The sequence below is a fragment of the Brienomyrus brachyistius genome, chromosome 7 (genome assembly GCF_023856365.1).
Source record: "Brienomyrus brachyistius isolate T26 chromosome 7, BBRACH_0.4, whole genome shotgun sequence".
NCBI lineage: Eukaryota > Metazoa > Chordata > Actinopteri > Osteoglossiformes > Mormyridae > Brienomyrus > Brienomyrus brachyistius.
The window spans coordinates 11,705,709-11,777,797 of NC_064539.1; the positions used below are offsets into that span (position 1 = coordinate 11,705,709).

Here is a 72,089-nt window from a genome sequence, read left to right on the forward strand (position 1 = left end):
CTTCACGTACTGTGGCCTATCAGTTATAGTCCATGATCCAAGAGACTAAGCAAGCGTGAACCTGCATAGCAGATTTTTCAACCGAGCTGGCTGAATGCTATTAAAGGCACTGGAGAAGTCGAAGAACATGATCCTCAGTGAAGATCCCGACTTGTCCCAATGACTGGTGGCACGGTGTAGCAGGTAGATAATGGCATCCTCTACTCCAATCTTGGTCTGATATGCAAACTGGAGTGAATCAAGTGGGCAGAGTTAATTCAGGGACCAGCCTCTCAAAGACCTTCATGCTGTGTGAAGTGAGTGCGACTGGCCTTGTAGTCCGATGGGGAACCTGGAGCGTACTTTCTTCGGCATCAAGCATGAAATTTTCCACCGTACGGGAACCTTCATTATGCTGCCGCTCAAGTTGAAGATCCTAAGCAGTACTCCACTTAACAGGGAGGAGCAGAGTTTGAGCACCTGTGGACTTATTCCATCTGGGCCCAATGCCTTAGCAGGGCAGAGTCTGCAGAACTCCCTCCTCACTTGGTCTCTGATGGTGATTCCCAGCCTGAGGTTGTCCAAAGTCTCATCAAGAGAAGTGAGTGGGAGCTTTGGCAGGTGAGATGGTGGCAGAAGAGAGTGGAGAAATCACATCCTGAGTAGACGTTGGAGTAGGAGGAGGGCAGGGAAACATTGGAGAAGGAGGGAAGAGAAGGGCTGCACGAGACATTGTTGAACCTGTTACAGTTCAACACACACTACCCATGTGTGTGGGCAGGCAAGCCCATCATCTTGCGGGGACAACAGAGAAAGCTGGCTTAGCTCCAGGTCCAGGGGGGGCCCCAAGTAGGAAAGGCTTTGCGTCATGGGGGCCTGTGGAAAACTGCAGGAAGTATCACAGTTTCAGTATTCAACAACAATAGCAGCCAAAAATGACAAACGTAAATGCCCTTCAGCTTATACTCGAAATACAGGAGACATACTCCCAGTCCCCCAACCTAATATTTAACAAGCAACTTATCTGTGAAGGTGGGGGGCATGGAGGACACCTGCGGGTGAGTGACAGGCATTTAGAGACCATGTGAAATAACCTTCACCAATTCAGAAGTGAATTTTTTGAATGGGATATACACTTCTATGTACATATGTGAACTGCAACCATGGTTTTTAACACTGGGCAGATGAGGTCCAAGTAACATTAAAAGGCCCATAGACCAAACCTGTATTGTAAAGCGTTTGGGTTTTCTTAGTGTGTGTGTGAGAGAGAGCTGCTCATCCACTATGAAAACCTGCATAGTGGGCTGGTCAATGCTGCCCTGGGAGGGAGCAATGGGCTCTGTTCCCATGGTGCCATTCTGATCACTTTCAGAAGCTGCACAAGAGGGGGTAGAAGGAAGAAGTAAAGGCTATGCTCTCTCAAACATGCACACACACACACACACAGTAGTAAAATGAAAGTACCATACCTGAGCTGCTGTCATCAAATGGGAAGCTGTCCCTCTGGTGGCGTGTGGCCCGCAAGGTAGCGTAGACTTTAGGGACGGCATGCAGCACCAGCAGCAAGGCCTGCCCCCAGTCATCCCAGGCGGAGGACAGGCCGAGAGCTGCGTTGCCATGAAGACGGAACGTAAGCCAGGTGGTCCACAGCAGGGCTGAAGAGAGGCAGGTGGCAAGCAGCCACATGGCACTACATCGCCACTGTGGCTGCCCCCCGCACAGGCTCCAGACTGCTCCCACCAGTGCTGTCACGAGCAGGAGCAGCACATAGGAATTGGTTAGCACCAGTTCCAGTGGATGGTATTCACAGGCTGACAGGTCCCTGCGCACCACAATGAGTAGGATCCACTCAGGATCCACTATGGCAAGGAACACTGCCAGCCCCACCAGAACACCACTGCCAGGACTACGGGCACCACGCACCAACTGCCGCAGCCGCACACCATGGACCACCAGGCAAGCAAAGCTGAAGGCAAATAGCACCCCCCAGAAACTGCGCCGTACGAAGCAGACATGCTCTCCCCGCTCTATAAGGTACGTAATGCTGAGGCTGCAGAGCCCAACGATGCCGGCGAGCAGCAGGAGCAGCGGTCCCACTCCACTGCGTACCTCTGCCACTCGCCACATCAGGCCCACCAGCCCCAGCAACAGCAAAGCCACCAGTACCCCAACCACTGCTGCTGTCACCACCATGACCCACACCGTGTTTTCCTTGCCAGGAGGAGAAGCCACGTCCAAGGAGAAACTGTGGCTGACCAGGGACAAGATGAAAATGATATGGACCATGGAAGAGAATGCCATTGCTAACAGAAAAAAAGTGTGAGAGAGAGAGAGAAACAGAATCATTGTAAGGAAAAGTAGTAAAAATGCCCCAAGATTCTTGGTTGATCATTTGAATACAGACAATGTTAGGAATTTATGATCATGGGGGAAGCCAGGGAGAGAATGGGGGTTCCAGTTGGCACCACTAGGGTGATAAGGAAGGCAATTGAATTACAATGATAATAAAAGTCCCCACCCTGTCCTGTCCCGTCCCTGTCTCAGGATCCTCACACTCCAGGGGATCACTCTTTATATGTAAATTCACTCACAGCACCTACAACACCTTGGTGGGGAGGGCCTTTTGCGGTATAAAGGGGGGTGAAGAACCGTCCACAATTGATATCTGAGCTGCCTTTCAGTACCCGATGTGTGTGTCTACACTGTATTACATTATATTATTTTTACTGTTCAATAAACCACCATTTTGCTGAAACTGCGGAGACTCTGCAAGTGGATTCCCTACGATCATTTTATGGGTGGAAGATACATTAGTTCAGGATATAAAACAGGTCACAAACTGACCATCTCAATGTGAGCAACAGACTGCAAGTGTGTGAGACTGTTGGCACTTAGTAAAAAAACATAAACCACTATTATACACTAAACATTATACTACATTAAACACCATTAGATTTCCGTAATACTTCTCGCGTGAGCCCACTGCGATGGTTGCATCTGTAATGTTCAGACTTTTCTTGTCATTTTTCCCTAGATAACACAGTATAACTTACTAGTATATACCTTGTATTAGGTATTACAAATTATAAATTAACTAGGAGTTGTTTGAAGTATACGAGAGGATTTGCTTAGGTTATACGCAAATACTACTTCATTTTATGCAATGCACATTACCATCCGCAGATTTTGGTATCCGCGGGGGTCCTGGTACCAATCCGGAGGGATGACTGTATATTTAATCACTGTTATGTCATATGCAGCAATAGCCACATCGCAACACGCATCGCAAATCAAAGATGTTTATCAGAATATGAGCGTCACTTAAGAAAAAGCTAGGAGACAGTCAGAAAGTTATTTTTCTGACTCTGGAACGGATTGGGTGGTGTTGGCTATTGCTAACTAGTTTAGTCGGTTAATATTCTGTATGTCCGTGCCGAATAGTAAGGGGCCGTTTTTTGAAAACGGAAAAATGACGACCGTACCGATGTTCATATCGAGCGCCATTTGAATTTCGCGCGGACGGCTTGCTCCCGTCGCTTGGTTTTGCATCACAATGGCGGATATGGCCGACTTCACAAAAATATTTACATATGCAAATCACAGGAAAACGGCCATTCATAAGGCCCCCTGTAATGCGTATGAACAGTTTATTAATGTTTTCTGCTTTGTGCATTCTTCTGGCAAACGTGTAGATGCCGTGAAGGCTGGACAGAAGCTCTGGAACCAAAACATTGAAATCGAGCCGGACTGACTTGTACCGCAGTGCAATCGTCTGCATGGAAAAAAATCAAAACAAAACTCTCGATTAAGACTATTCAGGATTATTTTACGCCCTGTGCCCTATGTATTTGTTTTTCTAGATACAGTTTTTCCAAATTATACCATTTGTGTATTAATGCTTGACAATAGCGTGAAAATGCCGAGATCGCATCCCAATTAAAGTCAATGCATTTACTATTCCCATGGGGACGGGGTTGAAAACAGTGCTGCTATAGAGGGGGATCCCATGTCAGATTTCTGTACAACCTCGTCCCCAGGAGGCAGTTTCCTATATTGCATGCTGATAGTGTTCTGTATGCATATTTTGACTGAGCTTGCTTTTTTGGTTCTGCTGCATCTTTTTCAGGATTCTGATATTAGTTAAGACCTGGTTTGTGTTCTATGCAAAACTGTCATGTTGCACAGCTCGTCAGGTACTGGTATTTATTTATTATTATCATTATTTTTCTTTTTTTATAATTAGTAAAATATTAAAAAGGCAGGCATCAATTTTCATAGCAGAATTTTTGTATATCAGCAAAGCTTCCTAGGTATTAATTCTTATTTATTTCAGAGTAATGATGCTCAGGCAGCCATCAATGGATCATGCCCAACCTTATCACAAATTCCTCATTGTAATACCCTCAGCTTTCATCACAGAATTTTCTTCTTGACTTCTACATTTTTACGTATTATTCATTTCAGAAAAAAGATGCCATTTGTTCTGGGAAAATGTTCTCATGTATCTATTGTTCCAGGGACAACCAACCTGTAGTAGAACTGTGTATCAGAATGACTTTGTTGGCTTCTGCTGATCTTCCTGGCACTACATGTACATGTTTGTCTCCTGTCTTTGGTAGATAGTTCATACATGTACATCCTCATGTATCCTACATGTTTTTGGAAAAAACAATATAACAACCTTTTTTTCTTGAAATCCCTGTCTTTATTTGAAATACTACAGTATTCTAGATACTAGTAAACTCCACAGACACTATCTGTGCCCTACAGAGCTCAAACATGTTAAATGGGCACTGGTATTGTACGCATATCATAATTTTTTCAATAGGTTTGTACACTTTTTTTTTGGGGGGGGGGGGGGGGGGTAGGTGAAAAGAGTACTCTGTACACTTGTGAAAATGATGACAATTATGGACGGCCCCTAAGGTTGGACGGTATATAGACTTTTTGCTATTTATGCCAATGGGTTGTATTAAGTTAAACGCGTAATACATCACGATTTGTGTGTTGTGGTCATTTTACTAGGGGATGTCGAAGACGTACGTCGCACAGATGCATAAAGTTTCTATATTTCTTTTTAATGTTAAAGAAAGTTTCATATAAACTAAATGTATAGCGAGTGCTCAGGACTATGAAAAGCTGTATTTTGTCAAGGCAAATGGGACTGAGGCATTTCGTATCATTTGAAGGTAGTAATTTACAACACAGTTAAGCATAAAGTGTAAATGCAGGCGCAATGAGGCGCCGTAACGCTTTCTTAAATGATCATAATGCGTGAATTGCCAACTTTGTCTTACAGTAGGGTGCCAAACATAAACTCAAAGAAACTGTTATTTAGATATACACTCAAAAATTACAAACAGGACCAGCGACTGCGACGCAGATGATATGCAACGTCAAGTTCACCAGTCGGTTCTCCCTTTTACACGAGCTCAGTGCCTATAAAAACTCTCACGATTAGGTAATAGAAATTAACTTTGTCCTTAGGAACAAAACTAGCTAGTCTGATTTATCCCTAATGATGGTTTCCATATATGATAAACAACAAGATGACACTGCATGAGCATGTCGGTTGAAATTAACTTAATTTAGAATGCCACTAGCTTTAGGAGGCTAGCGAATTACTTCACAAGTTCTACAGCACAGCACTGCTGCTTGCTAATCGTCCTATACCGACATTCAGTCAGCAATATCTGCCTATTTTACTGCATATACAAAAAGGCAATTTGTGCCGATCACCAAAGCAGCTTCTTTTTTGGAATACTGCAAAGGATGGCGATAGGCTGTATTTAAAAGTTTGTAAGTCCAGCGATGAACGTTCTTAAAATGGCGCGTTAGTGTGCCCTCTTCCAGTGAGTGGAATAGCTCCCTCATAATTGTCCCCAAAAAAGATGGCACGTTGAGGGTGTGCATCGATTTTAGGTGAATGCAGTGTTGAAGTTCTATGCCTGCCCAATGTACAGGGTAGATGATCTGTTGGAGAGGAGAGTATCAGAACTGCCAAATTCATTACAACCCTTTGTAAAGGGTATTAGCAGGTACCAGTGACAGAAGATTCAAAGCAGTACACAGCATTCAGGACCCCTATAGGACTATACCAGTTTATTGTGATGCTGTTTGGGTAATGGAGCACTTGCAACTTATGGAACTAAGGACTGCTGTGGTGCTTATGTAGATGACGTGGTGATTTACAATGATTCACAGACCACTCATCTGCAACACCTACAAAAGGTGCTGCGCAAGGTCACTGAGGGAAGGGTTGATGCTGAACCTAGCTAAGTGTGACTAGGCAAAACATGAGACCCGCTATTTGGGTGGTGTTTAAGTGGGGAGGAGATGCGCCCTCAGGTGAACAAACTGTAAGCGATTAACCAGTGTCCAAGGCATCAAACAAAGAAGTAGGTGAGTTATCTCACTTTGCTTGGATTAGATTTTCCATTATGTAGGGGTTTTGGTCATATACTGTCCACCGCTATGCTGAGGTATGCTATTCTTCAACAGGGTTTTAAAAGAAAGAGATTCAGAAACATTCAGAAAATGTTGGTTATTGCTAAATCAATGATGTATTTGTGGACCAGGGTGAAAGCTCACATTGTCCCAAATGATAACATACAGTTTTCCTGAACTGATAAAGCACATTTCTTCTCTCCTTTTCTCAAAACACTACAGTAAGCACAAACCCTAAAATTGAAACTAAACTCATAAAACCTTTGACTCATCTTGCAAATTCAAACAATCTTCTCAAAACTATACTCAATGACAAAAAAAGTTAAGCAGCCTGAAGTAATAGTGTGATTTGTATGTAATTTGGTAAACGTGCAGTCCAGTGATGGCTATGTAAATGATTCGATTTGCAAGCAGATTTAAGATTCAAGAGATTTATTCGTCACGTACACAGTCGTACACATACAACGTAGTGGAATGTAACCCTGGTCACTCTGAGCAGCCGTGCATGATAACAAAATACATAGAAAAAATAAGGAAAAAATAACAATGTACATAATCTGTACATAAGTGATAGATAAGAGGTACTTGCTTTGCAATATAAGTGCAATAAAGGCCTGAGGTATGTGCTAACAATTTGGACAGTGTGAAAGCAATACCTAGAGGCACTGAGTATTGTCCTGGTTTAGGAGCCTTACAGTATGACCTGTGGGAAAAAGCTCCTCCTTGACCTTTCCATTGTGGTCATAAGGCTGCGGAAGCATTTGTCTGAATTCGAGCCGCTACCTCGCCTTGCTGACCAGAGTACGTGCGTGTGTGGACCAGGTGAGGTCCTCCTGTAGGTGGACACCGAGGTATTTGAAGGTGCTCACTCTTTCCACTGTAGCTCCATTAATGTGGACAGGTGTGCAGGAGCCCCACTGCCTCCTGTGGTCCGACATCAGCTCCTTTATTTTTCTGACGTTCAGCTGAGGCTGTTATGCAGGCACCACCTTCCAAGGTTCTCCACTTCCTTCAAGTAGGCAGACTCATCATTGTTGGAGATGAGGCCGAGCACTACTGCGTCATCAGCAAATTTCACATAGGAATTTGAGCTGAGTGTGGCTACACAGTCGTAGGTGTAGAGGGTGTACAGCAGTGGGCTCAACACATAGCCTTGCGGAGCTCCCGTGTTGAGGGTGATTGCGCTGGATACACAGTAAGTGGAAGATCAGAGACTTCATTGTAAACTAAAATTTTAAATATATGGATATTAGGAAGATGTGATAGAAATACTTTATTAAGTATTCTTTAGCTTATTGCCATCTTTACCTTCAAAGCAGTTGCAACCTTTTACTGTAAGTGTCATGACACCACGGATATTTCCTATAGTAACAAATCACACAATAAAACCAGTTAAAAAAAAGCCAGTAAACCACAAAGGTCACAGTTTACTGAATATCTGTGGGCAGGCAAGCTCACCATCATGCGGGGACAACTAGGGAAGTTGGCCTAGCTCCAGGTCCTGGGGGGGCCCAAGTGGGAGGGGCTGTGCATCATGGGGACCTGTGGCAAAGTGCAGGAGTTGCTGCTGGTATCACGGTTTCAGTAAACAACAACAATAGCAGCCAAAAATGACAAACGTAAGTGTCCTTCAGCTTATAATCAAAATCCAAGAGACAAACACCCAGTCGTCGTCCCCCGCCCCTCAACCTAGCCTTTAACAATCTGCTTGCTTACCTGTGAAGGTGGGGGGCATGGAGGACACCTGCGGGTAAGAGACAGGCATTTACAGACCATGTGAAACATCCTTCAGCAGTACATAAGTGCATTTTTTTGAATGGGATATACACTTCTATGTACATGTGTGAACTGCAACCATGGTTTTCAACACTGGGTAGATGAGATCTAAGTAACATTAAAAGGCCCATAGACCAAACTTGTATTGTAAAGCATTTGGGTGTGTGTGTGTGTGTGTGTGTGTGTGTGTGTGTGTGTGTGTGTGTGTGTGTGTGTGTGTGTGTGAGCTGCTGCTTGAGGAGCTGCACTCACGGCTGCCTCATCCACTATGAAAATCTGCACAGTGGTGTGGTCGATGTTGCCCTGGCAGGGAGCAATGGGCTCTGTTCCCATGGTGCCGTTCTGGTCACTTTCAGAAGCTGCACAAGAGGGGGTGGAAGGAATAAGTAAAGGCTATGCTCTCTCAAACATGCACACACACACACACACAGTAGTAAAATGAAAGTACCATACCTGAGCTGCTGTCATCAAACGGAAAGCCGTCCCTCCGGTGGCGTGTGGCCCGCAAGGTAGCGTGGACCTTAGGGACGGCATGCAGCACCAGCAGCACCCAGGCCTGTGCCACCAGCAGCAAGGCCTGCCCCCAGTCATCCCAGGCGGAGGACAGGCCGAGAGCTGCGTTGCCATGTAGACGTAACGTAAGCCAGGTGGTCCACAGGAGGGCTGAAGAGAGGCACGTGGCGAGCAGCCACATGGCACTACATCGCCACTGTGGCTGCCCCCCGCACAGGCTCCAGACTGCTCCCACCAGTGCTGTTGCAAGCAGGAGCAGCACATAGGAGTTGGCTAACACCAGTTCCAGTGGGTGGTTTTCACAGGCTGACAGGTCCCTGCGCACCACAATGAGTAGGATCCACTCAGGATCCACTATGGCAAGGAACACTGCCAGCCCCACCAGAACACCACTGCCAGGACTACGGGCACCACGCACCAACTGCAGCAGCCGCACACCATGGACCACCAGGCAAGCAAAGCTGAGGGCGAATAGCACCCCCCAGAAACTGCGCCGTACGACGCAGAGATGCTCTCCCCGCTCAACAAGGTATGTAATGCTGAGGCTGCAGAGCCCAACGATGCCGGCGAGCAGCAGGAGCAGCGGTCCCACTCCACTGCGTACCCCTGCCACTCGCCACAACAGGCCCACCAGCCCCAGCAACAGCAAAGCCACCAGTACCCCAACCACTGCTGCCGTCACCACCATGACCCACACCGTGTTTTCCGTGCCACGAGGAGAAGCCACGTCCAAGGAGGAACTGTGGCTGACCAGGGACAGGATGAAAATTATATGGACCATGGAAGAAAATGCCATTGCTAACAGAGAGAGAGAAAGAGAGAGAGAGAGAACAGAATCATTTTATGGGTGGAAGATGCATTAGTCCAGGATATAAGACAGGTCACAAACTGACCATCTCAATGTCAGCAGCAGACTGCAAGTGTGTGAGACTGTTGGCACTTAGTAAAAAAAACATAAACCACCATTATACAAAGTCAACAAGCTGAGCAACTATGTGAGCATGACAGCACATTTACTGGATGTGTGTGTGCCTGTGTGTGAGAGAGAGCGAGAGAAAGAGAAAGGCAGTTACAAGTGGGTATAGAAAATGGATGGCCAACAAATGTCCAATTTAAGGAACATACTACCAGAAACAAATAGTATCTGCCCTGGATTGTTACAGGGAATAAAATGTCCATAACCCAAAAATGTCTGAAACTGACTAGATATTTTATATCCGTAAATATTTCTGTAAAGGAATACATCATTCTTTAGATTCTCAGTTGTTTGTTTCTTCATTAAAAGCTTTTAATTAAAAATTACTAAAAAAATGTACTGTCCCCATCCAAATTGGAGCTACATATTTCATAGTTTTGTTATAATAATGAATACATTTAGAAAAAAAAAAACAAATTTAAATGTCCACCATTCTTATCAGTTGATGAAAAACATGAAAATTATTTTGTCACTATGACAAAATTTTGTCTATCTCTTCCTTTTGCGGCCCTTTCAAAAAAATGGAGATATAAGAATTGACGTTTCAGAGGGTGCATAAATAAGCATGGAAATAAGTTACAATGTATTGAGTTGTGGTATTTGTAACTACATTATGTCCATATTGAGAAATTTGTCGGGAGCGGAGATGGACAGCACAGCTCTGGGAATTAAGGAGTTTCTCACTGTTTGTTTTAAATTAATGATATTTCAATTCATATATAGACGTAATTTATATTATTTTCGAGTAATAATGACTGTGATCTGCGATGGCCTGGCCCCCCGTCCTGGGTTGTTCCCTGCCTCGTGCCCATTGCCTCCGGGATAGGCTCCCCCCGCATTTGGAAAATGGATGGATGGATGACTGTGATTATTTCAATCAATTGTTACATATCTTTAACATTGTGTATTAATATTGTGAAAGTATTTTGTGGAATTTTAAAGATGTTTGGACTATAACAGATGTCAGTTATATTCTAATAAATTATGTCCTTAATATTTGTCCTTGGCTGAACTTCAGGAATCTAATGATATTGAAACAATCGAGATTGACTATTTGTACAAATATTGATTTAGTGTCTTTAACTGCGTAGATGAAGATGGGGGAATGTATCCACCATTAAGTTTCTATAAAAATCTCCTATGTAAATGCAGTTTTCTTTACAACTATTTTAGTGTCTGGCGGTTAATCTGTGTTTAACATCCAGTACAGCAGACATAATCAAACAATTAAACCTGGTCCACCGATCACAAGGCGTCGATTTAGGTATGGACGGAAGGGACATGTGGCAGTACCGTGTGTGTTTAGCGATGGAGGTTCGGCTCTGACTCGGTCCTTACCAATACTGAAAACAAACCTACCCTTGCTCTGATTCCCATTCAAGAAAATCACAAACGATGCAATCTCAGTCCGCTAATCAGTGCAAATTTTACCCTGACGCCGCCAACCCCCAATATTAACGAGGAGCTAAGATTACCTTTGCCGATATCCGTCGTCTTCACGAGCCGTTTAAAGAGACACTGAATGTACTTAATATACTGTCTTCGTGTTCTACCGAAAGATTCTTATCTTCTAATACGTTCTATTACTACGTGTTTGCCTGATTTTGACGTATTGTATACTTTCAAATACAGCTACTGCGTAAACCAAGCAGAAAAAAACGCAAACATATCAAATTCCACTTCCGGAAGTTAGTGATGGACTCGTGGGGAAATTTCGCCCATTAGCAATACCCATATTAACATATTTTTGTCCAATAATCTACAGACTGGGCCATCCAAGCATTTGCGGCCTAAAGGCCATCTTCACCGTCGGTAATTCTGACCACTACACACTTCATATTGTCTGTGATGTCGAGATTGGATTGACTCCCCCTTCCAATATCAGTAATCAGTACTGATAACCGGCTAACCTCTAAGCTCCACAAATCTGTAGTGAAAGTGATGTTGCTAGCGTTATTTTTTAAGATCTCCGGGGGACGTTTTTGTCCAAAACGACATACAAGTGGTAAAATGGACTGCAATGGACATGAGTAACTCTTACGTCTGACCTACTGTTTTTTCTTGAGGGTATACAATTAACTGTTCGAGCTAACTGGTAACGTAGCCTTGGTGCTCTATTCCCGCTTTTCTGTACTGCAGTCATTCTGACCACAGACGTTAAACTTAGCAGCAATGCTAATGGGACACGTCTTCCTTGTAATCAGCAGTCACGCAAAAATTACCTACAAGTAATTTAATGCAAACTATACAATTGGTTTTAAAACAAAATTGTGTAAACTACCATTTAACTGTATTTTTAGATTACCGTCGGTCCTCCTATATCCGCGGCTTCGCCTCTGCGGATTCATCCAGCCAACCGTATATGGAAAATACAGGGTTACAAACTTTCATCGTTTGGCTGCCTGGTGTGAGATTTTTAATGCCAAACAATTCTGCACACACATGCACATGCCATTTCATGTATGCAATAGTTTTACTGCCTTGGGAATAATCTATAGGGTTTGCAAGCTACCCCAAGGCTTTGATATATATATTTTATATAAATGTATAAAATATTGATATATTTTATAAAAATATAAAATATCGATATATTTTATAATGGAACAATATAGATTTCCGTAATACTTCTCGCGTGAGCCCACTACGATGGTTGCATCTGTAATGTTCAGACTTTTCTTGTCATTTTTCCCTAGATAACACAGTATAACTTACTAGTATATACCTTGTATTAGGTATTATAAATTGTAAATTAACTAGGGGTTGTTTGAAGTATACGAGAGGATTTGCTTAGGTTGTACGCAAATACTACTTTGGACATTACCATACTACAATGGACATTACCATCCGCAGATTTTGGTATCCGCGGGGGTCCTGGTACCAATCCGGAGGGACGACTGTATATTTAATCACTATTATGTCATATGCAGAAATAGCCACATCGCAACACGCATCGCAAATCAAAGATGTGTATCAGAATATGAGCGTCACTTAAGAAAAAGCTAGGAGACGGTCAGAAATTATTTTTCTGACTCTGGAACGGATTGGGTGGTGTTGGCTATTGCTAACTAGTTTAGTCGGTTAATATTCTGTATGTCCGTGCCGAATAGTAAGGGGCTGTTTTTTGAAAACGGAAAAATAACGACCGTACCGATGTGCATATCGAGCGCCATTTGAATTTCGCGCGGACGGCTTGCTCCCGTCACTTGGTTTTGCATCACAATGGCGGATACGGCCGACTTCACAAAAATATTTACATATGCGAATCACAGGAAAACGGCCATTCATACGGCCCCCTGTAATGCGTATGAACAGTTTATTAATATTTTCTGCTTTGTGCATTCTTCTGGCAAACGTGTAGATGCCGTGAAGGCTGGACAGAAGCTCTGGAACCAAAACATGGGAATCGAGCCGGACTGACTTGTATCGCAGTGCAATCGTCTGCATGGAAAAAAATCAAAGCAAAACCCTCGATTAAGATTATTCAGGATTTTTTTACGCCCTGTGCCCTATGTATTTGTTTTTCTAGATACAATTTTCCCAAATTATACCATTTGTGTATTAATGCTTGAAAATAGCGTGAAAATGCCGAGATCGCATCCCAATTAAAGTCAATGCATATACTATTCCCATGGGGACGGGGTTGAAAACAGTACTGCTATAGAGGGGGATCCCATGTCAAATTTTTGTACAACCTCGTCCCCAGGAGGCAGTTTCCTATATTGCATGCTGATAGTGTTCTGTATGCATATTATGACTGAGCTTGCTGTTTTGGTTCTGCTGCATCTTTTTCAGGATTCTGATATTAGTTAAGACCTGGTTTGTGTTCTATGCAAAACTGTCATGTTGCACAGCTCGTCAGCTACTGGTATTTATTTATTTTTATTATTTTTCTTTTTTTATAATTAGTAAAATATTAAGGCAGGCATCAATTTTCATAGCAGAATTTTTGTATATCAGCAAAGCTTCCTAGGTATTAATTCTTATTTATTTCAGAGTGATGATGCTCAGGCAGCCATCAATGGATCATGCCCAACCTTATCACAAATTCCTCATTGTAATACCCTCAGCTTTCATTGCAGAATTTTCTTCTTGACTTCTACATTTTTACGTATTATTCATTTCAGAAAAAAGATGCCATTTGTTCTGGGATAAATGTTGTCATGTATCTATTGTTCCAGGGACAACCAACCTGTAGTAGAACTGTATCAGAATGACTTTGTTGGCTTCTGCTGATCTTCCTGGCACTACATGTACATCTGTTTGTCTCCTGTCTTTGGTAGATAGTTCATACATGTATATCCTCATGTATCCTACATGTTTTTGGAAAAACAATATAACAACCTTTTTTTCTTGAAATCCCTGTCTTTATTTGAAATACTACAGTATTCTAGATACTAGTAAACTCCACAGATACTACCTGTGCCCTACAGAGCTCAAACATGTTAAATGGGCACTGGTATTGTACGCATATCATAATTTTTTCAATAGGTTTGTACACTTTTTTTTTTTGGGGGGGGGGGGGTAGGTGAAAAGAGTACTCTGTATACTTCTGAAAATGATGACAATTATGGACGGCCCCTAAGGTTGGACGGTATATAGACTTTTTGCTATTTATGCCAATGGGTTGTATTAAGTTAAACGCGTAATACATCACGATTTGTGTGTTGTGGTCATTTTACTAGGGGATGTCGAAGACGTACGTCGCACAGATGCATAAAGTTTCTATATTTCTTTTTAATGTTAAAGAAAGTTTCATATAAACTAAATGTATAGCGAGTGCTCAGGACTATGAAAAGCTGTATTTTGTCAAGGCAAATGGGACTGAGGCATTTCGTATCATTTGAAGGTAGTAATTTACAACACAGTTAAGCATAAAGTGTAAATGCAGGCGCAATGAGGCGCCGTAACGCTTTCTTAAATGATCATAATGCGTGAATTGCCAACTTTGTCTTACAGTAGGGTGCCGACATAAACTCAAAGAAACTGTTATTTAGATATACACTCAAAAATTAGAAACGGGACCAGCGACTGCGACGCAGATGATATGCAACGTCAAGTTCACCAGTCGGTTCTCCCTTTTACACGAGCTCAGTGCCTATAAAAACTCGCACGATTAGATAATAGAAATTAACTTTGTCCTTAGGAACAAAACTAGCTAGTCTGATTTATCCCTAATGATGGTTTCCATATATGATAAACAACAAGACTTAATTTATGATGCCACAAGCTTTAGGAGGCTAGCGAATTACTTCACAAGTTCTACAGCACAGCACTGCTGCTTGCTAATCGTCCTATACCGACATTCAGTCAGCAATATCTGCCTATTTTACTGCATATACAAAAAGGCAATTTGTGCCGATCACCAAAGCAGCTTCTTTTTTGGAATACTGCAAAGGATGGCGATAGGCTGTATTTAAAAGTTTGTAAGTCTAGCGATGAACGTTCTTAAAATGGCGCGTTAGTGTGCCCTCTTCCAGTGAGTGGAATAGCTCCCTCATAATTGTCCCCAAAAAAGATGGCACGTTGAGGGTGTGCATCGATTTTAGGTGAATGCAGTGTTGAAGTTCTATGCCTGCCCAATGTACAGGGTAGATGATCTGTTGGAGAGGAGAGGATCAGAACTGCCAAATTCATTACAACCCTTTACTAAGGGTATTAGCAGGTACCAGTGACAGAAGATACAAAGCAGTACACAGCATTCAGGACCCCTATAGGACTATACCAGTTTATTGTGATGCTGTTTGGGTAATGGAGCACTTGCAACTTATGGAACTAAGGACTGCTGTGGTGCTTATGTAGATGACGTGGTGATTTACAATGATTCACAGACCAGTCATCTGCAACACCTACAAAAGGTGCTGCGCAAGGTCACTGAGGGAAGGGTTGATGCTGAACCTAGCTAAGTGTGACTAGGCAAAACATGAGACCCGCTACTTGGGTGGTGTTTTAGTGGGCAGGAGGTGCGCCCTCAGGTGAACAAACTGGAAGTGATTAACCAGTGTCCAAGGCATCAAACCAAGAAATAGTTGAGGTATCTCACTTTGCTTGGATTAGATTTTCCATTATGTAGGGGTTTTGGTCATATACTGTCCACCGCTATGCTGAGGTATGCTATTCTTCAACAGGGTTTTAAAAGAAAGAGCATGGTGGAAGGCAAACATTCAGAAAATGTTGGTTATTGCTAAATCAATGATGTATTTGTGGACCAGGGTGAAAGCTCACATTGTCCCAAATGATAACATACAGTTTTCCTGAACTGATAAAGCACATTTCTAAAATCTTCTCTCCTTTTCTCAAAACACTACAGTAAGCACAAACCCTGAAATTGAAACTAAACTCATAAAACTTTTGACTCATCTTGCAAATTCAAACAATCTTCTCAAAACTATACTCAATGACAAAAAAAGTTAAGCAGCCTGAAGTACTAGTGTGATTTGTATGTAATTTGGTACACATGCAGTCCAGTGATGGCTATGTAAATGATTCGATTTGCAAGAAGATTTAAGATTCAAGAGATTTATTCGTCACGTACACAGTCGTACACATACAACGTAGTGGAATGTAACCCTGGTCACTCTGAGCAGCCGTGCAAGATAACAAAATACATAGAAAAAATAAGGAAAAAATAACAATGTACATAATCTGTACATAAGTGATAGATAAGAGGTACTTGCTTTGCAATATAAGTGCAATGTACAAGAGGCCTGAGGTATGTGCTAACAATTTGGACAGTGTGAAAGCAATACCTAGAGGCACTGAGTATTGTCCTGGTTTAGGAGCCTTACAGTATGACCTGTGGGAAAAAGCTCCTCCTTGACCTTTCCATTCTGGTCATAAGGCTGCGGAAGCATTTGTCTGAATTCGAGCCGCTACCTCGCCTTGCTGACCAGAGTACGTGCGTGTGTGGACCAGGTGAGGTCCTCCTGTAGGTGGACACCGAGGTATTTGAAGGTGCTCACTCTTTCCACTGTAGCTCCATTAATGTGGACAGGTGTGCAGGAGCCCCACTGCCTCCTGTGGTCCGACATCAGCTCCTTTATGTTTCTGACGTTCAGCTGAGGCTGTTATGCAGGCACCACCTTCCAAGGTTCTCCACTTTCTTCAAGTAGGCAGACTCATCATTGTTGGAGATGAGGCCGAGCACTGCTGCGTCATCAGCAAATTTCACATAGGAATTTGAGCTGAGTGTGGCTACACAGTCGTAGGTGTAGAGGGTGTACAGCAGTGGGCTCAACACATAGCCTTGCGGAGCTCCCGTGTTGAGGGTGATTGCGCTGGATACACAGTAAGTGGAAGATCAGAGACTTCATTGTAACCTAAAATTTTAAATATATGGATATTAGGAAGATGTGACAGAAATACTTTATTAAGTTTTCTTTAGCTTATTGCCATCTTTACCTTCAAAACAGTTGCATCCTTTAAAGTGTCATGACACCACGGATATTTCCTATAGTAACAAATCACACAATAAAACCAGTAAAAAAAAAGCCAGCAAACCACAAAGGTCACAGTTTACTGAATATCTGTGGGCAGGCAAGCTCACCATCTTGAGCTAGGGAAGTTGGCCTAGCTCCAGGTCCTGGGGGGGCCCAAGTGGGAGGGGCTGTGCATCATGGGGACCTGTGGCAAAGTGCAGGAGTTGCTGCTGGTATCACGGTTTCAGTAAACAACAACAATAGCAGCCAAAAATGACAAACGTAAGTGCCCTTCAGCTTATAGTCAAAATCCAAGAGACAAACACCCAGTCGTCGTCCCCCGCCCCTCAACCTAGCCTTTAACAATCTGCTTGCTTACCTGTGAAGGTGGGGGGCATGGAGGACACCTGCGGGTGAGAGACAGGCATTTACAGACCATGTGAAATAACCTTCAGCAGTACATAAGTGAATTTTTTGAATGGGATATACACTTCTATGTACATGTGTGAACTGCAACCATGGTTTTCAACACTGGGTAGATGAGATCTAAGTAACATTAAAAGGCCCATAGACCAAACTTGTATTGTAAAGCATTTGGGTGTGTGTGTGTGTGTGTGTGTGTGTGTGTGTGAGCTGCTGCTTGAGGAGCTGCACTCACGGCTGCCTCATCCACTATGAAAATCTGCACAGTGGTGTGGTCGATGTTGCCCTGGCAGGGAGCAATGGGCTCTGTTCCCATGGTGCCGTTCTGGTCACTTTCAGAAGCTGCACAAGAGGAGGTGGAAGGAATAAGTAAAGGCTATGCTCTCTCTCAAACATGCACACACACGCACAGTGGTAAAATGAAAGCACCATACCTGAGCTGCTGTCATCAAAGGGAAAGCCGTCCCTCCGGTGGCGTGTGGCCCGCAAGGTAGCGTGGACCTTAGGGACGGCATGCAGCACCAGCAGCACCCAGGCCTGTGCCACCAGCAGCAAGGCCTGCCCCCAGTCATCCCAAGCAGAGGACAGGCCGAGAGCTGCGTTGCCATGTAGACGTAACGTAAGCCAGGTGGTCCACAGCAGGGCTGAAGAGAGGCACGTGGCGAGCAGCCACATGGCACTACATCGCCACTGTGGCTGCCCCCCGCACAGGCTCCAGACTGCTCCCACCAGTGCTGTCGCAAGCAGGAGCAGCACATAGGAGTTGGCTAACACCAGTTCCAGTGGGTGGTATTCACAGGCTGACAGGTCCCTGCGTACCACAATGAGTAGGATCCACTCAGGATCCACTATGGCAAGGAACACTGCCAGCCCCACCAGAACACCACTGCCAGGACTACGGGCACCACGCACCAACTGCAGCAGCCGCACACCATGGACCACCAGGCAAGCAAAGCTGAGGGCGAATAGCACCCCCCAGAAACTGCGCCGTACGACGCAGAGATGCTCTCCCCGCTCAACAAGGTACGTAATGCTGAGGCTGCAGAGCCCAACGATGCCGGCGAGCAGCAGGAGCAGCGGTCCCACTCCACTGCGTACCCCTGCCACTCGCCACAACAGGCCCACCAGCCCCAGCAACAGCAAAGCCACCAGTACCCCAACCACTGCTGCCATCGCCACCATGACCCACACCGTGTTTTCCTTGCCACGAGGAGAAGCCACGTCCAAAGAGGAACTGTGGCTAACCAGGGACAGGATGAAAATTATATGGACCATGGAAGAAAATGCCATTGCTAACAGAGAGAGAGAAAGAGAGAGAGAGAGAACAGAATCATTTTATGGGTGGAAGATGCATTAGTCCAGGATATAAGACAGGTCACAAACTGACCATCTCAATGTCAGCAGCAGACTGCAAGTGTGTGAGACTGTTGGCACTTAGTAAAAAAAACATAAACCACCATTATACAAAGTCAACAAGCTGAGCAACTATGTGAACATGACAGCACACGTACTGGATGTGTGTGTGCCTGTGTGTGAGAGAGAGCGAGAGAAAGAGAAAGGCAGTTACAAGTGGGTATAGAAAATGGATGGCCAACAAATGTCCAATTTAAGGAACATACTACCAGAAACAAATAGTATCTGCCCTGGATTGTTACAGGGAATAAAATGTCCATAACCCAAAAATGTCTGAAACTGACTAGATATTTTATATCCGTAAATATTTCTGTAAAGGAATACATCATTCTTTAGATTCTCAGTTGTTTGTTTCTTCATTAAAAGCTTTTAATTAAAAATTACTCAAAAAATGTACTGTCCCCATCCAAATTCGAGCTACATATTTCATAGTTTTGTTATAATAATGAATAAATTTAGAAAAAAAAAACAAATTTAAATGTCCACCATTCTTATCAGTTGATGAAAAACATGAAAATTATTTTGTCACTATGACAAAATTTTGTCTATCTCTTCCTTTTGCGGCCCTTTCAAAAAAATGGAGATATAAGAATTGACGTTTCAGAGGGTGCATAAATAAGCATGGAAATAAGTTACAATGTATTGAGTTGTGGTATTTGTAACTACATTATGTCCATTTTGAGAAATTTGTCGGGAGGGGAGATGGACAGCACAGCTCTGGGAATTAAGGAGTTTCTCACTGTTTGTTTTAAATTAATGATATTTCAATTCATATATAGACGTAATTTATATTATTTTCGAGTAATAATGACTGTGATCTGCGATGGCCTGGCCCCCCGTCCTCGGTTGTTCCCTGCCTCGTGCCCATTGCCTCCGGGATAGGCTCCGGACCCCCCGCGACCCAGTAGGATAAGCGGTTTGGAAAATGGATGGATGGATACCTGATTATTTCAATCAATTGTTACATATCTTTAACATTGTGTATTAATATTGTGAAAGTATTTTGTGGAATTTTAAAGATGTTTGGACTATAACAGATGTCAGTTATATTCTAATAAATTATGTCCTTAATATTTGTCCTTGGCTGAACTTCAGCATATTAATCTAATGATATTGAAACGATCGAGATTGACTATTTGTACAAATATTGATTTAGTGTCTTTAACTGTGTAAATGAAGATGGGGGAATATATCCAGCATTACATTTCTATAAAAATCTCCTATGTAAATGCAGTTTTCTTTACAAGTATTTTAGTGTCTGGCGATTAATCTGTGTTTAACATCCAGTACAGCAGACATAATCAAACAATTAAACCTGGTCCACCGATCACAAGGCGTCGATTTAGGTATGGACGGAAGGGACATGTGGCAGTACCGTGTGTGTTTATGGTTGGAGGTTCGGCTCTGACTCGGTCCTTACCAATACTGAAACCAAACCTACCCTTACTCTGATTCCCATTCAAGAAAATCACAAACGATGCAATCTCAGTCCGCTAATCAGTGCAAATTTTACCCTGACGCCGCCAACCCCCAATATTAACGAGGAGCTAAGATTACCTTTGCCGATATCCGTCGTCTTCACGAGCCGTTTAAAGAGACACTGAATGTACTTAATATACTGTCTTCGTGTTCTACCGAAAGATTCTTATCTTCTAATACGTTCTATTACTACGTGTTTGCCTGATTTTGACGTATTGTATACTTTCAAATACAGCTACTGCGTAAACCAATCAGAAAAAAACGCAAACATATCAAATTCCACTTCCTGAAGTTCGTGATGGACTCGTGGGGAAATTTCGGCCATTAGCAATACCCATATTAACATATTTTTGTCCAATAATCTACAGACTGGGCCATCCAAGCATTTGCGGCCTAAAGGCCATCTTCACCGTCGGTAATTCTGACCACTACACACTTCATATTGTCTGTGATGTCGAGATTGGATTGACTCCCCCTTCCAATATCAGTAATCAGTACTGATAACTTCTAAGTTTCACAAATCTGTAGTGAAAGTGATGTTGCTAGCGTTATTTTTTAAGATCTCCGGGGAACGTTTTTGTCCAAAACGACATACAAGTGGTAAAATGGACTGTAATGGACACAGTCTGACCTACTGTTTTTTCTTGAGGGTATACAATTAACTGCTCGAGCTAACTGGTAACGTAGCCTTGGTGCTCTATTCCCGCTTTTCTGTACTGCAGTCATTCTGACCACAGAAGTTAAACTTAGCAGCAATGCTAATGGGACATGTCTTCCTTGTAATCAGCAGTCACGCAAAAATTACCTACAAGTAATTTAATGCAAACTATACAATTGGTTTTAAAACAAAATTGTGTAAACTACCATTTAACTGTATTTTTAGATTACCGTCGGTCCTCCTATATCCGCGGCTTCGCCTCTGCGGATTCATCCAGCCAACCGTATATGGAAAATACAGGGTTACAAACTTTCATCGTTTGGCTGCCTGGTGTGAGATTTTTAATGCCAAACAATTCTGCACACACATGCACATGCCATTTCATGTATGCAATAGTTTTACTGCCTTGGGAATAATCTATAGGGTTTGCAAGCTACCCCAAGGCTTTGATATATATATTTTATATAAATGTATAAAATATTGATATATTTTATAAAAATATAAAATATCCATCCATTTTCCAAACCGCTTATCCTATTGGGTCGCGGGGGGTCCGGAGCCTATCCCGGAAGCAATGGGCACGAGGCAGGGAACAACCCAGGACGGGAGGCCAGCCCATCGCAGGGCACACTCACACACCATTCACTCACACGTGCACACCTATGGGCAATTTAGCAACTCCAATCAGCCTCAGCATGTTTTTGGACCGTGGGGGGAAACCGGAGTACCCGGAGGAAACCCCACGACAACATGGGGAGAACATGCAAACTCCACACACATGTGACCCAGGCGGAGACTCGAACCCGGGTCCCAGAGGTGGTAGCTACGATGGTTGCATCTGTAATGTTCAGACTTTTCTTGTCATTTTCCCCTAGATAATACAGTATAACTTAGTAGTATATACCTTGTATTAGGTATTATAAATTGTAAATTAACTAGGAGTTGTTTGAAGTATACGAGAGGATTTGCTTAGGTTGTACGCAAATACTACTTCATTTTATGCAATGGATATTACCATCCGCAGATTTTGGTATCCGCGGGGGTCCTCGTACCAATCCGGAGGGATGACTGTATATTTAATCACTGTTGTGTCATATGCAGAAATAGCCACATCGCAACACGCATCGCAAATCAAAGATGTGTATCAGAATATGAGCGTCACTTAAGAAAAAGCTAAGAGACAGTCAGAAATTATTTTTCTGACTCTGGAACGGATTGGGTGGTGTTGGCTATTGCTAACTAGTTTAGTCGGTTAATATTCTGTATGTCCGTGCCGAATAGTAAGGGGCCGTTTTTTGAAAACGGAAAAATGACGACCGTACCGATGTTCATATCGAGCGCCATTTGAATTTCGCGCGGACGGCTTGCTCCCGTCACTTAGTTTTGCATCACAATGGCGGATACGGCCGACTTCACAAAAATATTTACATATGCGAATCACAGGAAAACGGCCATTCATAAGGCCCCCTGTAATGCGTATGAACAGTTTATTAATATTTTCTGCTTTGTGCATTCTTCTGGCAAACGTGTATATGCCGTGAAGGCTGGACAGAAGCTCTGGAACCAAAACATGGGAATCGAGCCGGACTGACTTGTATCGCAGTGCAATCGTCTGCATGGAAAAAAATCAAAGCAAAACCCTCGATTAAGATTATTCAGGATTATTTTACGCCCTGTGCCCTATGTATTTGTTTTTCTAGATACAATTTTCCTAAATTATACCATTTGTGTATTAATGCTTTAAAATAGCATGAAAATGCCGAGATCGCATCCCAATTAAAGTCAATGCATATACTATTCCCATGGGGACGGGGTTGAAAACAGTGCTGCTATAGAGGGGGATCCCATGTCAAATTTCTGTACAACCTCGTCCCCAGGAGGCAATTTCCTATATTGCATGCTGATAGTGTTCTGTATGCATATTATGACTGAGCTTGCTTTTTTGGTTCTGCTGCATCTTTTTCAGGATTCTGATATTAGTTAAGACCTGGTTTGTGTTCTATGCAAAACTGTCATGTTGCACAGCTCGTCAGGTACTGGTATTTTTTTATTATTATCATTATTTTTCTTTTTTTATAATTAGTAAAATATTAAAAAGGCAGGCATCAATTTTCATAGCAGAATTTTTGTATATCAGCAAAGCTTCCTAGGTATTAATTCTTATTTATTTCAGAGTGATGATGCTCAGGCAGCCATCAACGGATCATGCCCAACCTTATCACAAATTCCTCATTGTAATACCCTCAGCTTTCATCACAGAATTTTCTTCTTGACTTCTACATTTTTACGTATTATTCATTTCAGAAAAAAGATGCAGTTTGTTCTGAGAAAATGTTGTCACGTATCTATTGTTCCAGGGACAACCAACCTGTAGTAGAACTGTATCAGAATGAGTTTGTTGGCTTCTGCTGATCTTCCTGGCACTACATGTACATCTGTTTGTCTCCTGTCTTTGGTAGATAGTTCATACATGCAGGGACGGATTATAGGTTGTGTGGGCCCCTGGGCAAAACGTTCGCGAGGCCCCCCCCCCAGCACCACAACCACCACAATTCAAGGGCCCTTGGCAGCCAAACACCCTCCCTATAGGGTCAGGGGCCCTTGTAGGCAGAGGATCAAAGAATTTAGGCCCTCTAAAATAGACAAACGAAAATACATTGTTGATAAGCGCTGCAAATTGTTTTGGGCTAGGGGCCCCACGGGCCCCCCGCACCCCAAAGACCCCTGGGCAGCTGCCCCGGTCCGTAATCCGTCTCTGCATATCTTACCTTTATAAAGAAACATTTTATTTGACAAGAACATATAATAAGCGAACCAGCACCCACAACTTAAGCAACGACAGGGAATCGGATTTCAATACGTGTATTAAACAGACAAGACAATGAATATTAAAAACTACATAGATATATATATAACCCTTGAGGGTGCAGAATGGTTTCGATGCAGCAGACCCACGTGAAGAGAGTAAAAAAACGTATTGCGGAGAAAGTACGTTATATTAATAAATGACATGACAGCTCTTCTAAAAAGAATTTACTATCTTTATTAACAGCAACTCTCTTTTAATACTAACAGCAGGACAACTAGGGAAGCCAACAATTTACACGAAACTTAGGGATACACGCTAAACACGCATGTTGCCATTAATTGATGCCAACTCTCACGCATCTGGCGTGACATTCGCGCTTTTTGATTCTTGCGCTCACGCAAGAAATCACGCAAATCTACGTTACGGTAAGTGAAAACGCTCGTTACAAAATATCGTGTTTGGCGCGATCTATTCCCTTTTGTGTCTAGACTCCGAATATGAGACATCACCTTTTTAGGCGTATTTTAAGGAATATAATAAAATCATGATCTGGAACTGTCCACCTTTGGCAGTAATGAAGGGAAGAATGGTGCCCCAACTCTACTCCATATTTAATAATGAGGCCTATTCTCTGACCAGAGAGTAGCAACCGTTGAGGAGCACTTTCAGGCAAAGGCTCATCTCTCTCCAACTGAGCGTTTAAGCTGCTCCTGTGTGCCTATTGCCATTCGTTTTTCAGTGTTTCCAGTATGCATGTCCCCACCCAGCTCAGATGACAGTAACCCAGCTCTCTGTGATTCATCTCTGCATTGTTCCACCTGCACTAAATTACACACATTACACGTTTAAAATATGTGTCTATTCCTCAATTAGAATATCTGCAGCATACTATACACTTTCTTGTAATGATTTAGTTATGTATTTGGCAGGGGGCAATTATTATTTTTGTAATACTGCTGGACAACAAAAAAAAATCCTACCCGACTACCAACAAAATCTTTATCTCTTCAGTACTTAGTGTTCTTGTTAGAATCTGCATTTTTAACATGTTCCTTACATGACCACTAGATGACAGTCCATAACAGATAAAGCAGAACCCCCCTATAACAAACTGAACTTTACATGAGTTTTAGCTAATGGATACACATTTTAACAAAAGAATGTGAAACACACAAGTCTGTCATTCACTGGCTCTTTATTGTTGTTTACATATGGAATACCTATTTCTATATTTGTTAGCTTTATTACAAAGACACATGTTTACATAAATATTTATACAAGAAAAGTTATAATACCAGATGTCAGGGAAATATATGCACTGAAATCCAATGTATACCTGTTAGTGTGTAAAAAAAAAAATCTTACTGTGCTTTTAACTGGATTTTGTTTTCAAACAATTTGTACACAAGGAATTGTCTTGACTCTTACCTCCAATAAGCACTGAGCATTCATGTCTAGTGTTGTGTTGCACTCAGCTGGAATCTGATACGTACCAATGGGCAGGACAAACTGTCAAATAAGGTGGCTAAGGTCAAGATTTCCTTTTAGGTTTTCACCTAGACTTTCAGCATTTGGAGAAATGTCATGGAAGTCTTTATTGGTCTGACATTCTCTCAGACTTTCTACGATATTTTGTTTGCAGTCTTACAAATATATGTTATACCAAGATTAAAATCAATGCTGTAGATATATATATATATATATTGCTTGAATTTCAACATTACCTAAGAAAGTATTTCTATATTTCAATTCTATGCTGTGTTTTTGGCAAATAGGTGAAATGCAAACTTTTTATTTGAATATTATTACTTTTTAATATAGAAAATAAACTTTTGGATATTTCAGGATTTCATTGGCAAATAATTTGAGCATAAAATGACATGCATGCAAAAAAAAAAACAATATCTGGCAAATTCTTGGAATCTTGGGGGGTAGGTGGGAAACAACAACATTTTAACACTATCCTTAGAGAGAACATGGCATCAGTCATGTTCTATGTGTTTTCCAGCTCGTAAATGGAGAATAATCGGGTGTTTGTGCCATTGAGTAAGTATTTGGAGATTACCATAACATGACAGTCAGGGTAACCTGCTTCTGATGGTGAGAATCCCTCCTTCCTCTGTCTGTCCTGTAGATTGAGATGGCATGTGCCTGATGGCTGTGACCTTCATGGTGGCTTAGATCCCTGCCTGGCACTGATTTTTGATTTAATGTCGAACTGCTGCGTTTGTCAGGGGCTGCAAGGTGCTTTCCATGCACTAATAGAATAGCTCAAGGGCAGCTAGAGAAGAGGTTGGGGGGTTGGGGGAGGGGGGCAGTATTGGAGGGGATATACATAGCTCACTGATAACTGGACAGGCTTCAAATAAGCTTTGAGTTTCTTTGCTAACATCGGGAATGCATGAAGAGGGTCAGCAGAGACTGTGAGGGAGAGAGGATGGGGCTTAATAAAATTGCTTATACTGTACACTCATGTCATATCCTATATCCTTATCTTTATCTTATTTCACGACCAAAAAATGAGTGCATTTTTGGAGTAGCTATACATGACTTCATAATTCAATACAAAGGTCTGTTTATTGGGGGGATGTATGAATCCAAATTAAATATTAAGGGGGCACACATCCCCTCGATTCGTACACCCAGGACTATTCCCGTCACAGAAAAATCTCTGCTAGGAATAGTAGTAAATCACACCAACATAAAATCACAGCATTGAGTTAATTGTTACTCTGTTCTTGTTATTTTATAACTGTATACACTAAATTTACTTTGATGTGACATAATTATGCCTCAAAAACAACTCACTAGGAGTCTTCTCCTGCCAATTTATTTTCTGTTAAATTACATTTTGTGTATTAAATTATACACTTCTTACAGGTGAGAATAATAGCTAAGCAAGTATGTGGGAGGAGATCGAATCAAAAACACAGCAGTGTTCATCAATATGTGTGCTTGGGAGTTAGGGGCCAGTGCCATATGAGACTGTCTAGACCATGACTAAACTACTAGCGAACGGTTTGAAACAAGGTGTCAGTCATGAGTGATGAAACATCGGATCCATGAGGTCGGAAGGGTATTACGTGTTCCAGACGCAATGCTGGGATGCGAGAAAACAGGAAGAAAAACATAAAATCTCAGCAGAACGAGACTGAAACAAATTGTTATTATGATAGGAAAAGAATTAAGCTATAATCTGGAGTGGTGTTGCTTGCACAAGTCAATAACGGACTCCTATGTTTCCCGCAAATGGATTCTGGTTAAAGTGGCTGATTCACTTATGGCCAGCAGGATTTCTTGTCCTTTTAGTACATTAGTACAGTACATTTCACATTTCACTCCATTTGCTTATGTTTTTTGTTTTATACAAATGCACATATATAATATAAAAAATAATGAATGTGTGCTTTCTTTCGCTGGACTTGCTTTAAAATGTTTAAATGACTACTTTTTTGATTTAGTCTTTTTATGTGCAGGGCTATGACTGTGGATAAAATAAAAGTATACTCTCAATGCTAACACAAATGTCCTGATTGTATTAAAAGTCATGTATAAAACCAAATCATATGAACACGACACCTGTAATACTAAATGTAATAATATGAATTAAAAATTGATTGCTATGCATGATGCATTCATCAGTGATATGTGGGACAGATAAGCAGAGGGAAATATCCTTCCATTAGGTTTACATTGCAAGTTTTTAGAAGTTGTTAAAAACTTTGATAGCCTCCTTACACAGGCTTTTTTCTATGTTTCAAATGGAGCAAATTCCATTAGCTCATTTGTACATAAGCACAGAAAATATAAAACAATAAAATGGTATTGTTATGATTCGCTGGCGATCGCTGGGTGAGCGTGCAGGCAGGTGAGCGAACAGGAACAGGCAAAGTACGGGGAAACGGGGTTTTTTCTCCGGACTCGGGGCAGGAAACATCAGACGACAACTAACATCAATGACAGACACTGAATTGAAGTAAGACAGGGACTGAAATAGACCAAACAACAGGGTACAGCTGGGTACAATCAGGGAAGCACATGTGGATAATCAGGGGGGCGTGGCACACACGACGATCGTACGAGCTGGGCGTGACACGCGTTACGTACGCTAATTCTTTAGATGAATTTAGATTTTCTCCAACAGTCCTATCTGGCCAGTTAATAGCTAATATGAACTAATTTTTGTTTTTAATAGAATTATCCCTAATTACTATCAATATTTGCAAACATACAGTGATTTTGTGACCATTGTGGCCTGGAGAACTAGCGTTAATATTTATAGGTTAGTATGAAAAATTGGATACATTTTCTACAAATGTCATGTCTATAAGAATCTATGAATACATTCATAACACATTTTAATGCATTATTAATATGTGCAGTATAAAAAAACAACACGTTACAGCCATGTTTGTTATGCATTTTGCATGGTTTATGAAACTCTCTTCAATAATCCACTATAAATACTTTTATAATGCAGTACAAAGCATCCACAATATAATGTGTTATGAAGGTATCTATAGTGCATTATAGATGAGAACTTCATTGGAGCTTATGAAGTAATAGAATCAATTCTATGATGCCTTATAACTGTTAGTAGACAATGCTGTAATACTTTATTCATTCTTATACTGACCATTACAATGCATCATCAAGGTATATATAGTGCATTATACGTGACAGCTTAATTGTAGTTTATGAAGTGTTATAATCAACACTATAATGCCTTATGACTCTCAATAGAAGATGCTGTAATGCTTTATTGATTGTTATACCTAACATTATATTACATTATGAAGGTATAGAAGACAACCTTAAATAAAGTGTTCCTGAAAGTTTTTTTTAATGGTTTTTGGACATTAATATAACCTCTACATCTGGCTGTATTTCTTTAAATGTTTATCAGTGAAAATATTTTTTAAAAGCTTAATTATTTGTCATGTGTTAATGTTGTTTAGGGGACAATGTGGGACTACTTAGTGCAGACATTTTGACTGCGTCAAGAAAATCAAGCTAAAAGCAATATTTGATCATCTACACCAAATATCTCAATGGGAAAATAAACTTGGCAAAATATACAATTAACACTTGAATAATGTTTCAGAGCTTCAAAATGTATTACTTTTTCCCATTCTCTGCAGGTATGTGTAAAATGAAGTAAGCTGGTTAGCTCCTTATACAATAACAAAACAACTCAAAAGGCAATATGCACAGTGCATTAAGATAAAGTAAGATAAAGAAGGAAATCAAACTCCATTACAATTACTCAGATGTATATGCTGTATTGCTCTGGTTAGCTGATCTTAGCAGTTTTGACTACAAATCATGCTACATCATTGCTTTGGTAAATTGAATCTAGAATGAAATTTCAAAGAAAATTCTTAAATCATATACATCAAATTTAACCCCTTATTGTTTCCATTATCACTCACTTACCACTACATTTCTTGATGTGATGTCAATTATTAGTTATAATGCTTAATTGTCACTTGACTTACGACAACTGCATACATAAAAATACCTGAAGATAATCAATGAAAATAAAAGAAATAATGAAACACAATAAACTTTTATTTAGTAGAAAAACACTTTAGAGGATACATACAGTGGTGCTTGAAAGTTTGTGAACCCTGTGGAATTGTCTACATTTCTGCATAAATATAACCTGAAACATCATCAGATTTTCACACAAGTCCTCAAAGTAGATAAAGAGAACCCAGTTAAATAAATGAGACAAAAATATTTCACTTGGTCATTTATTTATTGAGGGAAATGATCCAATATTACATATCTGTCAGTGGCAAAAGTACAGTGTTATGCAAAAGTTTGGGCACCCTGATAATTTTCATACTTTTCCTTTATGAATCACTGATTGCTTGGATCAGCAATTTCAGTTAAATCTGTCATATAGCAGACGAACACTGTGATATTTGAGAAATGAAATGAAGTTTATAGGATTTACAGAAAGTGTGCAATAATTATTTAAACAAAATTAGGCAGGTGCATACATTTGGGCACCACAACAGAAAATTTACATTAATATTTAGTAGATTCTCCTTTTGCAGAAATAACAGCCTCTAAATGCTTCCTATAGCTTCCAGTGAGAGTCTGGATTCTGGTTGAAGGTATTTTGGACCATTCTTCCGTACAAAACAATTCCAGTCAGGTTTGATGGTTTCCAAGTATGGACAGCCTGCTTTAAATAACATAGATTTTCAATAATATTCAGGTGTGGGGACTGAGATGGCCGTTCCAGAACGTTGTACTTGTTCCTCTGCATGAATGCCTTAGTAGATTTTGAGCAGTGTTTAGGGTCATTGTTGAAGTATCCAGCCCCGGCGCAACTTCAACTTTGTCACTGATTCTTGAACATTGTTCTCAAGAATCTGCTGATATTGACTGGAATCCATGTGACCCTCAACTTTAACAAGATACCCAGCACCTGCACTGGCCACACAGCCCCACAGCATGATGGAACCGCCACCAAATTTTACTGTGGGTAGCAGGTGTTTGTCTTGGAATGCTGTGTTCTTTTTCCGTCATGCATTCCGCCGCATGTTATGTCCAAATAACTCAATTTTAGTTTCATCAGTCCACAACACCTTATTCCAAAGTGAAGCTGGCTTGTCCAAATGTGCTTTAGCAGACCTCAAGCGACTCTGTTTGTGGTGTGTGTGCAGAAAAGGCTTCTTCTGCATTACTGTTCCATACTGCATCCTCTTGTGCAAAATGCGCTGAATAGTTGAACGATGCACAGTGACACCATCTGCAGCAATATGATGTTGTAGGTCTTTGGAGCTGGTCTGTGGGTTGACCATGACTGTTCTCACCATCCTTCGGCTCTGCTTATATGAGATTTTTCTTGGCCTGCCTCTTCGGGCCTTAACTAGAACTGTGCCTGTGGTCTTCCATTTCCTCACTATGTTCCTCACAGTGGAAACTGAGAGCTGAAATCTATGAGAGAGCTTTTTGTATCCTTCCCCTAAACCATGATGCTGAACAATCTTTGTTTTCAGGTCATTTGTGAGTTGTTTTGAGGCTCTCATATTGCTACTCTTCAGAGAAGAGGAGAAAAACTTGCAATTGGCCACCTTATATACCCTTTCTCATGGTTGGATTCACCTGTGTATGTAGGTCAAGGGTCAATGATCATACCAAAGAAATTTTGTGTTCCAATAATTAGTGCTAAGGGTATTCAAATCAATGAAATGACAAGGGTGCCCAAATTTATGCACCTGCATAATTTTGTTTAAATAATTATTGCACACGTTCGGTAAACCCTATAAACTTCATTTCACTTTTGAAATATCACTGTGTTCATCTGCTATATGATATATTTAACTGAAATTGTTGATCCAAACTACCAGTGATTCATAAAGGAAAAGTATGAAAATTATCAGGGTTCCCAAACTTTTACATAAGACTGTATGTGAACCTCTAGGAATAGCAGGTAACTTGAAGGTGAAATTAGTCAGATGTCTTCAATCAATGGGATGACAATCATGTGTGTGTGGGCACCCTGCGTTATTTAAAGAACAATCTTTCTATCAAAGCGTTAACGCATGTCTGTGGAAGTGTATCATGACACGAACAAAGGACATTACCGAGGACCTCAGAAAAAGGGTTGTTGATGCTCATCAAGATGGTAAAGGTTACAAAACCATCTCTAAAGAGTTTGGACTCCACCAATCCACAGTAAGACAGATTGTGTACAAATGGAGGAAATTTAAGACCATTGTTAAAATAAGCATCATTTTGTGTATGAGCAGTGGCGTGTAATAGTTGGCCAGGTGACAAAGGTAACTGCTAAGCAATTGAAGGCCACTCTTGCACTGGCAAATGTTAATGTTCATAAGTCCACAATCAGGAGAGCACTGAACAACAATGGTTTTCATGGCAGGGTTGCAAGGATTAAGCCACTGCTCTCCAAAAAACATTGCTGCTCGTCTGCAGTTTGCTAAAGGTCAGGTGGACAAGCCAGAAGGTTACTGGAAGAATTTCTTGTGGACAGATGAGACCACAATAGACCTTCTTAGTTTGAATGAGTAGCGTTATGTTTGGAGACATGAAATATGAAACATGGTGGTGGTAGTATCATGGTTTGGGCCAGTTTTGCTGCATCTGGGACAGGACAGCTTGCCATCATTGATGGAACAATGAATTCTGCATTATACCAGCAAATACTAAAGGAGAATGTCAGGACATCTGTCCATGAACTGAATCTCAAGAAAAAGTGGGTCATGCAGCAAGACTACGATCCTAAGCACACAAGTCGTTCTACCAAAGAATGGTTAAGGAAGTATAAAGTTAATGTTTTGGAATAACCTAGTCAAAGTCCTGACCTTAATCCAATTGAGATGTTGTGAAAGGAACTGAAGCGAGCAGTTCATGCGAGGAAGCCTACCAACATCCCAAAGCTGAAGCTGTTCTGTAAGGAGGAATGTACTAAAATTCCTCCAAGCCGATGTGCAGGACTGATCAACAGTTACTGGAAACATTTAGTTGCAGTTATTGCTGCAAAAGGGGGTCACACCAGATACTGAAATGAAAGGTTCGCATACTTTTGCCACTGACAGATATGTAATACTGAATAATTTTTCCCAATATATAATTGCCTTAATGAAATATTTTCATCTCATTTATTTAACTGGGTTCTCTTTATCTACTTTGAGGACTTCTGATGATGAAAATCTGATGATGTTTCAGGTTGTATTTATGCAGAAATGTAGACAATTCTATAGGGTTCACAAACTTTCAAGCACCACTTTATAAGCTGCAAATGCTTTGTGTGATTAATTAACTTTATGCATATCTGTCAAGTGAAAGTGCACTAATTTATTATTATTCATTACTTTATCTTTAATTATTATATGACATTTATATGATTATGTTCTATGTGTAATATCATTTATCTATATATTTTAAATAAATTCCATTTATTACATCTTTAAAGCAAAGAATTAGTTGTAACCACAATGTTTTAACAATAAAACATTTAAAGGTTTGATTAATTCACATCATAAAGTTGGTGATAATAGTTTGAAAACATGTTAATTTTCTCACCATAACCAATCCAATTATGTGAAATGACCAGAGTATTGTCCACAAATAGTATTATGAGGTTAAAATAATGATTTATTACATCTATACTGTTGTTTTGTCACATTGTGACAGTAGACATTAAAATTCATAAATGTACATTGTCAAGAAATAAATGACCATAGTCAAGGAGTGAATGTAACACTAGACTAACCTCGAGTTGAATGCAAACTATTGACAATTTTAAGCAATTAATAATTTCAAATTCCAAATTTAAAATAGTTGTTACTTATGAACACCCAACCCTACTAAATATAAACCATAATTGTTTATTGCCACACAGTAAATCTTTAATGTTGTGGGGCTAGTTAGCTTATATAGTTTCAGGTTCTTATGGTGTTTCCACAAAAACAGGAAATTAGATTTAGCAGCAACATTTAGATCAAAATATTAAGAATGGTATTTAACAAAAAAATCTCAATCAGTCCATTGAATCTATTTGTAATCTCTAACCAACAAACTGTGTGCTGAGTTGTTACATGGCGAAACAAGAACATTGATGAATGTTCCTCTAAGGAACATGTCACATAGTTGATATATGCTAAATAATCCTAACAGAGCAGAATAAAATCCCTTATAGGAGGTGATATTGTAAGACTCAGAAGCTGAGTCCTTGTAAATGTCCAGGCACTCCATAGTTTGAACCAAACTTGATCTCTAATTTCATTAATTCATCTTCAACATAATCTTTAATCGCCCCCTGAAACATAGTTCACAGTGCTTTATAGAACATAATGTAGAAAATTTAATCACTTCATTTACATTTAATGTAATTAAGAATGGTTTAAATGATGACTGATGACGAGCACACAGAAATGTCAGTCAGTTTCATCAGAATAGATTGAAGTCAATGTCAATGATCGCTCCACTGATAAAATTCCACTTTGCTAAATTAATAAAACACTGAAATATAATTCTGAGCATCTGATTAGGCTGCAAACTTCTAGGCACTGAGAAATAGCCTTCTGCAGAAGACAAATAAGAAGAGAGTCATTCTTATTTCCAGAACCACACACACTAGTTTATATAATGGTAGACATTCCGATTAATTAGTTCATTAACTGATTAATTGACATAACCACAAGAGGAAGTATATAATCATTTAAACCATTTTTTGAATTAAATACAAAAATAAGGCTCACAGCAGCAAACCCAGAAAATAATATACTGAATGGAATGTAGATATTATATTTACAACGCTGCATTATTTTCTCAAACATACAATAATATTTTAATACAATTTTTCATTTTTATTTTGTTATCTATGCAATAGATATTTTATATGTGATATTAGATTAGAAATGTAGCATGCTACTGCTTCATTAATGACTTGTTACTTCCTTAAGCCAAACAATTATCATGTTGCAAAATCTTTACCAATAGTATAAGATATATTAATTCATCTTCCATGCAATTGCCCTGGACAGAGTTATAGGTATAGAGAGATCATTAGGAGAAAATATAGAATTATAATAAACATAATGGACTGATGGTATGTCAGTGTGCCCTGTGATGGGTTGGCGCCCCATCCTGGGTTGTGCCCAGGATGCCTGTAAAGTTTTGGGATGGGATCCAGACCCCTGTGACCCTACATAAAACAAGAGGGTAAAGAAAATGGATGGATGGATGGATGGATGGATGGATGGATGGATGGATGGATGGATGGATGGCGGACTGAAATAGGAATATTATGAGAAAATTAAGTTAAAACGGTCCTCAGTTGCCCCGGGGTTACAAGAGAAGAGCTGATAATCTGTATCAGTTTCAGGGCACCGAGTCTTGTAATCTTTAAATTTGCAGAAGAAGTGAAAATGAGCATTCGTTTATATCATCTACTTCATATTTTTTTTATTTAATAGAACAGTCTAGCTGGTAACGAATGAGTGTGTAGAATAACGGAAGATGCTATAGTGAGAACAAACAGACAATAATCAAAAGAATTAAGTTAAATCTAAAAGTCTTAAACTTCAACATTGATATACCTACAGTATATGTAAAAAAAATGGCTTGTTGTTGTCAACTATTTATCTTTGCATCACTGAAGCAATAACTTGACACATATTTTAGACTATTTACATGAATTGGGCCAGTGTTGAAGTGCTTCCTATTGCATCTGAGTGTCTGAATAAACAATTAGAATAATTTTCCTAATTGAAGTAATTAGCGTAGGTATAGGGCAGTTGCACACAGAGCTGTGAGTGACAGCTGGAGGTCCCCTGAATTACAAATTAAAGGCAGACCACATAATGAAATGGCAAATTGACTAATAATAGTTAAATATTAGTAATTTGTCACAGTATCATGAGTTTAAATCCAGAGACTAATGTATCTAAATAATTTCACAAAGTACATGTATGGCCATGCTGTTAGAAACCAGTTATTGAAAGCTAATAAATAATGGAATTGTGAAAATGCTCAGCTGACAAAGACAACCGACATCAGCAAAAAGGGACCAAATTAAATAATATTAATAATAGTATTGATTATTTGATGATTAACAAAGAATCATATAAAACAATAAAAAAACTATTAGTCTTCCTTTTCCTTTGCTCAAAGCGTATGAATCATCTGAAAAGTACAAACTCTTGACTAGTCAAAAAACAAGCAATCATTCATACAACAGTTATACATCACAGTTAAATTTTGATAAAAGGGATTAAATCCAGCATTAACAGCAGGACCTTTGGATCAAGGTTGTGAACCAAAACTGTAAATCATATGAATGTACCAAGAGCATCCCGTCTCTACCAGTGGCGTAGGAGTATTTATATTTGGGTTATATTTAATTTGGATTCATTCATCCACCTAATAAACATTCCTTTATATACAAATTATTAAGTTGCACCCCCTCATATCAAACTCTTTCGAACACAATTGGTCTCTACGTAGAATTCCCACCAAAATACATTAGAATGTATTAGACCTATTATTATTGTTAGGAAAAAATTGCAGTTTATTACCTTTGAGTGCTTTCTCCTATCCTCTGTCATGCCCCACACTGTATCTGTGCTGTGCTGTCATGTTACAGTGTGGTCATATCATGATAATGCACCTTATTCCACAATTTTCAAGATTAACTGCTGGTGTTTCTCTTTCCCTTCCAAGGACTCAATTTAACATTGTTAATGTCACTTTGATTATAGCTCTCCTGATAGTACATTAAGCTTGGACAGAGTAAGAACAGCAAACAAGAATAAATGTAGCTTATTGCATTCTTATGTCTGTCGCTAATATGTTGTTCAACATGCCAATATCCTGGACTAAGATCATTCAAGTATTCTTTCTCATTTCTGAAAAAAAAACAACAGAATTAGATCATTGTTAAAAACGCATTTTTCTTAGTACTGTAAGAGGGGTTAAAAAGCCACAGAATGAGGCTATTGGGAAGCCGGCAGAGGATATAATGTGTCCCTAAGCCTCTGCTATTAACCTGGTGATCAAAAGCAAATGTTAACTTGTGACTTTTTAATCGAGCTAAATGACCACAGCATCAAAAACACACTAATCAATTTTAAATGACCGCAAATGCACTTGAAGGGCGTTGTTTTCAAAGATTCAATTATGGGACTTATTCATTCAAGGTCTCAGTTGCAAACACAAGCTGTTTTCTTTCACTACAGCTTCAACAATTGTTATCATAGTAACAAAATCCTTGTACATGAATAAAAAGAAAAACTTTGGCTTCACCATGAAATGTGCTATTAAAGTGCAGTGATGGACCAGGAGATCGCATTACAGAAAGCTACTGGGTCTGGTCTCAGGCGGATCTCTGCCGTGTAACACTTGAGTACAATCATTAGCAATAAAATAACAAAATTATTATAGCTGGCAGAGAAACCAGAGTTGGACTTGTGAAGCAGCTGATCCACGAAGCCACAACAGTCCAACAGAATGTTTTTGAGATCAAAGAAGCCATGGCAAGGTCAGAAATGAGCCTAGTTAAATTATAAGATTTACTAATCTTTAAAGGAGCAGTGAAATTTAAATTTTATGTGTCTGTGTCTTTTCATCATGCGCATGACAAATAAAGGACTTTGACAAAGCCACCAAGTTTTAGGAATAAATAAACAAATGAATGAATAAATGGGTTAAATGGGTAGATAGATAGATAGATAGATAGATAGATAGATAGATAGATAGATAGATAGATAGATAGATAGATAGATAGATAGATAGATAGATAGATACACATATACATACATACATGCATACACACATACATACATGCATACATACATGCATGCATACATACATACATATATACATACATACATACATGCATACATACATACACACATACATACATACATACACACATACATACACACATACATACATACATACACACATACATACATACATACACACATACACTGAACAAAAATATAAACGCAACACTTTTGTTTTTGCTCCCATTTTTCATGAGATGGACTTAAAGATCTACAATTCATTCCAGATACACAATATTACCATTTCTCTCAAACATTTCTCACAAATCAGTCTAAATGTGTGATAGTGAGCACTTCTGCTTTGCTGAGATAATCCATCCCACCTCACAGGTGTGCCACATCAAGATGCTGATCTGACATCATGGGTAGTGCACAGGTGTACCTTATACTGCCCACAATAAAAGGCCACCCTGGAATGTGCAGTTTTGTCTCACAGCAAAATGCCACAGATGCCACAAGCATTGAGGGAGCGTGCAATTGGCATGCTGACAGCAGGAATGTCAACCAGATCTGTTGCTCGTGCATTGAATGTTCATTTCTCAACCATAAGCCGTCTCCAAAGGCGTTTCAGAGAATATGGCAGTACATCCAACCGGCCTCACAACCGCAGACCACGTGTAACCACACCAGCCCAGGACCTCCACATCCAGCAGGTTCACCTCCAAGATCGTCTGAGACCAGCCACTCAGACAGATAATGCACGGCCCCATGTTGCAAGGATCTGTACACAGTTCTTGGAAGCTGAAAATGTCCCAGTTCTTGCATGGCCAGCATACTCACCGGACATGTCACCCGTTGAGCATGTTTGGGATGTGCTTGACCGGCGTATACGACAGCGTGTACCAGTTCCCACTAATATCCAACAACTTCGCACAGCCATTGAAGAGGAGTGGACCAACATTCCACAGGCCACAATTGACAATCTGATAAACTCTATGCGAAGAAGATGTGTTGCATTGCATGAGGCAAATGGTGGTCACACCAGATACTGACCGGTTCTGAGTCCCCAGACCCCCAATAAAGCAAAAAACTGCACATTCCAGGGTGGCCTTTTATTGTGGGCAGTATAAGGTACACCTGTGCACTACCCATGATGTCAGATCAGCATCTTGATGTGGCACACCTGTGAGGTGGGATGGATTATCTCAGCAAAGCAGAAGTGCTCACTATCACACATTTAGACTGATTTGTGAGAAATGTTTGAGAGAAATGGTAATATTGTGTATCTGGAATGAATTGTAGGTCTTTAAGTCCATCTCATGAAAAATGGGAGCAGAAACAAGAGTGTTGCGTTTATATTTTTGTTCAGTATACATACATACATACATACACACACTACCATTAAATGTTTTTCACACCGCAAGGTTTTTACCACTTTTCCATTTATTTCATAAACTGGTGATTTTTTATTATTGTTAAGTATTGGAAAGTTGAGTGAACAACTATAAATGAAAGTATAAGTCATATTTAACAGTGTAACAGTTGTAACAGGGCATGTCTGACATGCTGTTAACTGGTTGTGTGGCAGAGTCAAATTCTAGGCTGTCCTTTAACTTTAAATGCACTAGTTAACCGTTCCATCCCATGAACCAAAGCAGTGTCCAATGTCCCTTGTACAAAGAATGCCTCAACTTTTCTCTGCTGTTATAACTGCTAGAGGAGGTTACTTTGATGAATCAAAGATATAACAATTTCTTGCTAAAAAACGGTACTCCAATGGTGAACATACTGTAAATTTATTTATTAGCAAAGAAAATCAAGTGTATTTTTAGTAAATGTGAATAACAGGCAAATGTAGAAAAATTCAGTATATGCAAAAACATTTTTACTGGTAGTGTACAAACTATCAGAAAATGCTTCATGACTTCCCAAGACGTTATTGCTGCCTGAGGCCAATATGGTATTTCTTATTAAAAATACAATTTTAAATAATTTTATGTCAGGCATACAAATATTAAATTTCATTTGCTTTGCATGTTTCCTAGACTGAATAAGACTACAGTTATTCCTGAAAAGTAACTCACATTTCACTGTGACCAGAAAATGATGATTTAGTTTTAATATGGTACTTGTGTGTGTAGACTTCTAAAATGTGATAGCAAAAATTTTTTTTTACATAATTTCTATAATTGCACGCACACATATATACTTGGCTATAGAAAATTAATGAGCCTTCATTCATTATCCATGACAGAGAAAGCCATATTCACACTTGGCTGGTTTATTGACTGATTTCATTTATCGGTGTGAGATGAATTGCTAGTAAACAAGAATTTGCCTCCAATTTTCAATGATACACTCCCTGCACAGCTTTCTGGGATACATGATCTTATGGACAATGGGTCACAATTTGACTCTCTCATCAAGGTGTGAAAAATTACCTAATGAGGAATGGGTTGCACATTTCCACAAACTAATTAACCCAGGTGAGACTGAAACTAATTATTATATTTCTGTAATATAATTTCGCATCTGTTACAGAAATTCAAAAATTTTTTTGTTGCACATGTATTTTGTATCACCATTTCACGTACTGAAATACACATAGACACACACACATATATCCAAACTTATATTTCTATAGATGTTCATTCTCAAGATGAAGTTTTTTGTTTTTGATAATTGTGCTTAGCAAAAGCTGACTTAACTGCCTGTTCTTGGATTTTGGAAAAGTAATTGATGGCTCCGTAGGTTATGCTGTTTTCAGGAGTTCAAACCCTACCTCCGTTCCATGTGCATAGTTTGTATGTTCTACAAGTGCTGGGATTTTCCTCATTCAGTTTAAAGATGTGCAGCTAGGCTAATTGGCATTGCCTGTACTGCATTATTCTGTGTGAATGCCCTGCAATGGATGCTTCCCCTCCTGAGTGTCCCCTGTGTGGCCGGGAATCATATTTATAAGAGCAGAATAATCAGAGATTATTTTAGTCAAGGTTCTTCGATGAAAAACACCCATAATGACGCATATTTTAATATTATTTCCTGCCCAAGCTAACTACAATGTTAGGCAGTGTTCTGGATTCTTGGAATCTGATAGTCCATTCTTCCCATATCAGATAAGTGTATCAGATTCCTGTTTTCTGGTTAGGATGAGAAAGGGTGGAGCTTGACTAATATCAGACAAATACAATTCTTAGAACAGGATCTGACTTCGCATATAAGGGTGGAAACAAGCAAGGGGCTGATATGTTTGGGAAAATGATAGCATAGGAGGAGGATATCTTTGGACAGGTATCAACTGCTATTCATGTTACTAGGGGTAAACCAAAGCAACACATCATTTTATACATATAAAGGAGTATGAGGGGACAGAGGGAACTAATCAATAACAGATGATCTCGATTATGACCTTGATCACCTGCCTCTCACTTTGGCGAAGGCCACACCTCACCGCTTTTCACATCATGATAGGCTGATGTGTCAGAAAGTGTGTTAGAACTGCAGCTGAAAGCAGTGCAGCGGTTTCCCTTCAATGCTCTGTTACGACGGCCGGTGGGGCTCAGCATCTCAGCTTGCAGTGGCACTGTATCAAAGCCGCAGGCCGTACAGCTCGGACAGTTGATGTTTGCATTAGGGCACATAATATGTAATTTTTCCTCCTTTAGAGTAAGACAGTAATCCCATCCCCTACAGAGAAAATGCATGTATCACTTTACGTACAACAGAATGACACTGGCCTCATCATATGATATTTCAGAGTTGTCAGAAACCTCCTGGACAAACAAATAATCATTTATGTTAAAAATTACACTTGAATAGATTAAAAATATTAGAATCTATCTATCCATCCATCCACCCACCCATCCATCCATCCATCACAATCAGTCTATCAAGGATCTTTCATTAAAAACTGGGAAACCTGATGTGATTTTAAGGCAACAAAATAAATCAAAAAAGCAGACCTGTCAGAACCTCTGAAATATCCGAAGTCCTGCATGCAACCAGCAAATTAAATTAGTCGAATATTTTCAAATGACACAGACACAATTATTATTACCAGGTATAAAAGTCAATAATGTGTGTGTGCACTACCTCTGTACTATGTGTCCACATAGTTTGGTCATTTCATCATCAGTAGAAACTTACCAACATAATTGACATAACAGCAAAAACATTCCTGGTATAATTGAGTATTGTTGTGAATATATTATATATTTTGCTCAAGAGTACAACAGAAATGTCTATAATTGAGTCCCTCTGATATAAGGTGCAGCTTGTCATTTAATCTTTTGTCTCCAGTTTATGAAACACTTTAAATACAGCTGCAAGACAGTGGAATTAATAACCCCAATTTCCAACATTCCAGAACTTCCAGTATATATTTGTTCAAACGTCAATATCCACTTCTGGACTCATCTTGGGGTTATACATGTGCATTATAACTCACAAAACTGAAACAGAGATCTCGAACTCTTCATGGGAGTGGATGCTGATAGCAATTATAAATCAAGCTTCCCGGTTCAGTGCATCACAGGTTCTTCCCGGTAGAGGTCGCTGTCACTAGTTAACGTTTAATATAACCGTCTTAAAATTCAGTATAGCTCGCCTACACTGAAATTGCTGAATTACAGCACGGGGTGATGTTGTTATGGCACTAATAAGGGTTTACATAACTTAGTAATTGCCAGAATTATATATGAAAAACAATAGTATTAGTGGTAGTATTTTGAATGTTAACAATACGTATTATTCAGTCATCATGTTAACAAAAAAGCAATTGTAATATCCGTCTCCTTGCTCACCTAATTGCGGTATATTAGCCGACCGCTTGCAGTTGTTGCACCTGAATTAGTATTGTACATTACCATTTAAATGTTGTCTTCGTGGTAGCCTTTAAAATGTGTTATATTTAAGCAATAAAGATATTACTATATTTGGCAACATCTGTGCTTTCAAGATCCAAAGTCAAATTTCGTGATGCAGAAATACTTAGGTGAAAACTAATCAAAGCAAGATTGCGTGTTAACATATAGCCTAATAATAACAATAATAATCATACTGAAATTTGTATAATAACATTTGATCGAGTTTTATATTTATTGGGTGATAAATGTCGCTCCTGTAGCAAGGTCATCCGTGAAATGTAATAATAATAATAATAAAAATAATAATAATAAATTGTTTTTAGGCTTCCAAAGTACATCAGAACACAAAAATATTTTGTTAGATAATTTTATACAGTTAATAGGCCTATAGTGCAGTGTAATTTTTTTTTCATTTTAATCTAACCTAGTATTCTAATAATACGACTAAATCATTTTACTTTATACTTTTACTTAATACAAGTCTTAATACAACTTTGTTTACCAAATATCAGCGTGTGGCGAATAGCGCTGTATATTTTATGTTGAAATCAAAGATTATGTAAATCGGGAGAGCGGTAACAAAGACAGATTCGTTGTGTGACATATTGAAAATTATTTTATTTATCCATTGACATTAAATTGATATAAACATGTCCATGAAACAAAATTATGTATCAGTATAAGATCAAACATTTAGGAAATCCAGTGTCAATAGTAAGCACAGACAATAACTTAGAACATATCACAAATTGACCAGAAGGTAACAAGAATGCTTTATCTACACAAAACATCCTATATAACAGTTTAAATTTTATTTTCTTGTCTTATAAATAATAATTCCCCGGTGTATTATCTTGGCCAGCACATGCAGACTAAGCAGGTTTTAAAGTTCATTGATTTTCAAGTGTATTTTTTCATTCTTTTTTCTTCATCTTCTTCTGGGTTGAATCATGTTTAAATCGTGTTTTTTCTCCAACTGTACAAACAACCAGGGTTCCAAATACGCACGTGCACTGCGCATGCCTGGAGCCCGTTATCGCATGCAGTGCAGGTGGCTTTGGACTTCGTCTCCTTATCCCCGCTTATTAAGTTTCGCAGGTAAAACAATTAGACTAGAAGATATAAATAACTTTATGTCAGCTTATTTTACTGTACGCATTTTTACGTTTACGAAAACCCCAGCGGAACTCAAAAGTACAACAAAAATGTAAGATTAAATAAACAAATAAATAAACAAATAAATAAATATATAAATAAATAGACAAACTTAGACTTAAGCAAAAATAATGGATTCAATAATACATAAACTCCGTGAATGCCTGCAGCGTCCGCCTATTTTTGTCCCATGGGTAATGTGGTTAAAATTTAATCGCCTAAATACACAACCAGTCTCCGTTTTCCGTTTTTGCTTGAAGAATTTTACATCCTGAGACTTCCTGGTGTGTTACTCATATGTTGGCATAAAAAGGCGGGAAAGAAAAACGAGCTTCCTTCGATCATCATCATTAGGTGAAGCTCATGGAGACTGTGTGCTCCAGTGCTTTTCGGCGAAGTGAGGCGATGCTGGTCCCTCTCCAGACGTCACTGTCCGGAGAACTACAGAGCTGGGGAGAGCCGGTCACATTAGTCGGACCGGAGAGGGAGGCGGGCACCATACCAGGAAATGTGGGCTGATAGAGGTGTGACTGCAGCCCGGAGCCATTAGATGACATGTTGGACAGGCTCATCGAGTTGGGAGGGGGACCAGCTCCAAGGCTGCACTGGGATAGGGACTGCGCCATAGCCTGCTGTCGGCCCAAAGCGGGCGGGAGCTGAAGCTGAGAAACACCAGGCATCCCTGCCGCGGCCCAGCGGGTATCGTTGGCATGAAAAGAGCAGAGGCTGTCGCCCATGGCAGCCGCAGCGGCCGCGGCAGAGGGGAATTGTGGCAGGCCGTGATGAGTAGGCAGCAGTGTACCCGGAGCGCGGAACACGTTCGTTGTCTTCTTACGCTTCTTCCACTTGGCGCGTCTGTTTTGAAACCAAACCTGATATGGAGGAAATAACGACGTAACAGCTATAGTACTGGATAAATTCTGTTGCTTTAGAATAGTTAACAAGTTAACACAAACAGTCAGAATTGGCAATATAAAATGTATTTATTTGACATTTTTCTGACATTGAAATTGAATTTAATGGAGATTTTAAGTCACATTAAAATTGCTGGTTTGAATGCAAAAGTCATCCCCATGAAGCCATATAAAACAGCAATAGGCATTTAGAGCAGTCACATGTTTGTAAATTGCTTAAATCGTTGAACGATGAAATATAAATGTAGTTATTTAAACTACTGCAAATGGTTATGTTTTGCATATTATTGCATTATGTTTAAAATATATTTTCGCAGCGTAAAAAATATAATGAATACATTTTTAACTTTTTAATTAAATGATTCAGACATCTGAGCTTTCGCGAAAAAGCAAGACAATTAGTTAACCTGAGGAGAAATAAATTTACACTTTAATCGATAAGGTCCAAAGTTATTTATTTTATATATAGTAATATTACATAATACTATATCATTTTGGACATTATAGTTTGTCTCGGCCAACAATATACAGCCAGTATTAATACTAGCCATTTATAATAGTAGTTTTTTTACTGTTCTTTACAATCGGTACTGGGCGAACCCATAAAACAAAAGAAATAAAACTGGAGAATAACGACGTGAATTATCATTGTAATAATATTTTGTTATTAATTTAGTAACATCACTAAATAAAATGATTAAACATCGAGACTATAACATACACTAATAATAACCACTATTATTGGTGCTGTTGTTGTTATTGTTGTTTTTGCTGCTTCCGCCGATATTATTAATGTTATTGTTATTTTTAAAAATAATTTATAAGAAATTGCAGTGAACAACGGAACCCAACTTACGAACTATAGTACAATAAATAGTAAAACGTGGGTTTCTATCCTGATGTGCGCGTGAAAGCTGCGCAAAACAGTTTCCTGCTACTATCGGAAAGGTAGGGTGGGATATAGCAGAGAATCCGTGCAGCGCATTAAAACTTAAAATTTTACTCAAAGTTTTATTCCGCCAACAACGCGTGAAATCGTGAAGTCATTGCAATTGTAAAGAAAAAAAAAACCATTCCATTGCAAAAAGCAGAATATAGTCTCAGTGTGTCCGGTATTAAAAAAGCTAATATTTTTTGCATTGTTAAAAGTGAAAAACTATGATTTTATTTGTAGATAAAGGGTACTATTTATCACGGCAAGGTTCTAATTTCATTTTTATGTAAATAGAATATTGAATGTGAATTAATCTATGATAGACACTAATGATTATGCTTATTATATTACATATGATCTTCTCATTTGCATGATTTTCGCATTCCTGGTTAATAAGCCATTCCTGTTATAAATAATTCTGAAATTGGTGGGTAATAACGGGCTTGGTTTTATTATACTATCCTAAAAAAGCTATACATACTTAATGAACTTCAATACATCAGATAAAAATAAAAGTCTGCTAGAAATAGACTAGGTATGTAACGTCTATTATCTTCTGAAATGCTGCATATTTTCTAATTTATCAATAGTTAAAACGCGCCAATCTACCAACGAGGTAAATGAGCCGTCATATTTTAGCCACAGAAAAGAGCAGCTTACTGAACTAATGGATAAAGCGCCAATACTTAATCAGTAAAATAAGTTTAATAGAGTCACAGTAAACTGTATGAATGTCTCTGATCGTATTCTAAACAAAATGTTTAAAAACTGCCGACAATACTATTGAAAACAGGCAAAAAAAACATTTTTCATCAAACACTCTATTGCTGGTACTTCTCATGCGCTGCATTAGGTAGAATAATTTTGTCTTGTAAATATGCTTAAGAAAATAAACGATTATTTAACGTACAGTGTTATAATTTGTAATAAAGTCATTATATATATATATATATATATATATATATATATATATATATATATATATATATATATATACTTTTATTTGACTTCACAACCTAGCGTTACTTCATGATTACTTATACTTATTTTTGCTGTTTTACTGTGTATTCTTATTTCTCTTATTTATTAATCTTATGCTGCTAAACAGAGAGCTGCTAATCTGTTTTTCACTATTTCTGTAATAGTGACAATAAATATCGTATCTCATCTTATCTCATCTTATCTTATCTTGTCTTATCTTGTCATATGAAAATAAACCGCGAAATTATAGTAGGTATAGTTGAAAACACGGCGCAAAAATATAAACATTATTTGTTTCTTTACTATGTGTATATTACAATATAAGTGTTTTTATTTATTTACATGTTCAATAAATTCTGTCTATTAAATTTTAAAATAAACCTATATCAGATGTTATATGGGAAAATGTTTTTATTATAATTTGGAATCATAATTTGAGCTCTAATATTCATCACCATGGTCATACCCCAGTCGTTCCTCCTGTTCTCCTTACCGGCGCTTCTTAATGTTATTATCTGGCCGTGAACTTCACGCTGCGTCACTAAAGTTAACAAATAGCTTCGCGATGTAGTGTGCGGGTTAGGTTATAAGTAATGTAAAACACGCAATAACATAGTAAAATGCAATTTTTAGAAGTTATTATAAGAAGATTTTATGTGACACCCCTACAGATAAACTCTAGACTTACACGAGTATATACTTTTATTTGACTGTTCACAATCTAGCGTTACTTCGTGATTACTCATATCTATTTTTGCTGTTTATCTGCATGCGTGTTTTAGTTCGATTTTAAACTCTCTAATTTAACTTTAGCTTTTTATTTGGTTGTGAGTATTTATGCGACAATGAACGTGTTCATTACAGTGAACACGAACAACCACCATCACAGACATTTATTAGGACACATTTTGAAAGTATGTGGATTGCACTATCTTTGTATGAATAGTGTCTATTTAGACTCTGTATATTGTTACGAGATCGTATCTTTCGGCGAGCTAATTGCATATTTGCAAATAAATGCTGCTTATATAAATATACGTCAAATTGCCCAGGTCATACAATGTTATTGTATTGATTCTTATTCAATTTATCTCATGAGTGTTATTTTTTAACTTCTACTTTTAGTTCAACAAGACCGAAAGACGAATCATACAACATTATTACATCGTGCACCCGATACTTCGTATTGAAGCAAATTCTGTTGTTAGCGTTTTGTGTTTAATTTAGCTAATGTATTGCATAATTTTTGTAGATAGGCTTACCTGTACACGTGATTCTGTGAGACCGATTCTCAGCGCTAGTTCTTCCCTCATGAAGATATCTGGGTAATGCGTTTTGGCGAAACTTCTCTCCAGTTCGTTAAGCTGGGCCGGAGTAAAACGGGTCCGGTGCCGCTTCTGTTTCTGGCTTTGCTGCCCACTCGACTGATTGGGATTTTGTTGCTGCTGCTGTTTTTCTTGGTCTTTACTGTTGTTGACCTGCACGCCGGAAGGATTGGATCCAGGATTGTTGATATCGTCTCCTGGGAGAAGCGTGGTTCCTTCAACAGCGTCGGAACCCGGGGCTAGATCACCAGAATGCCCGGGGTCTGAACCCCCGGATCCCAATCTACATTTCAGTGCCTCCCTGTGCCCTAGAAGCTCTACCGCGGCATCCTTCATCCCTGCAAAATAATGTCATATAAGGCAAATTGGTCGACTGGGCTACAAACAGGCAAATCTCTGCAATGCAATTGAAACGATTATAATCCTGCATCACAGAAAAAAATGGTTTAACCAGCATCAAGCATAATACACGAATAATTTACAAATGCATAAAATCATTTAATACGTATTATATTTACTTAGTGACAGACTAAATAAAAAAACTAGGGGTTATAACGACTGCAAACATGTACAATTAATCTCTTAAATATACTTCAGTCCACTTGATCACATCAATATATTTGAAATGAGCTAAATCAAATTACGATATAATAAAATAATAATTGCTTTGCGAAAGAATTACTTTACTTAAATCAGATTAAGATTAAATAAGAAACAAATTGCCAATTTCTCTGCTTGATTTTTTTAGATTAGAAGTTCCTCCAGCTTACAGTAGAGTTGAAGACCGGAGTTTGGTGACAACTCACCGAGGCGAGCATCCAGGAGGTCGGCGTGGGATAGCATTGCGCACCGCTCCAGGGCGAAATGCTTTCCAAAAATTTTTCTATGACTTTAAACTATTTAAAAATATATATAGCCTAAATGAAAGAAAATTCGGTTTGTGTTTAAAAAGGAGGTCCCTTGCATTATAATGTCCTTTAGAGGGATGGGGAGGCGCTTAATAGTTGAATGAACCCATGAGCTTCTTCAAATAAGAACCAATCAGAATTGAAGCTTGAAAATGTCAGCACCGCGAGCCTCCGTCGACAGCCACTCACATTCGTACTGGAGCTACGTTCACAAGTCTATTTCTTCTCATTTTCAAATCTGATTTATTAACTTTCCACCTCAAATTATACTCTTTAAAATGACCTGATTTAATTTCTATTACGACTGCAAACCACACTTAATACACTCCAGTATTTTCAGAATATTTCTTCACATTTATGTGGTTTAAGATATGTTAAGTGGACATTGCTTTCACATACCTCATTTGCTTAATCTTTTTTATAAAGCTTCAAAGCAAACACATAGCCTAATTACAGTAAGGGGTAAGGAAAGCTAAATGTCTCTGATGAAAATATTAACATGTTAACATGGGCGAGGCAAAGGTTATTTGCAACATTTATTTGTAAACCTATTTGATATGGCATATTAGTTGTCATAGATAGCAATATAACTACAACGCTTGTGGCCACCTCAGCTTTAGGGTATTTTGCGCGTGTTTCCATTTCAGCAGTAAAGTTATTTCCTGCATTTGTTCGTTTTCCAATCAATAATTCAGGTTCTTTGATTCTAAATATTTGAAGGGCCACCTCCCAGAAACGAAGCGAACCATTTCTAATGTTCTGATTTCTCAGAGCATGCCAACAACAAAGTTTAGATTAGTAATATACTTCTAACCAGGGTAATTTTCAAGATCATTAGGCATTTATGTAATTAGCGCCAAATCTATAATCTTTTATTACTAGGATTATAGAAAAATCGGTATAAATTTGTACTGATTTACTACTGTTTAGATTTCACTGTCAAATCAGTGTATAGTTATTGTAAATTATATTTGAGCAAATTAAGTGCACAATTAAGTGGAAATCTCACTGTAAATGACTACTTTATAAGATATTTCCTCTTTTTAAAAGAAATCATTGCCCCCTCCTTCCTTCCCGGTGTCATGGGGAGCGGAAAAACTCAACAAAATAAATGCACACACAAACATGCTTTAGGTACTAATCAATTGCTTTAACAATATTGATTTTTCATCCAAATAGACTAAATTAAGGTTAATTATTTTGCCCAAAGCAGACATAAACAAATCAGAAATATATTTTCACCAAATATACAACAAAAACGCTGCACAATTACATCTTCCATACAGATGGATTCACACAGACTCTTAAAAATACAGAAACCCAAAAACAGTAAACAACTGCTAGCAGATGTCAGCACGGATGTTTATAAAAGCGGTTTCTATTTCGGAGTGAATAATGTCCACGGAGGCTCACAAAAGATGCGTCCAAGCGAGAACTTTGGCGGTTTTGCTCTTTTCTTTCTCTGTCCTCTGTTAAATTGATTCAGCTCATCTTTTATATTTCGGCAATCTGGTGAGATAACCGGGACAATTCGCATCACCACACGTAGTTATAGGGAAATACTGGTTGCGATGGATTAGCGTTCGCCGCGCTAAGATGGAAAGAGGAGTGTGGATTCTCTGCTTCTTATCGGATTTCCTGGCGAACTCGAATGAAGCACCGGAACTTCACATGGCAATTTAATGTCTGGGGTCTGTTTAAATCTTTCCTTTCATAAGATTTGACGACGATTTATTTTGTGTGTGTGTATATATATAGGACAAAACGGTATGGATTGTATATATGTGTATATATTAATGTATTTCTTGTGCGCGTGACAGGCATAAATACACCTTTTTCTCCAAACGATCAAAGAATCGTCTGTTTGCCAAATGTATTTTCCCTCTGTAAAAGCTTCGAAGCGAGTAAATTCGTATATATTTTAGTTGTCTTTTATCCGCATGCCAAACCATGCAAAAGTACATGCAAATTCACATACGAAGTTAACCATAACAATAACAATGATATAAAATCATCGTATTGTTTCATTTTAGATCATTTCAGCTCAGAGCCACGCCAGTGTGCCATGATTGATAGCGCGCTCCGTTTTATTACTTTCAATTGCTCGTGGCTTTTACAGCTTTATAAACATACTGGATCAATCCTTCCAAAGATCCAGACACATTTAACGAAGTAATGTGACCGAAAACGTCTGAAGATAACGAGGCACCGAATGCAAATAATTATATGAAATATATAATTAGATAAAAATATATGTTATAATACCATTATTTCATTGTGTTTCATTATACCGAAAAACAAGTCAACGACCTACTCATGAAATATGTGAATGTCACATACAAAATAATATGGGTATTATTAACATTTCCTCTGCACAATGTGGTCAGTATTTACGTTTGTCGGCAACTGCAACTCATTCTGTTGAAGATTAATACTGCGCTAGATTTTTAACTGACAGTTTTTTTCCGAGACAAAAGCTGGAAGACGTAGTTTAACAATTTCCGACAACGGAGCAACTTTCTTCTCCATAATAAATGTGGTTGGCATTGTTTCACACATATGGAAGTGGAACAAAGGAAACTACAGGAAAATATATTGCCCGCCTCTAATACAATTTATTCACTCAGTTTTCCTCATATTAAATGTACAGATTGAATTTCGGTACAGCGATACCTGCCGAAGAAGTAACCACTGTGATTTCAAGCTTTATTTCTGAGACATAAAATAAAACAAAGTTTCACTACATGCATTTTGCACCCCGCGTCAATGTATAGGTGTAGAATAGTGCTAAAATATGTTACTAAAATACCTTTTATTATTATTATTGTTGTTGTTGTTGTAGAAATGCTTAATATTCACCCAGAATTACCTGTTATCAAAATAAATGTATTATTATGATACCAGGTAAAATGCAGTCAATATTTTTTCTACATTGTGCTTCTATTTTTTGGTTATTTACCACTGACAAAATGGGCTTTTTATCCATTTTTTTTTTTTGATGTGTCAATACAATTAAGCAAAACTGTTTAGGGGTGTGTGTATATATACAAAATATATGTTATATTACCAGTATTATGGTTTTTATATGGTTATTATGACACACAAAAACGCACGAAAGAACACATATATATATATATATATATATATGTTCTTTCGTGCGTTTGTGTGTGTCGTGTGTGCACGTGCTCTTTTGCACAAACACCTTTAGAGAAGACGCATTCACTTGCTTCAACAAACGAAAAAGGTTGTAATTGTGCGTACAAAGGGGGAAATCTAGTCACATCTCTTTCTAGGCAGGTATACTGATAAGATCACATCAATCTTACCCAACAAATAAATAAAAATAGACAAATAAACAAATTCGCACCCTGCAAGTTAATGTGGTGTATCTGAGTGGAAAGTAGATACTTTCACGGCTTCTGGAGATGAGGAGTGACTTTTAATAAAATCACAAGAAAACAAATGTAATTCTGTAAGCAATTTCAGAGATCGAGAATCTCTGTCCCTTTCCGCAGTTCTGTCGCTTTCAGTACCCGTGTAAGCTAGAGTTTCAACATCAAGAAGTATGGTTGTCAGTCACTGTATGCTCTACCTCTACCACCTTTTCTTATATTGGGGGGTGGGGGGCAGATATGTAGAAATAACGTGAAGGAGAATTTCTGTTGGCGTTTTCAAGTCTGCAAGTGAATCTAATTCATCGAGCATCTATATTCACTCAATTAGAGAAATCTAAAGAGAAAATCGATCTTCCATCTGCAGAAATGCCAGCTTAACAAATTAGATTCTTGTTTCGTGCAGGTGATTTGGTGACAGTTGGGGAATTAGAAGTAATAAGTTGTTGTGTTTCAGCCCGGGGAAGAACGGAGAGTGACGGGTCAAGGCTTGCTTGAGATCCATCAGGTGCGTCGTCCTTCGGCCACAAATCCAGGTAGCATCCACGGCTGCATCCCATGCTTTAATTAGCGCTGCTGCCCTCCGTGTGGACTCGATTAAACCGTGATTTATCCGAAAGAAATATAATTATGGTTCCAAACAAAATAATCAGCATTGAAGAGCAATTTCCTTAATGAGATGGAGCGGTTGTATGTCACGAAGTAACGGGGCCTCATTAAGGTGGTAATGAGGCTTTGGGGTTGAACCCGACAATTATTGAAATCTATAAAATAAGGACAAAATGAAATGTAACCCAAATCTGTCTTACAGGGTACTTCTTGTGTATTTAACAAGTACTGCTAATGAACAAAAATGGTTTTCTTCTTAAAAGAACGGAAAACTGTCAGATAGCTATTTCACACCTTGAACTCATTAGAAGGGAAAGGTTTTCCACGGCGGATGTTCATGAAAATATACATATATTTTTAAATGTGAGATCATGTTTATACCTTCATCGTATACTATAAATTGCATCATTCTTGTTATCAGTCGTCATATTAAATAACAGACCAACATATTATTACCCCCAAGCTCAATATAAAATGAATCAAATAAATCAGTTCGTCAAATTTCCATGTCCAATTCAGTTAGCATTGTAACATTAACAGGGTGTGTGTGTGTGTATGTGTATGTATATATATATATATATATATATACATATATATATATATATATATATATATATATATATATATATACATATATATATATACATGTGAGATGCGAAATTAAGACGAGTTCACTGATTATATTCATGCTGAAAAACATTGATATCGTAGTTATACTGTTCGTTGCCAACAGAAGCCTATTATTATTATTATTACTATTATTATCTTTTTTCAATAAAAAAGCGCATTATCATAAGTATTAATCCAGACACTTCAGTTTCTATCGCTGAACAGAGAAAAGCAGTTGGACTAATTGAGGTCTCAATTTCCCATAGTGTATGATTTTGTGCCTTGTAGTGTGCGTGATTGTACGATGGATTGGCATCCCATCCAGATGTTCCCCCCAGCCTTGTGTCCGATTTTGCCTGCGATGGACTCCAGACCGCCCTGCAGGATAAGCGGTCAGAAGATGAATCAATGGATAGTTATATGTGTAATGAAACACCTATATTGTTATAAAAGAAAAATCCTCAGTGGCTAATATTCATCATTCTTTCTTTCATCTATTTATTCGTTTCTTTTTCTTTTTTTTTTTTTTTGCTTTCCGCTTCAGTTTTCATAGTACTTAATTCCAATGAATTTTGAGTGAAATTCAAACTTTATTATTGTGCTTCGTCTATGAAGTTTTATATTTGTTTATTTAGAAACGGGATGCGGAAAGAAAAAAATAGTTAAACCGATACACACCGATTCAATTAGTTCTTTTTTCATAGCTTATCAGCTGACGGCACTCGTCACCAATATCGGAATTACAGATGGTGCTTGTAGAATTTATGTCTTAAAATCCTAGTAGTTCATGTCATCGATAATTGTTCAAAGCACACTCACTAAGAATCCGTGTGTTAGGCACCAGCTGCAAGGTGAATACGTTGCATCGTCAAGCGTTCCCATAGGGCTGTACCTCAGTTTAATTTTTCATACGATTTCATTTTCAACAAACGCTTTGCTTGCATTTAATTCCAGATATAGCACTGCTCACAGGTACATTTTACTTCCTTGAAGTAGGAAAAAACAGGCGTCAGTTCGCCCCTTGTTTTTCAGTACCTGTAGATTATGTGAGCCTGGTGCCGATACATTGTCGGTACTCTGAGCAAAGCGTCGGTACTCCCTACCGACGAGTAGCGGTCCACTTCAAACACTGCACTATTTTCCTTCGAACTGAAATCTTGTTCCGCACTGTGTGCATATACAACATGTAACACCAGCTTTCGGTAAATACATTTCTTATTCCCTGGTTATAGCTATATGAATTCCCCCTACCCGGCCAAAAAAAAAGTTGGTTCTGGGCAAGCAATATTATTATGTCCTCCCGATGTTAATTTTAGCATTTCATACATTCAACTATATTTTTATATAGCCAACTCTCTGAGTACCAATTCAGTGAGAATTACAAAGGTGAAACTACTATATAGATGTTGCTTTTCCTACCCATGCCTGGGCATGGCACAAAATTTGTAAAAACTTTTGTAAAGTTTACAATATGACATTGTACCGTAAAACTTTGAATGTTTTATGGTGTAACTAAGAAAACCCTGAAAGTGAACTGTAAAATTTTATATACACAGCATCAAATATGTTTACTCAGCAATTCTACACAGCCCAGGAACAGGGACCTGTATCATGAAGGCTGATTTTTGGCTTAGCTGGATAACTTGTCTGATTTAAGGTAGTCTGGGTCAAAAGTGAGCGAAGATAACGTCCATTTCATCTGGGGTATCTTAAATCTGACAAGTTATCAGGCCAAGCAAGACATCTGGCTTCGTGTTACAGCCCCCCACCCCCCCCCCCCACCCCCGACTTCCACAAACATACAGAATCAATCCATAAGTTTCCAAACTGAAGGTGTAATCAAAATGACATTTTATTTTCATTTGTAAGAAAGTGTCATATAAAGTCTATTTCTGCACATCTTTGTTTTGTGCATCGTAAATGTTAGGAAAAAAATCACAAAAACTCATCTTAGGAAAAATGTTTATTTGATGTTTGTGGGGACTTGCACACTCAAGACAAGGGTTTTGATATCATTTAGGTTGCAATTTCTTAAACACACAAATAGAAAATGATTTCTTAGAGCGTTTTCTATGTATTCATTTGCTTATACAAGATCCGACTACGGAATGGACACTTGGGATGCATTTAAGTACGTGTGCAGTTTCATCCCTCCAGCTTCACAGAATCCAGTATACTTCTTGCTTCTTTGTATTCTTCTAACTCTGCCAAATCTTCCTCTGTTTCCTGAAAAAGACATTAAAAACATCCAGTGATTTTGTGCTCTCTGGTCATCATTATTTGTATTCCTATACAACTGCTTTGTATAGCAGTTTTATTTTGATTTTCCACTGGCAGCACTAACTAAATGTTCTGTATTAATTTTTGGAAATTTCTGGTCGTAACTATTTTTACATGGCATTTGCTCTACTCAAAGATAATCTCATCCATCCATCCACCACAAATTTTATTGACAAATCTAGAAATTGGAGCTGCACGATATTTCACACACTATCACGATATAAGTTGATGGTGTTGCCACGAGTTGTCAGACACAAAGCAGTCTTGACAAATGCAATGTGATTATTATGATATAGTGCACAGTCTTGAAACAGTATATTGTGTAGCCCTACTAAAAATCCAGATTAAAAATAGATAAAATGCAGATTTTATCAGTAATTATGAATAAACCATTCTATTTATTCTTTAAGATTCCTCAAATACATAAGAAAAACAATACAACTAGTCCACAGTATTGCAACTATAATTCATTATACGCCACAGTTAACTATGTAACTCTATACACACGTGGCATGTGCAGGAACAGCATAACTAACAAGTTGCTGGTGCACAAACTGACCAGCACTTCTGAAACATACTTTTGGTACAATACTTCCCCTTTTCCACTGACTTCTGGTCGAGTACCTGTACTAAAAGTTCCAGTACCTAAAGTACCAAACCAGCTGGGGTACATTTTTGGTACTTGGGTGAGACTTGCATATGTGTTCGCTGTGGATTGGTTATGCAAATAACCTGCCTATGAAGCAATATACAATTATTGTTTTGAAAAAATCTCAGACAACAAGCAAACAAAAAAAAGTATTAATAACATATGCACAAACAAATGAAATGGGTGGCATGGTGGTGCAGTGGTTAGCACTGTTGCCTCACACTTCTGGGACCCAGGTTCGAGTCTCCGCCTGGGACACGTGTGTGGAGTTTGCATGTTCTCCCCATGTCGTCGTGGGGTTTCCTCCGGGTACTCCGGTTTCCCCTCACAGTCCAAAGACATGCTGAGGCTAATTGGACTTGCTAAATTGCCTGTAGGTGTGCATGTGTGAGTGAATGGTGTGTGAATGTGCCCTGCGATGGGCTGGCCCCCCATCCTGGGTTGTTCCCTGCCTCGTGCCCATTGCTTCCGGGATAGGCTCCGGACCCCCCGCGACCCAGTAGGATAAGCAGTTTGGAAAATGGATGGACAAACAAATGAAGAGATACAAGCTTTAATTGCAATCTGGTGGAAGAATCAGAAGGTGATCTGGATAGCATGACATATAAAAAATTTGCTATAATGAACTAGGCAGAATTATTGGGCAAAATTCAAATATTGTGATTTTGCTGTAATAAATACCGGGATATTTATAAAGTAAAAAAAGTTCTAAATAAATATTGCAATGCGATTTTTTTGTAATAAATATTGGCCTATCTATAGAGCAAAAGAAAGTTCAAAAGAAATTTCTCACCAACCCGTTTTATGGGTGATTTAACATGGAAGGATAAAAACAATCAGAAAGTGCATCCAGCACTCATGCAAATGCATCAGTGTAAACTTTAAACTGTTCCTTTAAACATATACTAGGTAATCTTGAAAAAGGGTAATCATCAATAATATTGCCATGCCTGCTAAGTTTTTTTCCCCAATGACTAAGCAGAAATGTTTTAGTGAAACTTAAACCCCCTGCGCTATAATGTCCGTACAGTATGAAGATAAGAAAAAGCCTGACTTCAAATCAGCAGACTAGGACTATCCTTGCAATGTGAGAATCGCATGTGCATAATATGTGATATCAGTACTGATCACCACATACTATAAAATACTTGCAGCCATTTTTCAAATTTGATACAAAATACCCCACTTCACGTTGTGAGGTCACTCGGAGGCGGTACCAGTTTTGATGCTAATGTAAAACTAACACTTTGAAGTAATAAAAGTACAGTCCTTGGAGCAGTCGAAGAGTAGCCTAATATTAATGACCAGTTGGCATTCGTAACACTGACTATACATTATGAACTAGAAAGGATACAGCACTTTTCCTGCATCAAGAAAGACCTGAGATAAGTGGGACCCTTGGCAGTTACTGGTAGCTCCGAACCATGTACATCTATCTTTAGCTTTAAGATAATGTGGGTGTGAACAGCTTTTTTTTCTTCTGTAGACCCTATAAAGCATCTTTGATAATTTTATAAAAGCAACACATAGCATCGAATTCAATTATTTCCAGTGTATCTTACTGTATCTTTTCAGCCATACTGAAATATGGATGGATATTGGAAGGTTTTAATTGTTTCTAAATAAGAAAAATGAAGCTCCCAGTGGATGTCTAAATATTTTTCTTTTATTGCCCTTTTGCAGCATTTGAGCAGGTAGTAATGTGCTTGAGCAGACCAACATGGAAAGAATGAATGTGCTGCTTCACAGTTCAGAGAAATGGAAGCTTTAACTCACTAATAACTGTGAAAGATCTGCATGGGCCATAGCCAAACGCCGATGACAATCTGGGATCATCATCCGTGATTCCTGCAGGACTTCCATCTGAAAAGATGAAGACATACAAACACATTCACTTCAGTGACACACATGAAGATAAACAAGCATGTTTGACTGTAAAGGGTCAGTTATCTGGTGTACTAGTAGAACTTCAATTACAAAAAATCTTTTGATGAATTACGCTTTAGCACTTCCCAACCTGTTATGATGCCATAATGTTACAGCTACTGGGCAGAAAGGGTGGAGGCTAACATCACATTTCCAAACAATTCCCATATTTTCATTACTACTGCTACTTTTTTACTTTTTATAAACTCTGCTAATGTCCGGTCTGTAGTGTAGACTTGCTTATGCAGGCAAAAACAAATGCCAACAATAATGACAAAAAAGAAATCCAAATATAATTAATTCTACAAAAACAGAAAACCAATTTCTAAAACTTCTTAAAGAATTTCCAATATCATCCCTGTGTGGTTTTTATAAATTATTATTTTTAATGGAATTCCCATGAATAAATACATCAATACACGCCCACTGTTAGCTGAACGATAACTGATGCATTGTCGTCTGAGTGGCCTTGGTTGGATTTTGTAAATAGGTCTAAACCAGCAGTTTGAGTGTTCAGTCCACAAAATATTTGCCCTCTAGATTTGTGAATTTGACATTTGCAGTTTTGGTTATTTTGTGAGTTGGCCATGAACAATTAAAAAGAAACATTTTTGAAGCTTGCCATACGACTGCAGAAACCTGCAGACGATGCATAACCTAAAAACATGGTAAATCATTTGGATCACAATGTCACAATATATAAATGTTAGTGATACATAGCATTCATTATTGTAAGTGCATACCATATCTTTAATATTGAACGCCTTGGCTTGGGTACGCCATACATCTTTGTCTCAGCAACCAGACTCACTCATGTGTTAGCTGTCTTTGTGACCATGGAATCTCGCATTTCTCGCAGTAACTTTTAAACTTTTCCGTACCATTAATTTAGAATTTTTTTAACAATGGGACAAAACATAGTACATACACAGGTACAACTTACATGGTTTGTATATCATATGAAAAAGTCTAGATATGTCTAGAAAAGTGTACAGTACTGTTTGGTTAGAAATTGGTAAACAGATTGTTGTTTGGGGTGCACAAGTATTATTTGCGAATTTTCACATTCTTGGGGCTCTTCTGCCCTTAACCCTAAGAAATGTAAAGGGGTTATTGTAATATTAAACCTTTCACCTTTTTCTTACGCAGCCAAACATTTTAGCCTGTAACAATATCAACAAACAAAATATCAGGATTTTGCAGATACATTTTAGACCATTAATATCAAGGTGTCGAGGTCTCAAAATGAGGAGCAAGAAGAAAACTAAGTAATATTTGCAAATGCTTGCATATATGGTATTTTACATTGCAAAAAAAAGTGAAGTATGCCAAGTCATCGCTAACAAGTTAAAACTCATGCAGCTTTAGTAATACCAAATTTATGAGTCCAGACCGGCCACCCACTTTTACGTAATAAACATTGTACTCTTATCACACATAATAATGCATGAAAAATGTTATTGAGCTATTGATCATGTGTTACAGTCACTGCAGAGGCCTCCACTTTTAGAGGCAAATCCTGTGTGAGGGGAAAGCAGAAATCAGCAGGCTGACACTCCTGATGCTTTCAATGCATAACACATTGCAGAGTGTGTTAGGCCCGAAGCGTGGTGCCCTTCTGGAGAGGCGAGGTCTTGGATTACATGGTCAGACATACTAACCATTAACAAGTTTCTCCAGAACTAGTGCAGTTCTCAGAGGTTTTTTTTTAAAACATCTCCATTTTACTTCATCTTATAAACCATTGTTATAGCTTAACCTGACCTGTAACCTTTTCTATACAAATATAAAGGCAGGAAAATGTGTATTTTACACATATTACATATACACAGAGGAAAAATAATCAGATGTTAATTAAGTCTCAGTTAATCTTACAGTACATCCAAACAGCAACATATACAAGCTGTAAGTGGGTAGTTAAAGTGGGCCATTAAAATCAACCACTGCACAGGCTTCTGTTTGGATATCAGAATAAGCCATATTCATACTTCAGAGGTTCACCAAATCTTCCACTGCAACAGGGCAACAGTCAATTTTGATTAACACATTACATGCAATTTGAAATGTTGCCACTCTGGTCTCAATGGCTTTGGCCCATGACAGCATGCTTAGAAGCATCATTCACAGTCTTCTGAAATTCGTGTTGCATTCCACAACTAAGCAGGAAATCTCAAGGACAAGAGAGTGAAACACAAGGCATCTTTTTAATACTTTGGAATATTCCATCAGCTAGAGATAAGAAAAGCAGCTATAAAATATTGGTTAAAAAAAACCCCGATCCCAAATTAACCTCAGCATTAACCCCTTTACTTCGTAACATTTATTTTCTCACTCTGACCTCCAGGGCAAATATTCTAATTAAAATATAGTGACTTGCAACTTTAGTCCATTGTAGATTTGCTTGGTTCCAAGCCATGATTTCTGGAAAACAGGTATGTGAACATTATTCTATATAAAAGTAATAAAGTAAACCTTTTACTGGTGATAGGACTTGCTGTATGACTTATTTTATAAAAATATTTGCATATTGTTAATTTTGCATTATCAATACTTGCCCAAGAGTTTAAGCTTAAGGTGTATGTAAGTAAGTGTGCCCATCATCTTAATTTCTTGGCCTGGATGGCTTTACAAATGGCCACATCCAATACTGCACACAATGTATCACGTATCAACATATCAAATCTTATACAAACCAATAGACAACATACAGATGTGACAACCCTCACTGTTATGAGAAACGCAATATCATACAACTTGGCTGATCCACTCATATTAAAGGACTGAAGTCTAGAACCCAGGGATTCAATTCTTTTGAAAGCTAGAGCTAAAATATTTACTATGCACCTGCTGCGAGGAACAGCACATTTCAAGAACCCAAATGTGAATGGTTAACAAATCCTACAAATGAAAGTTCCCAAATTTCATCAATAAAACAAGTAATAGGAAAATGCCCGATTCAAGAAATCACAAAAGGCATGGTTTTACCTCTTTCCTAATAAGATTTTACCCAAAATGTTCTATTTAATCTTCCCATCATTCAAAAAGCACTTTCCCATTTAATTACCTACAGATAGAAATACAGATATAGCAGAAATTCAAACAAAATGTGTTTTGGGAAAATTCTACCCTCTCCTCCTCAGTTAATTTATAAAGTAGTAGAGACTAAAAGGAGGCATAAAGGGAGATGGCGGGTTGTGAGGGACAGCGAGCTCATGCTTAATTCTCCCTGCCATTCATTCTGAGTGAAAAGTGACAGCCCAAAAAGGAGGAGGACTTGGGTCATCGGTCACTCAGTGGCACCAAATTAGCAACATGTGCTAGTAATTATGAAATTCCTTCAAAGTTAAATAATGTAATTAAATGTATAAGCAAATTAAAAGTGTGAATGATTCATTTCTCCAGCCTGCTTTGCAGTGTAGTAATATTGTTGAATTCATTTTTTTTTACAACAGAAGACTGTTCACTTGTTCTCAACATTGAAGTCGAAAACTATTGCTGAAAAATGTACACATTCTCACAAAAATATTTCGAAATATTCAAAAGCTGTGCGCACTGAGGACAGGTAATCGATCGAGCTCATTTTATACAGTCTAGTAAAAATGAGTTTAACTATATTTGCTGTGATGGGCTCTTGGTATTGCCTGGTACTTTCAGCATCTAAGAGTACCATGCTAAGCAGCTAGCCAGAACCCACAGATTAAATATTACATCAAACTAACAAATTAGAACTAAAACTTCTATGCCCCGAATTACTTCAAACTGATTACATACATTAAATGACTATCTTCTGTAGTTGTAAGTTACTAGAGTACATGCAGTAGGCAATTATGGAGGACATGCAGTATCTGTGGGCTATACATCAGCTTAAAGTGTCTGAAAAAGCCAGGAGTGTAGCTAGTTGACAGTACCACATGCAGTGGTGATGGATTTGCTCCTACTGTAATGTACTTTAAGCTAAAATTTAAACAAGAAAACTTTTAAAAGCATTTCTGATTAGGGTAATTTGCCAACAGAAAAGTGAAACATTCCATTACAAACTTTGACAACCACATGATCAAATCATGGGGTGGAAATCAAAAATCCCCCCCCCCACAACATCAGCTTTTACTTTCATGGTTACAGATATTGAATATTTTGAATAACCAGCCTGGTTTGGTGTCACTTGCCCACATATAAACAACAATCAGGGATTAGCTACTTCTGCTAACCAGACTCAGGTACAATTTTATTGGTCTATAATAGGAAAAAAATTATACAGACATGTGATATATATGACATTTGTGTACATGTATTGATTCATCGAAATGCACTTGGATATCTGCACATCCCTCAATAGCAGTTTTTATACAAAAAACAGCTTTTGCTAACTTACACTAGCCCTTACCATTAAAACTCTTTTACTTGTACAGCTTGTAATATTTAGTTCATATGCTATACTCAATAGAAAATACAGATACTGAAGCATGAGACAAAAGGAACCTCTGATTAGATGGAAATACCAAAATATGATGCACAATATTAAATTGCAGAGAAGTCATCCTCCAGCATACCTGTTTTTTAATGACATATTCGTCTGCTGCTTCTGTCTTTAGACGCTCAATCTTTTCTTCTTGCTGTTTGGCTTCTTTTATATACAGAACTTCTTCTTTCGCTAACCTATAAACAGGTAGGCAATGCACATAATTTAGCTGATACAGACATTACATTATATTGAAGTAGGCATTTTCTGAAGTGTTTTGCTTACAAATACCCCCAAAAAAATCACAATAACAAAAATGTGACATAAAAAAAAACACAGGCCAGCATAAAACTAAGTAGATAACAGCAGTATAAAGCTTAAACATTAAAAAATGTTCAGTACACATATGTTGTTAGGTACCATAGAAAGCTACTAACTACAGTCATGAGATCGCTACCAATTCAGTCCTCAATCTCTTTCACCAGTATTCTGCAAGATACAAGTTAAGGAATCAAACTTACGTCATAATGAGCAAACATTTCCATCCCATTCAAATTTTGATTTTCTGTATCCATAAAGGTCATACAAAAAAAGCGCAAAATGCTGCCAAGACCTAGTCCTCCTAAGCGGCAACACGGTCAGAGAAATCAGCCGCGATTCACCACCATTTCTCCACTCCTAGGGTGGTATCAGTTCTGAAACTCCAGTCTGCCACTGGTCTGTCTTTAGTTTTTATACTGATGCTATAAATCTGCCAATTTGCAACCCAGCTGCATGCTCATTAGCCGCGATCCGTGGCGGTTCAGCTCCTTTCTGCTCATTCCACTAATCTCCTGTCTTTACTCCATTTATTTGCCACTTCTGCTACTGCTCCTCCACAAAATACAGCACTGCCCCTTCTAGGATTAATTGATCATCAATTTAGTTCTAATTTGGACCAAGTCAGGTGGTAAATGGGCCACTTTTGCTTGATTGTTAGTGAAATGTGTGCAAGTACATTGATAAATTTTGATTATTTATCAATTACCAGCAAATGAACTAAATCTATTGAATAAATTCCAACCTGATTGCCATAATAGAGTTTGAAAATATCGCTATTGATAATGATTCCAGCTAATAGTCTTTTCCGGCTCTGGTTGCTGGCTTGTCAGAATGACAACAAAGAATTCATTTTTCATATAGTCAGTTGCATGTGCATGAGTAATCCTTCATTAATCAGTTACATTATGGGGCCGCTCCTCAGTAATGTGTGTTGCTTTGCTCAGAAAGCCTAAAACACTTTGTCATATTTTATGTCAATTACCAGTAATTTTAATACGTTTCCATCAAGGCATACTGTAATAGTTAACATATGCTAAGGTAAGGGCCTTAAGCCTTCTTGAGATGAGTTATATTACCGTTGCAGTTGTTTAGCGAGGCAGTTGGCAAGATTCAAATAACTAACGACAGGCTAATGAAAAAATGTCCCTTGATCTTAATTTCTTATTTTCTCAGACTGAGGTACTTATATGAAGGGTGGAGCTGAGCTCGTTTTAAATGGATCTGCCACTGTGTTTTCCCAGTTAATGGAAAAGCAGCTCTCTGGAAAATAGAAAAAAGAATTAGACCCGACACACATTCAAGTAGTTTAATACTGTATTTTTGAGGCGTGTACCCAGTGCCAGCTGGAATGACAAAAGTAAATTACTGTTGTCATTTTATTAAGGACATCCGCTGTGCTGGTCACCAACTAAAATGTGCACCATTGCAGGACAGCTATGTGCAGCATTTTTTAAAAACCAAAAGAATGACAAAGGACCTGCAGTGGTTTAAAATGCTTTCCATAGAGACTATAGTTCTAGTTAAGGGTCAAATTCGGATAGACAATGTCTTTACATTTAAATAAGCAGCCTTAGAAATCATAAAATTTAATCTTTCCAAGATCAAACAGAAGAGAAACAATGTGTTGTTATTAAAAAACCAAACCTTGAAATTATGTGAATGGCGACAAATTAATAAACACAAACAGAACGAAGAATCAGAAAGACAATTTTACTTAGACAAAAGAAGCAACCATTTCATCCAGAAAGAAGTGTTAGGCACTAGAGTTAGAGTAAGGTTTTAGACAATCTCAAATATAAAATACAAAGGATTACCAAGGCTTCAGTTCAGCATAATAATGCAGGCTTTGATCACAACACTAATGAACAACATTTCACTGAAGTAATTGCAATTAAAGCAGTTAAACTGCCTTTTCAAACATGGTTTAGCTTCAATTAGCTTGCCCAGACTTCAGGAAAAAAGTGTGTTCTAGCCATTTTATGTCATTCAAGCAGCATATGACTGAAGTAGCTCTTGGCTTTAGTGATTTAAAGGACAATGCCTTATTTTAAAAATTTTAATGAAATAAGTGCAGAAGAGCTCACAACTACTACTGTATGCTGGCTGTTTAGTAACAAGCATTACACACTACACTACACTACATTCCAAGAGCAGATAGGATTTGAATAATATTTCTAGGGAACACTACCACAAATAATGAAAAGGAAAACTTGCAAATGTTCACATGACAATACATCATACAGGTGAGAAAAAATAAAATCTCTAAGTAAACAAAGTTTATGCAAATACCAGTCATATTTCTGTTACTCATTTCGCAATTGACAATGTTTGCTACAATGTAAATACACACGATAAGATTAATCTAACAGCCAAACTGTATGTAGTTTAAGACGACCAAGTACTGAAACTTGGCATCTGTAACTGGCAAATGACCACTTTCCCTGGCAATATCCCATTTTGAATCTAACTTGATCAGTGTGAGAAATATGTATATATGAATGCATGCCAAATACATAATTACTAACTTTGTAATTATAACTGCCAACAACCGTTTTAGAACTTAAATGCCTGAAAATGAGTGTTACCCTTATCCCAGATGTATGATGCAACATTATTTAGACAAAAGTATTGGGACACACCTCTTAAATTAATTGAATTCAGGTGTTTCATTCAGACCCATTGCCACAGGTGTATAATATCAAGCACCTAGTGCAGTCAGGTTTACACAGATTTGTGGAAAAATTGGGTCATTCCTAAGAGCTCAATTAATTTAAGCATGGTACTGTCATAGCATGCCACCTTTAGTGGTTTTATTGCAAGTGGTGGAGTTTAGGAACAACAGAAACTCAGTGACGAAATGGGAGACCACGCGAAATTAAAGCGTTACAATAACAGGATTGCCAAGTGCTGAGGCACATAATGCGTAAAAGTTGTCAACACTCTGTTGACTCAACAACTGCAGATATCCAGACTTCCTTTGGCATTAACCCCAGCACAAAAGTTGCACCAGGAATGGGCTTCAATGGCCGAGCACCTCCATGCAAGCCTCACATCACAAAGCACAATGCCAAGTCTCAGATGGAGTGACGAATCATATTTCTTAGTCTTGCAGTCTGACGGACGAATCTGGGTTTGGCAGATGTCAGGACAACGTAACCTGCCAGAATACATTCTGCAATTGTAAGGTTTGGAGGAAGAGGGATAATGGTATGGGGGGTTTTGCCGGGCCTGGGCTAAGCCCCTTAGTTCCACTGAAGGGAACTCTTAATGCTTCACCATACCAAGACATTCTGGACAATCTGATGCTTCCAACATCGTAGGAACAGTTTGGGGAAGGCCCTTTTTCTGTTCCAGTATGACTGTGCCCCAGTGCAAAAAGCAAGGTCCATGACATGGCTGGGTGAGTTTGGTGCAGAAGAACTTGACTGGCCCTCACAGAGCCCTAACCTCGACCCCATCGAACACCTTTAGGATGAACTACAAAGAAGACTACGAGCCAGGCCTTCGTGCCAAACATCAGTGGCTGACCTCACAAATGCTCTTCTTGATGAATGGGCAAAAATTCCCACAGATACTCTCCAAAATATTGTGGAAAGTCTTCCTAGAAGAGTGGCAGCAGTTAAAGCTACAAAGGAGGAACAAATTCCATATTGATGGCTGTGGATTTAGTATGGGATGTCACAAAAAGTCCCTGTAGGTGTATTGGCCAGATGTCCCAATACTTTTGTCCATATACTGCAATTTTACAGCATGCCCTGTGACATCCTGCAAATATGCAACGTCACATCCTTATTGCAACCACCAAATAAGGTACTAATTTCAAATCTAACACCTGATTGCCAACACTGTGGGTGAAGTTCTTGATAACTAGGGCTACATATCATCACATTGCGGTGTACTTATGTTTATATGGCACATGCGTAATAATCACCAGGGCTTTAGATGACGGGCGAAGCATTTGTCTTGACGTTAGCTCTCTGGTATTTTACAGACATTTCCTTATACCCATTATTTGGTAAGCAGATTAGTAATGCACCTAAAACATTAATGAGATGCATATTGTGACACCCACAAGTTAGTAATCTGTATGAATTTGGCGCATCTTATGCTTATTAAATTCGGTTAGCAGAGCATGCCACATGCTACTGTTTCGCTGTATTATGGAAGCAACAAACACTGAAATGACAGTGAAGAAATGACAGCTCAGCAACAACATCTACTGAAACAGGACATATTGTACATAAACAATGTAAAAAAAAAAAAAAAAAAAAAAAGAAGCCAGCAGGCGTGGTGGTACTGTTTGCATCTTAGAATCCAACATATTTATTAAACAAAAGGATATCCAGAATTTATTCTAATTTATCCTAATATTCCTAATTAGGAGCACTACTAACCTGCTTACCAAATTATGGGCGCAAGTAAATATTACTTCATATAGTCGTTAATCGTATAGTACCAAGAGTCTGGTGTCTGGACAAATGTTTCGTTTGTCATCTAAAGCCCTGGTGATTATTGCACATGCGCCATGTAATTCAAAGTATATCATAATGTGATATCATGCAGCCTTAATGATAACTAACCCATGAGATTGCAGGGATACATCAAATCATTCCACCAAGAAAGTAAAATCCTCAGATCGCTGTCAATACAATTCATCATCGATGGAATGCATTTCTTTAACCACTGCCTGCCGGTTCCGCTCAACAGGTATCACTAACCAGCCAAAAGTGCACAATTGGGTGTGTAATGAGCAAAAATATCTGTTAAAATCCATTGCAAATTAATGTAGTTGCAGGTTTATTAAATTAGCTTTTCACATTATTTATAGAAACAGCAATTTGTGAATAGCAGGCTGCTAAAATATTCATGTTTAGACTGTTTTACACATTGTCTGTCAACACAAAAAAAACATTTTCTGTTTCTGATATCTATGCATGTTGCACAGCATGATCAATCATACATTAAACAATAATCATACACTAAATATTGCTAAATTGAGCACACAATTTCATCCATTTCCATACGTAATTAAGCACACTTTAGCATATTTATGTCATTACTGCCATTTAGGTTATCAGAATGAGCAGCACAACGTTTTGTCACAATAAAGCCTGCAATAACACAGGCATCTTCAGTCTTATATTTAAACTGAAGAGCAAATCATTTTTTGGAAGACTGGTAGGTTAAAATGACTAGAGTAAAAGTAGACATACCAGTTCAAATATGACAATCAACAAACTTCTTAAAATATCTTGCATTTCTGATTTCCCCCACCCACCCCCCCCTATGTTTTTTTTTTACATAGTAAAACGTTCCTCTCTCTGACAATCATGACAATTTTTATCTAGGGCTGTATGATATCACATCGTGATATACTCGCAATTATATGGCACATGCACAATAATTACCTGGACTTTAAATGACGACCGAAACATCTGTCCAGATGCCAGCTTCTTGGTACTATACGAACGTTTACTTATGGCCACAATTTGGTAAGCAGACTAGTAGTCTGCCTAATTATGAATATTAGGAATCTGTATAAATTTGGCATAGACTTATGTTTAATAAACGTATCACATTTAAAACTGCAAAAAGTTACCAACACAGCACCTTTTTGTTATCTTGCTTGTCCACAACGTATCCTCTTTCAGTAGATGTTGTGGCTGCTGAGTTGTCACTTTCTTCACTACCAATTCAGTGTTTGCTTCCATGACACAGCAGAACAGTAGCATGTGGCGTGCTCCACTAACCAAATTTAACAAACATAAGGATACTAGGGCTGAAATGATTCGTTGAGTAATCGAATAACTTGATTACAAAAAAATACTCAATGCAAATTCTTTGCTTTGATGCTTCATTTAATCCACAAAACTATGTAAAAAAAAAAACTATGATCACCGTGTTTCATACAGAGGATTATTAGTGTCGCGGTGTGCTTATGGTGCATTATGTATAGCACAGTGGTAAAGCGGCAGAAAAGAGTGGAGACACTACCATAGGTACCCATCGTAAAAAATGCTGAAGAAATTTGCAGTAAACTTCCGGGACATGGGGATGGTGAATAGTTCCAAACCTTGACTTTCACGGCATAGAATCCCATTCATTTCCATTGCTTACCAAGCACGTTAAGCAGTATGTTGATAAAATAGTTTTTAAAAAACATTTAACACTTTAACTGTCATTAATAAACTAAATATGTTGTTTTTATATATGCTCAGCATTAGCTGTTAATGTTTATTATGATTAATAATTATGAAAGTAGCTTAGGAACGTTAGCCTCGATAGCCACTATTTCACCGATGATTTTGTCAATTACTGTTGACGCAGGATAATTTTACATATTAAGTTCTGGTTATCAATGGCTTCATGATTATAGTTAGCTGTACTGCCATACGTTAAATATACGTACAATATACGTTAAACTGATTAGAAGAGCAGTAAACTGATTTTAGAGTCACATGGTTCAGTGTGAGTTTACTACCAAAAGTATGGCAAAATAGCTTAAATTATTTTGTGGTGATTTGACAAAAAAATACCAAAAATGCACTGTGGTATAGTGTCTGTATTTAGAATTACTTAGAATATCACTGAAATAAAATAAAAATGTCTGTGTCCATACTGACCTATATTTTTTTACCTTTATTACCCCCACCCCCCACTCTTTGTACCTAAAGTGCAGGGTGTTGGACACTAGATATAGTGGTAGTTTTTGTAATATCTGTCCAATTTAGCTTGTTTTGTGGATAAAGAATGACAATGGATTTTGATCACTGGACACTTTTGAGAGGTGTGAGCTTTCTATACAAGTGAATAAACCAGAAGGCATATTTTGCCTGGCAGCCTTTATGAAAAATTGTACAATATTATTATTTGTACTTTATTGCGATTGGAAAATGGTTAAAAATTGTTTAGTTTAACATTTCTATGTTAATTTTTCAAATGATTTTTTTCCCCTTAAAAATTAAGGAATTAAATTTTAGCATGCTGCAAGCGAAAGCAACAACTTCCAGCTTGCCGGAGGAGCAGTCCTCGAGATGTAAAAAGCTGCATTTGTTTAGAAACTCTTAGCATTTGGGGAAGTTGTATTCAATAAAAGTCTGCACAGTTACAGTAATTTGTGGCTTGACTTGAAATATAGCCTATATATTATATATGCAGGGTCACTAACGGATCCAAGGTATGTAATAATGTTTCCTGAAAGTCACATGTACACAAGAGTTTAGAAAGTGTTTTCTTTAAAAAAAAATTCTTTCTTTAAAAATTAAATTAAAACCTATGTACATAAATGCACTAAAATGGTTGTTCTTTTGAAAGATATGGTATGCAGTTATCCATTAAAAATGTCTCTAAAAAGGAAACCAATCATTTGTTCATTTTAAGAGACCTGTCTTTTTTCTCTTTTGAATAGTTACTATTGCTCTTTAATAAGAAATATTTATCTGATCACTCAATCAATGGAATAATCAATAGAATCCTTGATTACTAAAATAAACGATAGCTGTAGCTCTAAAGGATACACCGAATTCACACAGATTACTGGGCGTCACAATACGCATATCATTAATGTTTTATGTGCATTACTAATTTGCTTACCAAATTGTGGGCATAAGTAAATATCCGTAAAATATCAAAGAACTGTATCCGGATAAATGTTTTGCCAGTCATCTAAAGCCCTGGTAATTGCTGACCATGCACCATATAATTATGAATACATCGTGATGTAATATTTTGCAGCCCTAACTTTTTTACATAACATGACTAAAATCACACTCCAACACTGAGATCATGTAACAGTTATCTGTATTTCTGCAAACTGCATTGTTATGCGTTTAACCACACCCGAACTGTCATCACGGCAGACTTCCGAAAGAACAACAAGACATAATGAAGACTTAAGCAGATAAACAGCTATAACAGCAGTAGCCCAGGGACATGCTCTATTAAATACTTCCTCTCTCAATGTACCCAATAATGTGTGACTTCCCCAAAGGAAATTAGCAAAGAACAAAATAAAACCACCAATGCAGTATTTTTCCAGCAATTCCCATTTTTAAAACACCATGATAAATTATATGGATTCAAAAAACACATGCAAAAAGCACCTCATTAGCTTGTTAGGGTTTTCTGAAAAGCCTGTACCAAAACAGAGGACACTTAAAAGGGAACCATGCATTAACATGAATCAAGTGTTTTCTGTTTAAAACTCTATGCATCCAATTAATCAAATCATCCATTATGAAACTAACAAATAGGTCATTAAATCTGATAATTCAGCATGGCACCATTTACTGCACAGCACAAAGACAGCTATGGTACAACAGAATACGTAAGTAGTGGAATATCCTTTTTCTGATAATGTGATTTAGATCTGGTTATATTTTGGGTTTTGCGCATGCCTTGTTTCATCATGTTACCTTGCCAACCACCTTCTTCACAAGCAAGCTTTGACAGCAATGTCCCTTACAGAACAAAACGTACCCAGATAGGTGTGCATTCAGTAAAAACCAACAAGCAAAGCTGACACGGTTTTCTCTGATGTAGCATTTGGGACGAGTGGAAACTAAATATTTTCTCATATAATTACCAACATTCCCATTTCAGGCCAATTTAAGCTTTGTTTTTCACATCTGCATATTTTTCCAATCTAGAATAAGAACAATTTTCCATCAATACTAAAGCACAAAACACTACATTAGGTACTCAACAATGATTCACTCAAATCTTTCAGGTTGTAGAAACATTAACAGAAATAATCTCTGACCCAGATTTTACATTTGTAAGTGATAAATAATTATAACTGTTCAAACAGCTGACAGAGAAATGTCTAAATTAGTGTTTATACCAAAAACCGCTTTTATTATAGTTACGATGTGAATTTTTCTTATACCACAATACCAGTTTAAATAGCCTACACAACGTTCGGAAAGTGGCACAGCTGGAAACTGTTTAAAAGGGGACCTTTTTCACTGCTGCACCACTAAAAATGTACCATGAAAGATCAGAAACGGAAGATACAGCTGACGCTGGAGTTGAAAATAATGAGACACTGGGGTTGTCAAAAAAATCGATTCTCAGATACTAGTCAATATTAAAAATTAGTATCTGATTAGATACTCATTTTCACTATTATTGATACCAACAGTGCGGTTATCGCCTAATTCACCACACTTCACACAGCACCACTACAGCGCAGGCACACGTGCACGCACGCACACACTTACGCAGCCCATCCCCTCCTCTCAATAGCCGCCGAATGCTTTCACGCTGGTTAACACACACTTACGGAGTTGGCCGAACGTGGCATATGCTGCAGTTGAAGGCACTTCGGAAACCGCTTTAGTTAAAAAAAAAACGCAAAAGTGCCACCTGGAAGTATTTTGCAGACGAGCATGGAAAGGCTAAGGATGTCGATAAGCCTCTATGCAAACAGTGCTATAAAGTTGTGGTGACAAAGTCCAAGTAGCACGTCAAACTTGGCGAAGCATCTTAAAGACCGACATCCTAGTCTTTATGAGAAATTTCACGAGGTCAGTAAAGCTCGCGTTCCAGCAACACTGAACTTATCAAACACATCAAAAATGATAACTTGGCCGGCGCACACCTTAA

At 38.4% G+C, this 72,089-nt stretch overlaps 3 protein-coding genes across 14 annotated transcripts in view; all 3 read right to left on the reverse strand.

Annotated features, from left to right (window-relative positions):
- Positions 1 to 603: 603 nt before the first annotated feature.
- LOC125746776 (G-protein coupled receptor family C group 5 member B-like) lies at positions 604 to 21,322 on the reverse strand. 11 transcript variants are annotated; one of them, XR_007399054.1, is made up of 7 exons: positions 20,500 to 21,322; positions 8,656 to 9,513; positions 8,455 to 8,561; positions 8,143 to 8,170; positions 7,885 to 7,968; positions 7,735 to 7,788; positions 6,842 to 7,610 (listed from the first exon to the last, which is right to left on the reverse strand). XR_007399054.1 is itself a non-coding variant. In XM_049021221.1 (5 exons), the coding sequence occupies exons 1-4, from the start codon at positions 9,509 to 9,511 to the stop codon at positions 7,901 to 7,903; spliced, it is 1,059 nt and encodes a 352-aa protein (XP_048877178.1). In that variant the 5' UTR covers positions 9,512 to 12,009; the 3' UTR covers positions 6,842 to 7,788; positions 7,885 to 7,900. The 11 variants fall into 11 exon arrangements, 5 of the variants coding, with proteins under 5 accessions (XP_048877182.1, XP_048877183.1, XP_048877178.1 ...); XR_007399055.1 differs by lacking the exon at positions 8,656 to 9,513 and adding an exon at positions 17,964 to 18,821; XR_007399052.1 differs by lacking the exon at positions 20,500 to 21,322 and adding an exon at positions 19,884 to 19,971 and having other exon boundaries at positions 8,656 to 10,553.
- A 21,380-nt stretch (positions 21,323 to 42,702) lies between these two features.
- otpa (orthopedia homeobox a) lies at positions 42,703 to 51,319 on the reverse strand. Of its 2 annotated transcripts, none has more exons than XM_049018680.1 (3): positions 48,137 to 51,319; positions 47,268 to 47,668; positions 42,703 to 44,048 (listed from the first exon to the last, which is right to left on the reverse strand). In XM_049018680.1, the coding sequence occupies exons 1-3, from the start codon at positions 48,171 to 48,173 to the stop codon at positions 43,527 to 43,529; spliced, it is 960 nt and encodes a 319-aa protein (XP_048874637.1). In that variant the 5' UTR covers positions 48,174 to 51,319; the 3' UTR covers positions 42,703 to 43,526. The 2 variants fall into 2 exon arrangements, with proteins under 2 accessions (XP_048874637.1, XP_048874636.1); XM_049018679.1 differs by having other exon boundaries at positions 48,101 to 51,319.
- Positions 51,320 to 54,798: 3,479 nt separating this feature from the next.
- Positions 54,799 to 72,089, reverse strand: part of tbca (tubulin cofactor a) — an 18,929-nt gene continuing 1,638 nt past the window's right edge. Inside the window, exons 2-4 of the mRNA XM_049018686.1 lie at positions 62,254 to 62,359; positions 57,554 to 57,640; positions 54,799 to 55,074 (exon numbers count right to left, since the gene is read on the reverse strand). Of these exons, the coding sequence (XP_048874643.1) occupies positions 54,994 to 55,074; positions 57,554 to 57,640; positions 62,254 to 62,359 (274 nt within the window). The 3' untranslated portion in view covers positions 54,799 to 54,993. The remainder of the gene's footprint in view (positions 55,075 to 57,553; positions 57,641 to 62,253; positions 62,360 to 72,089) is intronic.

What these genes read in the sequence shown, in the direction of transcription:
- otpa (XM_049018679.1), bottom strand. Translation starts at nt 48,173, where the DNA reads ATGCTATCCCACGCCGACCTCCTGGATGCTCGCCTCGGTGAGTTGTCA. An exon ending in CTCCGGTCTTCAACTCTACT is followed by an intron (nt 47,669 to 48,100) that starts GTAAGCTGGAGG and finishes ATTATTTTGCAG; the next exon opens with GGATGAAGGATGCCGCGGTA. An exon ending in TCACAGAATCACGTGTACAG is followed by an intron (nt 44,049 to 47,267) that starts GTAAGCCTATCT and finishes CCTCCATATCAG; the next exon opens with GTTTGGTTTCAAAACAGACG.
- LOC125746776 (XM_049021221.1), bottom strand. Translation starts at nt 9,511, where the DNA reads ATGGCATTTTCTTCCATGGTCCATATAATTTTCATCCTGTCCCTGGTC. An exon ending in GTTTGATGACAGCAGCTCAG is followed by an intron (nt 8,562 to 8,655) that starts GTATGGTACTTT and finishes CCTCTTGTGCAG; the next exon opens with CTTCTGAAAGTGACCAGAAC. An exon ending in CATGCCCCCCACCTTCACAG is followed by an intron (nt 7,969 to 8,142) that starts GTAAGCAAGCAG and finishes ACTTTGCCACAG; the next exon opens with GTCCCCATGATGCACAGCCC.